This window comes from Dermacentor silvarum, chromosome 5 (assembly GCF_013339745.2).
Source record: "Dermacentor silvarum isolate Dsil-2018 chromosome 5, BIME_Dsil_1.4, whole genome shotgun sequence".
In the NCBI taxonomy this organism is placed as follows: Eukaryota; Metazoa; Arthropoda; class Arachnida; order Ixodida; family Ixodidae; genus Dermacentor; species Dermacentor silvarum.
In genome coordinates this window covers 37,734,494-37,806,582 of record NC_051158.1, presented here as the reverse complement: position 1 = coordinate 37,806,582, position 72,089 = coordinate 37,734,494, and the positions used below count along the sequence as shown (strand labels likewise).

At 45.4% G+C, this 72,089-nt stretch overlaps 2 protein-coding genes and 1 long non-coding RNA gene across 3 annotated transcripts; all 3 read left to right on the top strand.

Annotated features, from left to right (window-relative positions):
- The first annotated feature begins 1,981 nt into the window (after positions 1–1,981).
- LOC125945613 (uncharacterized) lies at positions 1,982–16,891 on the top strand. Its single transcript, XM_049667717.1, has 5 exons — positions 1,982–2,043; positions 3,497–3,577; positions 3,699–3,746; positions 7,392–7,439; positions 15,650–16,891. Exons 1-5 carry the CDS (start codon positions 1,987–1,989, stop codon positions 15,803–15,805), a joined length of 390 nt encoding a protein of 129 aa, XP_049523674.1. The 5' UTR covers positions 1,982–1,986; the 3' UTR covers positions 15,806–16,891.
- An 8,774-nt stretch (positions 16,892–25,665) lies between these two features.
- On the top strand, positions 25,666–45,948 carry LOC119453286 (uncharacterized). The gene is made up of 7 exons (XM_049667713.1): positions 25,666–25,765; positions 32,730–32,849; positions 34,586–34,653; positions 39,355–39,450; positions 40,548–40,595; positions 43,180–43,227; positions 45,620–45,948. Exons 2-7 carry the CDS (start codon positions 32,732–32,734, stop codon positions 45,743–45,745), a joined length of 504 nt encoding a protein of 167 aa, XP_049523670.1. The 5' UTR covers positions 25,666–25,765; positions 32,730–32,731; the 3' UTR covers positions 45,746–45,948.
- Positions 45,949–52,708: 6,760 nt separating this feature from the next.
- Positions 52,709–59,481, top strand: LOC125945614 (uncharacterized). Its single transcript, XR_007467076.1, has 3 exons — positions 52,709–52,816; positions 55,262–55,368; positions 59,412–59,481. It is a non-coding gene; the product is annotated as an uncharacterized LOC125945614 (long non-coding RNA).
- The last annotated feature ends 12,608 nt before the right edge of the window (positions 59,482–72,089 follow it).

Sequence of the window (72,089 nt, the reverse complement as noted above, 5' to 3'; positions counted from 1 at the left end):
CTATTTTACTTTTAGAGAATCGCTCGCGGGGAAAAAAAAGTCGTAGCGCCGGATTCTGACCGTGATGAAGGGCGAGCGCGGGATCCTTCATATTGGGTACAGATTTATTTTTATGTTATTTGTTTTTGACATACTGCAGACCAGAATTAGGTCTTTGCACGACGGGTGCTATGCAGCAAACAGCAACAGTACACAAGCAAGGCAACAAAAAAGAAAATTGCAAGAGCACACCGACACAATTATAAAGTACAAATATAATACAATTCACTTTCACTTTGCATGCAACCAATACGGCTCGGCTAGAAAATTCCACTCTTAAATCGTACGATGGAAGACCGAAAACTTGTAGGTGTCGATCCCAACAAAATGGTGGGTTAATGAATTCGGGTGATTTTTACATGTGCATCTCGTGGACAAAGAGACAACGTGTACCATGAGGTCTGGTAGTAATTCACATGAGTGAATGTAAAAAGTTAAGGCGATACATTTGTACCGTGTTTTAAGAAGTTGAATATCCTAATGATGTTCACCTAAGGAAAATAACATAATATATGGAATTAGCATAGGGATGAAAATAGGTGCGCTTAAACTCAAATAAAGTACACACAGCCTATCAACTAATTTCCTCAATATTTAAAATGTTGGGCTTACTCTACAAATTCCAATGTAATGCAGACATATTGTAGGTTCGGTTTGATGAAAGTGATATTACTGAATAACGCTCTCAGGTCAATTTCCAAGTTTGTGTTCTAAGAACCAGCTCTCGGAAAAGGAAAATGGTTGATATGCGAGTTCCAACGTTATCAGTGAATGTAACTTCTGTGGGTATTTTCAGTTGTTAACTCGCTCAAGTTGTGATGACGCCAGTTTGTACTCGTATTGTTGTGATCGTGTCTGTTATACAGATCCAAACGGTTTTATCCTTGTTCAAGACCATGTCCGAGTAATCAATTAATTTTAGCACGTTATGTAAGCTCAAATGTAGTTAGTTATGCACTAAAGTTGTTTGACGAAACAACACGTATTTGTCTGCGAACCGTCAACTTTGTGTAAAAGGTGAAACAGCTGTGACAATGTCATTGATGTACAAAGGGAACAAAGTCTCGGGTCGCTGCTCTGGGGTGCACAAGTTGGAACGTCGAGACAACTGGAGTGGTTCCCATCAAGCAGAAATGAGCTGTACGCGATCAGAATATTAACCTGCTATATAAGAAACTAAAATATTACGGAGATTAATAACTTTTCGTTTTCGAATTAGTTTACAGCAATTATTGTTGAAGAAGTTTCGCTCAATTTTAATATATATATGCAATCACTGCTGAGAATACAACTTTTATTTGGCGGCTAATTCCTTTCATTAAAAGACGTATGAATTGATGTCGATGCTTACGCGGGAGATCGTTTGTAGTACGACTAGTAGAAGCATTAGTAGTATTAGCCGTTAGTAGTAGTAAGAGTAATATATTATCATTCTTAAATTCAAGATGGTAATATCGTCGTTGTTGTTGTTGTTAGTAGTAGCAGTAGTAGTAGATAGTAGTAATAGTAGTAGCTATAGTAGTAGTAGTAGCTAGTAGTAGTAGTACCTAGTAGTAGTAGTAGTAGTAGTAGTAGTAGTAGTAGTAGTAGTAGTAGTAGTAGTAGTAGTAGTAGTAGTAGTAGTAGTAGTAGTAGTACTTATACTATTATTCCTTGACTGGACCCTCTCCGCTGAGCAAGGTCAAGCTCCAGACCGTTGGGCCAGTGGATTCCCTTTGTAGTAGTAGGCTTATATGCATAGTTTCGGAATTGGTTTGTTTGCCGAAACTCCTCACTTAAGGAGGTTGAAAAAGTTGCTTTTCTGGGCTTGAGAAAAAAGTTCGGCGAGACGCACGAGACGCGTGAATTTTAGCCTGAGCGCCTGTCTTTTGGTGGAAACACATATTGTCGAAGCCATCGCTTATATAATCTCGCCAGCCCTGTCCTCTTCCTGCAGAGGAGAAAGCGATGTTGACATGCTTGGAAAACGTACGTGGAGCCGACGCGGAGTACTACGTGAATCAGGTTCGTGAAATCTTCCTTCTATCCTGAGAATTCGTCATGAACCGACATATGTAATTCAAGAGTAAAACGCAACTCCAACGACACAAAAATTCTAGTAAAATATGCACTAGACAGAAGAGGCCACAATAAGTTCGGCTGTTGCTGTTGAAAGAAGGGTTAACAGGCGTTTTTTTTTTTTTCTTTCGTACATACTACAGAGCGTACGCCAGCCTCTAAGGTTTAATACCAACAAGCCGACCTCACAACCCTTGCTGGCTCCATTTAAATACAGGGTGTTTCAGGTAACTTGAGCCAAACGTTGAAAAAAAATGCAAATGCCACGCAGCTAGAAAGAACCAAAGTTGTGTGCCGTCGCTTGCAGATTCTCAGGTTATTTTTTCTATGAAGTCCAATTATATAATTGCCCTTAATTAATCAACTTCTCAAATATTATAATTAGATGAAAAGTGTGAATGCCAAAATTGTACAGCAACATGAAAAACTCCCGATACAGCTTTCTGTTGCTCAATACGTGCTACATAAAAGTGTTTTTCCAAGCATGAAAGAAGCCCACGAATACATGCAAAAAGCCCGCGCGGATGGCCGCTCGAGTCACATTGCGTGTACTGAACTCTTACACTGCCACCGAGTTGCATGAGTCAGCTTACGTCATCATTGTCGCCGAGTATAGACTGCTAAACGTTCGTCTCCAGCTACGATATGACTAAGTTGCAGGGAGAATCACGACCCGCGATGGCTGGTACGTTCCTTCCACTCTACGAACCATGGGGAAAGAACGGGACAACTGACGTAAAAAAATCCAATCGTACGAGCTCCGGCCATCTGTGAGGATATGCTCAGCTGCGCGCCACCAGCTCCTTTGAGACAGACGAGTGCACAAATAGGGCACCACGATTCCGCAAACAGAGCTGACATAGTAGACTGAGGATGTAAATGCAGCATCAGTGAATTCCTTCGCGAGAAATTTGCACACAATTGACCTAGCTGAATTACATTATCACTTCAACTGCAACGTAATTATATTTTATTACCATTGAGTGATTGTTTGATTGATTGATTGATTGATTCATTCATTCATTCATTGATAGATACGAAACTCATCGCAGCTTAGGGTTGTAAATTATTGTGCTCTATTTGGATTCATGTAGCCAGTGTTTGATACATCACTGCTTTTCCATCCTACTTCCATCGGAATTGACAGGCTATCATCGATCACTCGTAAAAGCCAAGTTATGCGTTAAGATAGCTCATGCTGAATTTTAATATGGACAGCGCCAATGCTCTCCTTCATTCGTAATTTTCCAAGAAATGTCCATTTCAGGAAAAAGTGGCACCCCTCCCACCTTGACGTACATACACGAGTATCAATCCATTGTGTAGCGTGACTTCATAATTTGCATTTAGCGTCCTTTTAACGTCGTTCTTTTCCGCTCTTATGCTATTCCGACATCAGCTGCACCACTACAGGAAGGAGCTGCGGAGCTGCGTGAAGGTGCAGCTCGACAGGGCGAGCGCCGCGAACCAGCCTTGTTCGGTAAGCGTTTAACGGACCTTCTCGAAACGGAATACCTATATATATAGTTTCGTCCTCGTCGCGTAGCGCGAATCACTTCCTCATTCCTAATGGTCGCGCACGTCCTTGTTGTCCTGCGTAGGCTCAATCCTTCGTCTACTGCTTAACTCAAGCACTGCACGACAAAGTGGTGAGTTCTCCGTTTTACAGCTAATGTATAGCTCAATGAGTGACACCGTTGTTGCGCTGCTTTACCAGGTCTCGAGGATATCCTCGTTAAGACCCGTTGTAAATTTCAAACATGCCTTGAATCCTTCTAAAACGAATATTTCTTTCCTTCTTCCAAGGGTTTTGGAGTTTGTCACCGTTTTCTCGTCGTGCATGTTTGTATGTGTATGTTGTATGTTGTGTCGTGTATGGTCGTGTATGTATATGAACAACTTGGACAGCTGGGTACGTGCCACTTGGTATGCGCCCGTTCTTGGCAAGTCCCCGCGGAATGCATGCGCCACTGCCACACAAAGGTGCATGAAGCCTTAAAGACATTCGTATATATGTGTCATAATTCCATGTGCCTACACCTGGCATCAACGTTCTCCCCCTGTAGACCAGAGGACCTGGGGAGGTATTCTGTAAGTGTCCACCCAGTGGACACGTCCAATTCGTCTGCTGTTGAACTTCTGGTTGGCTGGGCTGGGGTGAGCTTCAGAAGGAGCCAGGCGCCACAGCCAACCAGCACTTCAGCAGCAGACGAAATAGACATGTCCACTAGGTGGACACTTACAGAATGCCTCCATTGTAGAACAATTGGCTCAGCAGCGCAACACCTATTAGAGTTGAGCTGCTGAGATCAAGCTCGCGCGTTTAATCCCGGCCGCGGCAGCCGCATTCGGATGGGGGCAGAACGCGAAAACACTAGTGTACCGTGCGTAGGGTGCAAGATAAAGATCCACAGATTGTCAAAATAATCCGGAACCCTGCGGTTCCGCATGCCTCATAATCGCATCATGGTTTTAGCACGCAGAACACACTAATATTATTTCATTGTTTAGTTTCCGGCCTCGGATTCAGAAAGACCTTGACCTGAACGCCACTGAATGATCCGTAGACTGGCTCACTCGCCATTAAAACCTCAAGATCGAACTTTAATGTTTCGACTGGTTTACGGATGTACACCCGTGAGCAAAAGTATACGGACCAGGGGTTGCGCGAAAAAGCAGATTTTTTCCTCTGCTTATGAACACAACTTAAAATTGAGGACTACACTTCAAACTTGGCATTGCGAACTTTTCAGTGTGCTCATCAATTCCGGTTTTTGCTTCGTAAATACGAAGAAATTCACTTTTTTTCGGCAACCCTGTGGTCCGTATACTTTTGCTCACGGCTGTACGTACTTATCGTACACGAAAGGGCCGAGTAAAAATTGCCGGATCGCACGCATCTGCGCGAATCGGTGGTAAGCGAAATTTTCTTGGGCGCTTCATGAAATAGCTTCACTTCTGCTCCTTCACTTATATGTATGGTCCAACGCTCTTTGCTCAATGCTTGCTTTGGTTCCATTTTGTTCTCTTTCTCCATACATGGCTGCTTCTGGTGCCGACTTCTTAATTTCTTGCCTCTCGTTCTGCTTGTATGTTCTGGCACCTACCCGGCAGCACAAAATTGGCCCTAGAGTGTTCATACCCGATGGCACATAAACTGTAAAATAATCTTGTATCATTAAAAGTAAATAAGGGTGTCAGATCAATTGATACTCTCATTTACGTTTAAAGGTGTAAACTGGTGTAAAAGGGTAATAACTTGTAAATTGGTCTATAACTCACATTCTTACACGCTTTTTGGGTGGGACGGTGTGAGTTATAGACCGATTTACACCATTCCTTACCTTCAATTGAGGTGTCGACTGGTACGAAAAGTAATAATGTTGTAAATTGGTCTGTAACTTGCTTCCTTACTCCCTTTTAAGATGTAAGGGTGTGAGATATAAACCCGATTTACGCCATTATTCCCTTTTATTGGTATTAGGGGTTTCCTTAGATTCCTGCACTTATACAATGTATTTCCTTTCCTAATATTTGCTGGTGATGGCCGATGAAATGTACGTGTACCGGTTTTCTTGGTGAGCGAGATTGCTTATGCTGTTGCACATAACTTCGTTCTTGTACTATCGCTTGCTTGCTTCATTATTCCATTCCCACGTTTTTACCACATTGCAATCCTGTGCCTGGTTGTGCAACGCTTTTTTTTATTTTTCAGTATTATTTCGTGGTGTTTGCACATTGCGCATGATCGATGAGGCGTTGATTCCCTTTGCTTGGCAAACTGTTTGTAATCATTCCTCGTGGTTGTGCTTCATTTCGCGTACGGAGCATGCATGTTTTTGAAATGTTAATATGAATTTGTGGGTGATCTTTGCTTTATATGCTCTGTATAAAAGCTTGCTTTTTTTTCTTTTTTCTCGAATAATATTTTTTTTTCTCTTGTAAGCACAATGTGCTTGATTGTACACTGTTGAACTTTATTACAATATTGATTTTTTTTGCTCGAAAAACTGCTTACACCACATTTATTGCTTTAATGCTACCCTGTGGGATGTGCTTCGATATTTCTTTTCTTTTTTTTTGTGTGTGTGTGTGTGTGTGTGTGTTTCTGGAGAGCGCATGTTTGCAAAATGTCGATTCTTTTTTCTGTTTTTTTAAAACATGATTGTGTTTTTGTAATGCCCACCTGCTATGCTCTCAACTTAGAGTGGCAGTACTGAAACTAAACTAAATAAATAAATAAACTATTTCACCATGTATGCAGTTGCACACACCCAGTGTTCCAAGTTGGCTATTAAGGCAGATACCAGCGGCACATTTCGAGTGGCCCTAGTTGTTGTATAACCAGACAGACCGCAGCCAGTAACCAACAGCGAGAAGTCATTACCCGCGAAGTTGGGAGAAGAGGCAAAGAAGGTTTCGCTTTAAAAATACTTGTTTTGTACATATTTTGCGGGGGCAGTATATAAAAGCATTCTGGGATAGGCCATTGGCCGATTGTAGTTCTCTTATGGCAACTGATAAGATTATTCTTGGTTGCGGCCTCATTATAAACCCACCTATTGAACTTTAGAGATGCGATCGTTAGGAGAAAGTTGGCCCAGGATCTCTTGTTCGGATATAAGACAACGGAGAAATCTTTTTGTTCATCATACACTTCACCAAATTTGATGACGTGTCTCAGATTTATAAGAAAAAAAATTCAAGTACTAAGCGTAGTAAAGTGGATTTTGATAAAGGCCACACGTTTTTTTTTATCGATTACTGAACGTCGCCAGGAAAATCAGTAAGAAACTAAAGCGTCTACATTGCAACTCTGTATTTCGGCAGTTACAGAAGACATCCCAGTTCTATAGGCTACACTTATTGAAACGTCTAAAGCGGACCTGGCGTGTTTTGGGGCGGTGAATAAATACATTGATTCGAAGGTATACATGCACCTGTTCGAAATAGGACACTTATTTGTGAGAATTTTCGCAGAACCCTCTCAAAGGTTATTCAAAGTCACGTCCGCCGAAGATGGTCTAACCAATGCAGTTCACAAAACCGCGATATCTGTATTTGATGCTGAGGTACGCAACTGAGTGCTTGCGTTCTTGTTTAGAAACCAATTTTCAGCAATTTTCGTAAACTTTATGGAGCCGTGATTGGAAATTACGCTTGCCGCACTGTAAGTATAGATGTGCTGTCGTGTGATGAGAGCATTTTTGTATTTCACATCGAAGTTCGCGTCAGCCATAACGGCCTCTTAACAAGTTTATGTGTGCTGTTATCGATAACGACTCGTATTGCAGAGCAAGAAAAAGAAAGCTGGTGTGAAGCCCTTCGCTCGAAAAATAAAGGTGAGTCTTCCTCATCGAATATTCGAAGGCGACACATTGGTCTTCGGAACTCTGCATACTTGTTACAGGTTGTGCCCAGTGATTTATTTGTTGTATTCGCGGCCGTTGTATTCGTGGCTGGTACACCGCGGTATTAAAGGACTACTGACATGATATTTTGAGCTCTTTGTTGTTGGCGGTAAATAGAGGGCCGAACCATCTAGGGCCCTAGAAAACAATAATAACTGGCAATCCTCGGTGTGCCACAAGTATTTATACATAAAGGGTGTCTTCTTGTAGCTGCACCATGTTTTTAGAAATTGACTGTGGGAGATAGCGTAATTCTAAACCTTCAGCTAAATTACTAGATGCTGCAGCCATTGCTTCTACGAGAAATCAACATGCCGTATCGAATAAGTAACAGAATTACAGTAATTAACTTTTTATTTAAATATTTTACGGCGCATATTTAAATTTACGAATTGCAGCTAGCGAGGTTGGAAGCCATATCGATTTGGAATGAATTCTGAGGGTAACACCGGTTTCGAGATATGTAATTGTAAAATGTAATATGAAATTTTGACAACTTAAGGTAAAAATACACAGTTGTTCCAGCTACTTTTTTTATGAGAACGCTATTGTATGCATTGACGCCCTAAAGTAATTTGGACGCCATTCAATTCGTCGGAAACATTGAAAACTTAATATTTCAAAGCTTGCATAGTCCTGAGAAGAGAGAGAGAAAAAGAAAAATAGTCCTGAGAATTTTTTCTAAGTAGATACGATCTTGCGAATTCACTGGCTACAATTCACAGATTGAAATATGTGCCGTAAAGTAACAAAATTAAAAGTTCAATAATGTAATACAATAGTTACTCAATAAAGCATTTTGATTTCTTGTAGAAGCAATTTGACAGCCTCATGGGGTAATTTAGATCACGGGTTAGAACTGCGCTAGCTGGCACAGGCAATTTTTAAAATCTTGGTACAGCTAAAAATACACTTGCTATAACAACTGTTCTACACCCACTATTGTTCAGGTTTACCTTGATCTGTATGTGCACTGACATCGTGACACAAATGGTTGGCACGTGAGAGGGCGGGACATCGGGACCTTTTGACACCCGCTCCGTTCGCTCAGTCGTATGCTAGGTGCTGGTTGTGAGGCCCCATGAAGTAGCATAAGGGATTTACCGAGTGAGCCAGAGCGACTCTCAAAAAGTCCCGACGTCCTGCTCTCACGTGCTAACCATTTGCGTCACGATGTCAACGCACATACACTTCTAAGGTAAACCAGAACAATAGTGGCTGAAGAACAGTTGTTATATGTAAATACTCAGGGCGCTCTGAGGATTCTCTGTGCTTTTACTAGGATTTCAAAGCCCGATAAAACGCAAACGCAAACGCAAAAAAATGTCACACTTTCACCCGAAAGGCGAAGCATCAATTGCGATAGCAAATTAGTAGAGTACGGAGTAAGGATAGTAGTTTTATCAGCTGTATAAACTTGGAAACATTCGCTTACTAACTGAATTAACAAGCACGATGTCAGCGCGCACAAGCAAACACGAATAGATCACACTCGATGACCGCACGAGACCGCTGTCAGAACGCTGGCGTGAGCGAGCGCGCCAGCAGCAGCGAGCGAAGGTTCGTGCGGTCTATCGCTTCAACGGAAACTGAGCGTCGAAAGCACAGCGCATACAAAGGTAGGAGCTGTGTTGCAGATCGCTTTCAAGATACGATGCCCACGACCACCCGCCGCCGCGCAAAGTACAAGTTGCTCGCAGAGCAGAAGCCGAACACCCTCTCTCCCCCGGCTGCCTTCCCGCATTCCTCCTTTCGCCTGTGAGATTCCAGTTCCTCTTGCACCCGGTCGCAAGATAGGCATTTGGTGCCGCAGCAAACGTCGCCTCCCCTCCCTCCCTCCCATCCCCCCACGGCCTTTCGCGCCACGGAAGACGCCGCGTTTGCTCTCCGCCGTGCGTTTTCTCCCAGTGAAAGTGCGCGTCCCTCGCGTGCCTTCACGCGCACATACAGCTGACAGCGCGCGGCGACGATTTTATCGCCTTTGGTCTTAATACGGAACCTCACGGCGACAGCGACGGCAGAAGTCCGCTTGGAGTGTCCATATAATTGCTATCGCAATAATAAAAGGAAGAGTCGAAAGTATTACGGCAGTACTAATTTAAAGGGACAATAAAAACAGAAGCAGTAATTCAGTTTATGCTGATAAAGTATTCGTTCAAAACTCTGTGTTGGCTGATTTCGCGCTGGAAGGGCTTGATTATTAAAAGATAAAATACAGGGCAAGTTGCTATATTTTTTTATTTCGCTCCGAAACCACTTAATTAGTCGCTGCGTAAGCGACGTAATGAATTTCACCTATCCTTTCATGTTTGGGGTGCTTTCGCTCAGTAAAAGTTCTTGGAAACTTGCAAACTTTAGTCCTGGTTCCTTGACGTACCATACAGCTAGCCCATATTATTCAAGCATATTATTGGAAAATAATATGCTTGAACGATTCCTACATGGTATGGATGTCACCACGCGAATAAAAATCCTCCGGTGCGAATGAAAACTAGTCAATGATGCTTGTGTCGTCTTCTTTAGTCATTCTTCTAAGCCATCGTTATTTTACAAGTTCCGATAGCAATTTCTTGGACGAATATTTATTCTGGTGTTCCCAGGAACACGGAAACCTTAGCAGTGGCAAACAATTTCTCAAACTGCGTTATTCTTTTTGCCTGCTCGGGTAAAGTTAAGTTTTTTATCGGTAAATATGGACTGGTATGGTACGTCAAGGAGCTAAAGTTGATGACGTCGCGGCGAGCTCGTGAGGGAATATCAAGGTGGCATCGCCAACCCTAGGTTTTTTTTTTCTGCGTTTTCTTCCGTGTAACCAAGCTTACTCTCACGGTAAGAGTGTCTTTTTCCTGGTACTGTAGAAGGTAACGCACTTCGACAGCTGGACCTATATTTGAATGCAAAGTATTCTTCGAATGCAGCCACGTTTTTGGCGGACAAGCTAACAGGCATGCGGGTGCGGGTATGTCGCCATTTAAGTGTGCCGATCCCGGGTCAGTGCACTCTAAAACTATGTGTTGCTAAAAGTGCGTTCACAGTGAGCGTGTGTTCACAATGCTCGTGCCAACGGCGGAAGGCAGAACGCTGCCCTTTCTCCGCCACAGGGCTGCTTCATGGGGACGTATTCTGCGACGACAACTTCGGCGATACTACCACCTTCGCGTGACGTACTGCTCAACCAGCTAATCAGCTCGTCCAATGTTGCTCAACCAGCCAATCAACGCGCGCCTCACGGCGACACTATCGCCGAAAGTGAGCGTCGCAGAATACGACCCCACGTGTACCGTTCACGGCGCACCCATTTTGCTTCGTCGTTTTTGCAGCCAGACGCACTCCGCGTCTCAGGAGCCCCTTTAACCATCCGCGTTCGAACCGCGCATGCGCCGCTGACAGCGGGACAGCACGACAACGGCGACGGCGGCCGCACCGACGGCAGTGAATGCACCTCAAGCGTCTGTTTAATTGTTATCGCAATATTAACGCACAGACGCCAGAGCTCTCGGAGTCTGCGTGGCGCACAAGACCCTCCGCAAATTGTTGAAAAGTATCGCGGTTGTTAGCGCGTCCGCTTCTCAGCTTCCTATTACCGCTGGGGTTCGAGTTCGATCACCACTGGCTCTGATGAGCAGAGTGTTGTCAATGTGTTAGCAGTAGCAGTAGGAGTGTCAAAGTGAAAATAGGGTGTGTGTGTGTGTGTGTGAAAGTGTAGGAAGCTGGTCACGTGGTAGAAGCATATATATATATATATATATATATATATATATATATATATATATATATATATGCGCCCCGGGCCACCGTCAGTCACACTTCGTTCGCCCCTCGAAGAGGCAGAACACTCGCAATGTGGTGAATGCGGTATACATCATGGATCCAGGACCTTAAAAAGGCGCGGTGTAGTGCTAGCGCATTCCTCTTGCATTTGCCACTCAATCCCCACAGTTTTTTTTAAGGCGAAAGGCTTAGATCTCGATGTTTCAAGATAGCGTTGTGAGGTACAGAAAAACGGAGCGCGCCGGGTCAGCGGTGGCGCGGGAGGGCGTTGGCCAGAAGTGATCACAGGCAGAAGGCCAGAAGCGAGCCTAAGCATGTCCAGCCGTGTATAAACAATGAATAATGATTACTAAAGTTCATTAATCATTGATTAGTGATTGGATTAAGGTGGATTATGGTAGATTAAGGTGGATCAAGGCCGATTAAGGTAGGTTGTCGTGGATTAAGGGGGATTAAGGTGGATTAGGGTGGATCAAGAAGGATAAAGGTGGATTAGGATGGATTAAGATGGATAAATGTGGAATAAAGTCGATTAGGGTAGATTAAGGAGGATTAAGGCGGATTGAGGTAAATTACCGTAGGCTTTACAAGGCTTTCGCCTTCGCCTCTCTTCGGCGATAGCAAAGGACACCTGAGACTTTTCTTTTTGCCTTGCAAATATGATGAGAGTAAGGAGGAGGGTTAGGACGTGGCCTGGACGACGACGAAGGAACAGAAAGTGCGGACGCACGAGGCAAGCGGGCAAACAGGCAAACACACCAAGCATAGTTCCGAGCTTCTATCTGTTATCGCAGTGAAAAGATCCTGCACACTACGAAAAAGTTTGATGTCGTATTGTGATAACGCTTTTATTTACTTTCGTCATGACCACCAGCCTAGAATATATATCCTTCTGTCATTCACTTGACACTCTGTGCGTAAACAGTAAACTTGCTTATCATGGAGTGGACGGAGTCGGGAAGGAACCGCACTGCTGGTGTCGAGTCGTTTGTGGTGCAAAGGGATAGGGTGAATGGGAGTAGAATGACAGGAAGCGCTAGCAGAACAAGGTTTTAAAAAATATAGTCAAAATGAGGGAGTCTTTCTTTCGTAGAAGGTTGAACAGGCAGACTAATATTCATATTTTGAATGATTGTACCTCTTGTTATGATGGTGCAGCTTAAAAGAATCACGCAGTTTGAGAAATTGTTTACCACTGCTAAGGTTTCCGTGTTTCTGAGAACACCAGAACAAACATTCGTCCTAAAAATTCCTAGAAGAACTTGTAAAATAACGAAGGCTAAGAAGAATAACACTTAGACGAGTAAGCATAAACGTACGCGGCTCTGTAGTCAGTGAAGGTAGATTGATGTTGGCGATATGCCCTGATTTCATGTCACAGCTGCGGTAATTCGTCGACACCTATGACAGGTCAGTCCTGATGCAAAGGTATATGTTAGGAAGCCTACATGCAACACCGTTTTAAAACGGCGTTGCATGTAGGCTCCCTAGTATATGTAGACGGATTCGATGGTAGCACTGCTGCTCCAACCAGGGCCGCCAGCGTGCCGTGCACGTTCCATTCGTGTACCGTGACTATGTGCCACAGGTATGGGCTGCTCCTCAATAAATAGCTTTGACGCCGAATAGTGCCGCCGTCGTCGCGCTGCTCCGGTATCGACAGCGCATGCGCCGCTCACGCACGTAGTGTTAGATAGCATTCATAAACGCGGGGTGCGTGTGGCAGCAATATCGTCAACGCGAAGTGGATGACCTACTATGAACACTCCCCCGTAGATTCGTCTATATGTCTCCACTCCATCGACACGGTGGCGGAGCCAGGCAGCGTTCTGCCTTCCGCACTGGCATGTGCGCTGGGCGCTTGCATACCATAAGCACACTAGATTTCCTGCTATACTTGGGTGCAGTGGTCTGATCAGAATGGCCAATGAAAAGAGGTCAAGTTAACGCTATATAATATTTCACAAGGTGCTGACTAACGCAGACGATTTCCAGTCGGTCTGATTTCGTGCAACGTCGATGTCCGACGCCTATTTTGAGACGCCTGGAAATTGCCAGGGGCTGTTTCATCTGCTCAGCAGGACTTGCCTTGCGTACTGCGTCACACACCAACGTGGCGTCCCCGCGTATTTGTGCGAAACGTTCAGAAAAGCTTAAGCGAGACGCTAAAACCTCCCTCTCACATTCAATGCTTCGTCCGTCGTGCGAAACTGACATTTTTATCATCATTAATGATAGCACCCCCCGCGCAACTTCAGCGGTTTTACAAAATTGTGGCCCAACGGTACCGCGCAGAAACCCTTCCTGATGGTTGTTGGCTTTGTACTTCAGTGTCCCTGCTGTGCGAAGAACACGATGCCAGGCAGTTGATTAACAGGGGACATCTTGAAAGAATTCGGATGTGTAAATGGGGGTGTTCGCTCTGCACGGTTGCAGGTCGACCTGAAGGTCTCTGTATACTGTGTATCACCAAGAACTTCCTGTAGTGCAGTGAATGTTAGGCAGGGGTCCTGTCAGCCAATCAATACCGAGAACCGGCTGCGCGTTCCAATTAAGGGAAGATGCGGAAGGCTCGCCCATGGTGTTCTGCTAAGCCTTCCGTTAAGCATTCATTCGGTTCGCGTCGCGCGGAGGTCGATTATAGGAGGACAGTCGAGGAGCCCCTTCTTCGGGTTTTGATTTCCGGTTGGGTGACGCTACATATATGTTTCGCTGCACCATACAAAGTGTCTGAGATGTGGAGTCGGTGACAAGTCAAGAACGCGTGAAAGCCGCGTGCCGGAAATGTGTGATACGGCTACCTTTAGAGCTTTAGCATGCCTGGCATTCCGGTGAACGCAAGCGGACTGGTCGTTTTGCCGGACATTGCAGTAACGAAGCGTATTTTACTTTGCCGCTGGCGAAAATTTTCAGCAGCAAAACTATTGCGCCGCTGCCGAAAATTTACACCAGCAGCGAAGTAGAATACACTTGGTTACTGCAATATCCGCCCGCTGTGTGTCTGGTTGAGCTTTGCGCCACCAGTTGGCCGCACCGTGCAGGACGTTCACGCTTGGGGCTCCACTCATCCGGCAAAACGCACAGTCCACTCGCGTTTACCTAAATGCCGGACACGCTAAAGCTTTCTATCCTGCAACATTCAAAGAAGTAACGCAGACGTTTCTGGCAAGGAAGCGTCCGAGAAAAATGAAGGCGGGGCGTAGATAAAGAAAGGATAAGAAAGGAGACAGGGAATACGGACGAGGTGATTCGCTGACGCATGCCTGCATTGAGGGACGCCTTGCCGCTGCGTTCTTTGCATTTCACTGACTACGGTACAGGCACGGCAGTTGCAAAAGACGTAAAGTTTCAAACACCTGGGTCGGTATTTTGTAGCGATGCCTTTAAAGTAATAATGCCTTTTCGAGCTTATCGCGCTTTGTCAATGGTCTTCCTTGTTGCGCCGTTCTGAAGCTTAAATTACGGCGCCATGGCGGCGTGTTCTTTGATCTGCATTGTCTGTGAATCAATGACAGTTTGTTTTTTTAGACGCATAATGTAACCTTGACCGCGGCTCGGCATGAGCGATCGTCACTTTGTGACCTATGACGACCCTACCTCGTCATGGACCGTTCGCCACTTTCTCAATTCATTCCTGGGCGCAGAAGACGTAAAACGTTGTTTTCTTTTTTTCCCGACAAAGATGGCAGTAGATATTCTATCAACATCGCTTTTCACTAAACTACTTTTTTTTTTTTTTTTAGGGAAGTGGCTGTCATGTATCTGCGTTTTACCCATGTTATTGACGCGTATCACATAAAAAAAGCTCGTTATAGTAGTTTTTGTAGCAACACTGACGTTTCGGAAAATCACTGACGTTTCAGAAAAGAAAAATCCCTCATTAGAGAGTTGTTGCTTCTCCGAAAACTTCTTACCCTTTGCCGGGTTATTATTACTGGGTTACCAGTAATAATAAGATGGCAGTAGCAAAGATTGTTGCGAAATGTTGCGACACCTTGTCTAACTACAATGCGTTTGAAAATTTGTGTGGTGTGAGTGCTCTCGTGGACGAAAAATGATAAAAAGGAATGCATGTTAACGATTATGTCGCTACCTACGCTTAACAACAGCACTTTAATAGAATATGGTAGGTCGGTGCAGTATCAGCTTTGTGCATCCTCTGGTTAGATTCCACGTCACAGGTTGTCGCTATAGGCATTGTAGCTGCCGTACACTTCTCGTGTAATACGATATTCTGCAAACGCTAATACATTTACAGACAAGCTAGAACTCTCTATTGCTCGGCAAGTAAGACCATTTGGAGATCCTTTTTTGTGATCAGATAAAGGTGGGTTTGTTAACCTGAGAATTTCTTTTTTATGTTTGTACAGCACTGCATGCGGCAGAAGTTGAAGCCAGTTCACGCGCGAGCCTTCTTCGTACCGATGACTACGGTGCTGGCGGGACAAGCTGGCACCGAAGACCACACAGAGATGCCCTTCGAGGTGCCCCTCATGATGACCACGTCGGGCCGGACGTCGTTATAGTCATTATGGACTTTCGTGGCACGCGCTATATATCGCGCGCTTTTCCTTCCTCGCAAAAACCACGAGTGACAGTGAAATGCTTCTCAACAAAGAACTTGAAGGACAACAAAATGGCGACCGAAACGCGGCCGTATATCGACAGCGACTTTCGTATATGTAAGCGCTCTTCCGCTGGCCTTTCACCAAACCTGCCCTCTAGCATCGCAATCGCTGCGCATAACCCCGCCTCTTACTACGCTCTCTTTTCCGTCTGCTACCTTGATCACTCGCTTTTATAAAGCAACCCCAGAACAAAGACTAAATCAGTTTAGAGACATAACATATTCTTTCAGAACTCTTTTTTTAACTGGAAGAGCTTGGTTAACAGAAGATGAAATGTAGACCAAACTTTCAATTTCTTACATTTTTCGCCGGAGCTGCCGCACCGGTATATGTGACTTCACATATTTGAATGTTCTTGTGAGTTTTTTTTTTTGTATTTCAGGCATGTGATGGGAGTAAAATTCTCGTAGTTTGTTCAGTTCAGCGTTCGAAGTCTATACATCCTCCAGTATCTACCAGCTAGCCGCTGTCAACACTCAAGCGTAGCCTTTTTTTTAGAATACAATGCAGTCTACTTTTGTCTACAAGAGATTAACCTAGGCCCGCAAAGACGCCATCAAAATTCCTGACGTCACCGACAAGCTTGTGCGCGAACCTCAAGGTGGGATCGCCACCCGTCCGTGGTTTTTGCTTCTTTTCGTGGTAATTAGAATATCTTTCTAAGTATTCTTGAAGGACAATTTACTAAATACAGCACAACTTCCTTTTCTCTTTAGCGTCCCTCTAACGCCAAAGCTTCAGGAAGCTGATCTTCATAGGATGAGAGCGCGGATACGTAACGAACTGAATCAATGTAAGCCCACATGAATGTTTCGTTAAATAGTCCATAGATATTTATAGACATGCCATAGAATGTCTACGGAAATCATAAGCTGAACATTGAATAACTGTGCAATTTGTCAACAAACAACCAGCAGACTTATGGTCTCACAGCTTCTTGCCAACAAATGTGTTTGTGACTTCAGCAAGCAGCGCCTTCGGATGTGTGTGGGCCCCCAAATTCTAGATTAAACCAATTTAAACGGAATTGGGAGCGTCTCTCTCTTATTCATAGGTCTTATATAGCCAAAGGATAAGAATATAATAAAGGTGCTCCACAAGAATACTGTAGGCAGTCTACAGAATGTCTAAAATCGGTTCTATAAGGACGTACACTATATAGGCTTTCTACTACGTTGTAAAAGCAACGTTTTCACTGCTTCTGCTTTCGGACAGCGTGGTTGAAAGTATGCGAGATATATGTGCTGAATAGGTTAATTGCGTCAGATAATTAGGAATGCCTGAAAACAAAACGAGTGCGCAGGTCAGTTCCAAGAAACAGTTGATTGAGAGTTTTAGCGAGTCGTATAAGCGTGTTGCCGTTTACGGAATACCGCGTTACTGCAGCCGTGGCCATCAGTAGCAATGCTTATAACGGCATCTTGTGGCACTTAGTCCTACTACTACAACGCGTTTGAAACGTTCTTTGCTACGCGGGTGTTCCCGTTGAATATAATTTAAAGAAAAGGCGCTGCATGATACTGATTATATCGTTAATGACGCTTTACTGTGACGCTTAAGCAGAATACCGCTGCAGGACTTGCTTTCTGCGCTCTCTAATTATTGGCTGGACTCTGCGTTGACTTAATTCGGCTGAACTCAGAGCTACAGTATAGCACCACACAACGGGCAGCTCACGTAATTATCTCTGGTAACCTGGTATTTTGCAATTGTGCGTTTGCGTACAAGTAGCAAAATCCTCAACTGTATAAAGAGAGGCTGTGACAGCGACATATACTGATGTGTAAGAGGGCACAGAAATGGGTCAGGGTAAAGAGACAAGACTTTGAACACAGTGTAAGGATGCAGGGAAAGATAAAATGTCCACACTAAAACATTTTGCACCCTTAAGGGTGTTCGTGTGTCCCATGTCCCTGACCTTTTGCGATAATAAAAATTTTTTATTATCGGTTGGGGGAATAACAGAGATACATCGTATCTCTGTTATTCCCCCAACCCCCTTCCCCAGCGTGGAGTAGCAGGCTAGAGGCACTTCACTCAGGCCGACCTCTCCACCTTTCTGCCATTAAAACGTCTCTCTCTCTCTCTAAAAAATTTTTTTACGACACGGAGCTCTAACTACAGGTGCGGTGTAGTTAGACTCGTAGCTGAAAACTGTCTATTGATTCTGACCAACGGGTGCATTCAGAAATATCTTACACGAGAATTTGACAACAATAGCTATGAAACATTGAGAGCAATTTCACGAGTCTCCTGTCGCAGATATCATCTTTACTTGCCACAAAATGTCAGCAAACAAGAAAGCTTAATTTGTCCCAACCAGCCATTCTATCTTACCTCTTAAACGTTAGGATGTTAGCGATGGAACAACCAAGCACCATTTATACAAACATATATGTGTTCAAATGTTTAGTGTGCACGCTGCACTAACGATAACTTCATTATCTGTCTCAAAGGGGGCTTCGGCGACAGTATAGACGGCGCCGGCTACTGCCCTTCTCTGAATTACCAGCGGATGAGGAAACGATGCAAATGTTTCAGACAAACACAAGACAAAACAAGAACACAGCGATACCAATTCTAAGGTCCACAGACACACACACAATAGAAACTCAAAAAATACTCAAAAGCTCGTCGACAGTTCGCAAAATTGCGGTGCTTTGACTGTGTATAAACTTCAGAGTAAATGTTGCTGTCATTTCCACTAAATAAACCATTTTATTTCTTTGTTTCGAAAGGTTATCCGGGGCATAAATTGTTATTAAGGCAAATGCCGGCCGGTTACGGCAACATACTACACACCGGCAGTGTTGGATGGCGGGTTCGTTTGTGGGGGAGGCTTCGCTGCACCCTTTATCAGCAGCGCGGTCAGCCGTAAATCGGCGTGCGCTATTTTCATTCATAACGATGAACACTAAACAGTTTTTATACAGCCCTTATGGGTGTATAAAAAGGTGCTTGGCTTGCCGCGTGGCTAACACCATGGCCCTTAAGGGGTAAAATCAAATCGCTGATGGTGACAAATGATGTTTTCCTTTTCGACAATTTTTCTGCGGCTAGCAAACACGATGACAGCTGCTACAGAGGACAGAAATAAACTGATTTGCATGAAATAAACTTCATTACCTACCACTGCCAAGCTCTCGTGTCGGGTATTTGGGTGCGCACAATAAGCAGTAAGAATTGTTACCTAGTTTACACCTACAGATTCTCTCATGTGCAAAGTCATAGGTCGCTTTCCTTTACAATAATACTTTATGGGCTTATAGGTGTCCTCGTTAAACATGAAGCAGACCACCCACCATGAAGGTTATGAGAATAATATAGTTTTCTAAGCATCCCTTATTTAGCAAGTGTAAACCACTGAACGAACTTTAAAACCATTTTTTCGACCCTCTTTTTCTTTAAATTACATTTCCTTACTATGCTCTAAACCTGATAACTGTTTGGGAATGAACTGCCTTGACCGGACACCAGCATTCGGAAGCCGGTCTCCGGTCATTCGTTTGACGCCATCGCGGTCACTGGACCTTGCCGGACAAGAAAGCCTTCTCGAAAACAGCAGCAGTGGGCTGTCGTGAACTGAGCCAAGCAGCTGGACACTCAACTATCAGTGTGGACCAGAGTTCAATGATAATCCTTTCGCAGTCGCCTGTAACGTTCGCGGTGGCAGTGTGCCCCTTACTGGTGGATTTCTGAGGCTATTCCTAACCAGCGTTACGCGTGTGAAATGAGTTTTTGAGGGAGCGAATGCGTTACGACAGTCACCAACTGTGACGGGTGAATAGAAGGTCTGTCTGTGAATGTAATGGGGGACCATATCCCGTAAACAACGACAACGTCGAGCAGCCGCAGTTTCCAGTCATCGGGCAGGCATTTCGACACTTCATCTGAACGGCTGGTGAGTCTTCGCTTGCTCCTGTAAAGCGCAGAACAGTTGACTGTAGGGTCAGTCGGTGGCACTGTACGGTGTATTGTGGCCCACAATAAATATCACGTGGTGCGTGGGATCTGGGAACGAGTAATGGTGCACCAGCGATAACGTTCGCAAATGCCATTCTGTGCTTAAAATCAGATATCTTGTCGGGGTTGGAAGTTAACCAAATTTAGGTAGGCTGGTTGGTTTTGGGAGCTCATGGTAGAACCCCAAATGAGGCAGTGCAGGGTGATGTGGGCGGGGCTTCTCTTGAAGTCAGATAAGCGCATAGCAGAATTAGTTTGGTGAAAGACTCAGGAACATAGATCAAAATAAATCGGTGGCTAAAGTGCACAAGTATCTGTATCTGAAAAGCGCGGGCACAGAATGGAGGAAGAGGTCAGGAAAGTTGGCAACCAATTATAGGGTAATTAAACGCGTAAATGGACAACAAAGAATAATCAAAAATAAAGTGAAAGAAACAGAGACAGTGAATTGGCTGCAAAGAATGTAAACAAAAGAGATTTACAAAAGATTTACAAAAATGAGAAGAAATAAATAATACGGGAAGATCTGTAGGATAAAAGAAAGGTCAGTGCCTTGTCATTTGAGACTCGAGGTGGTTTTCTAACGGCGAAAACATACCGGAGCAAATATTCCCAACAAGGTGAGGCATGGGTCTGCTGCAGTAAGAATCCGGAGACCACTCAGCAAATCCAGATGGAATGCGAAGGTATTCACCCAGTGAGATCCGTAGTTAACATACACCTCCCAGAAGCGCTTGGATTTAAAGCGGACGGAAGCATCAACCAGTCAGCAGTAGAGATAAGCAAGAGAAATTAACAGTATTGGTGAAAAAAAAAGCAGGGAAGAGATTGATACGACCGGATCTGTTACAGGTATCAGTAGCGGTACGAGGTAGAGAGAGAAATTTTGAGGAACAGAAAGAAGATCAATGAGATGTATACAATGAAAAGCATGTATGGCATACTTGATAAACTCAAGCAGATTAGGTGACTATTTGTAACCGCCAGGTTTCAAAAGGGATGACAATAAGTAATCATCATCATCATCCTTGGCCAGAAGAAAGGACGAGAACAAACTAAGTGGACAGAATAAGCCCTCCTTGCTGGTGATAAAAAATTAGGACTGATACAATAATGGTACAGAAATTATTTACGGTTATTGCCAATGTGAACGAATAGCCCAAAGAAAGAAAGAAAGAAAGAAAGAAAGAGCGAGCGAGCGAATGAACGAACGTTCTCCTTGTCCACTCCGACCATCATTCGCCGACCACCAACGAAGCACGAAAACGGACGAACGCGGCAGACTATTCGATGTGAAGGTAAGTGGCGTGTAAAGGCGAAATCTGATTTTAAAGTATGAAGGACCGCTACATTAAAAATCACTTATCAGTAAATAAAAAGTACAGGCAGAAGAGAGAAAAGAGGCGCAAATTTACTAGGACAATCGGTTACAGCGACATCCCTGTGGCTGAATCACAGAATAGAAGTCATTATCGTCAGAGAAACTCATTACACACAGCGGCCTTCCCTTCAACGGCGGGAACAAAACTGCATGATGCGGCTCCACGTGGTTTGTAACCATGGTAACCAAGCCATTCACGAAGCCACCATCACACCAGAGTACGTGGACATAGAACGGGCAACCCTAGAGTCCAAACTTCTGCTGCGTAAACGCTTCAAGCTTTTACCATTGGCAGCGAGGGTTTACGTTATTGGGTGATAGAAATGAGGACAAGAGGCACCGGGAAATTCGAGTTGAGGGCGTAATGTTTTCTTCTTGGATATTAAAAATTTCTCTACCGAATAACTTTGAACTGCGCACCCAGGTCGCTGCCGTCTTTTCAAGATTGCTCTCTCCAACCTGGTGCAGATAGAGGGTGGCTTGAAAAATGTTTGACGGCCACTTCACATTTGAAACTTATTTCATTATAAACTCCAGCGTTAGACCAGACTTAGCCATCGCGTAAGAAAAAAAAATCAATTTCGCAAGCCAATAACGATCACGGCTACTTCATTGCGGTCGAATAAAAAAAAAATAAGTGGCGATTACGTCGCACGTCTCTGAGGTCCCGAGTCCATGATTGAAACCGCGTTCACCACACTGCAAATTGTTGGTCAGGAGCTGTCTCGACACACGTCGTGCCTTTTCGAGGAGCAAAGCGCTACTGACGGTGGTCCGGAGCCACAGGGAAGATTACTTGTACTTATTAATTGAATTAAAGAAATGATAAATTAATATAAATGAAAGTGGATGAAAGAAAACAACTGACCGCAGGTAGGATATGACCCCATGTATTCGCATTACGTGTGCGATGCACGCGTACCAATTGAGCTACTGTGGTGCCGTTTTCCCATCCACTTTCTGGGGTATTTATGTTTATCTACTAGAGCTTAGCGTTAACCATTCTTTAGCGTTACCCATTCGTTAACCAGCGTTAGCTGGTTAACGAATGGTTAACCTTAGCGTTAACCTTAGCGTTAACCATTCTTTTATTGCGATAGCAATTATATGGACATTTCAACCGGATTTCTGCCGTCATCGTCGCCGTCGCCGTGAGGTTCCCTATAGATAAACTCTTCGCCGCGTGCCGTATGCCCGAGCGGAAGCGTGCGGGGACGCGCGCTATCACGGAGAGCGAACGCACTCAATCTCCCACGCGCAAGCAAGGAAGCGGGAAGCCAGCGCCGGAGGGAGCGGGAGGGGGGGGGGGGGGCGCACTTCTACTCTGCCAACAACCGCGCTCGTCACTCGCTCGCACCGTCTCTTATCTCCACACGGCTCTGACCTTTATGCGCCGTGCATTCGCCGCTCAGTTTCCGCTGAAGCGACAGACCGCACGTACCTTCGCCGCTGCGGCGTATCCGCTTGCTGCCAGAGTTTTGACGGTCGTTGTCTGCGGTCATTCAGTGTGATCTATTCGTGTTTGTTTGTGCGCGCTCACACCACGCTTGTTCATTCAGTTAGTAATAGTCGGGCCATATTTTCCAACGCACGCTACACATGAAATGCTGCCCGGATCGGCAGTGCAGCGCTACAGGTGTGTCCCTTCGCACGCGCTGCCCACGGGAAGCGCTTCTCATCAACACCACCGTTTCACACGCGCCTTCTCGTGGTCATCGAGTCTCTCTTCATGTCGGTCTACTTACGCCGCAGCACACCTGCTTACTTAATCAGCTCATGTTTACTACAATTCATATTGCTACCAAAGCCGCTCACCTTACTTCGTATGACATTGCTGTGTTGCTATCGCATTCATTGCTTCGCCCTTAGGGCGAAACTGTGACATTTTTTGTTGTCGGCGATTCATGATTCTATCTCTGACTTTAAGCAAACAACCGCATTTCTAAATGTAAGTCCTCGAACCATTAAACCTTTCCACATACCCTGGAGCACCTCCTATCTGTTGTATCGCCATAGCGCTCTGTGTTTCATTGTGGGCGCATCGCCCTTCCCCTTTGCTATTATTGTTTTTTTCGTGTGTTTCCGTATATCCATTGAGCGTTTATCCATACACCAAGGTATTTGGATTCTCTTACCCGAGGCACTTCCTGGTCTTGTTTTCCCACTGTCTATTTTATCTGTTATCATTGAACACCATAAGACCGGATTTTTAGAGCTAATTTTCAACCCTAAATTCTCGTCTTCCTGTCCACAGATATAAGCCAGACGTTGGATATCACTTTGCTTGTTGCCAAGCGCAGCATAACTTGTCAGCTGCTGCTCTATTACCGTACCCACGTGGTTGTTTGTATGAGAGATTAAACCCCATGTTGATTCCTTCTAACGCCCTTCTCATCCTTATCACGTACATCATAAACATCAGCGGGGATAAAGGGCGCCCTTAGTCCTTTGGATAAATCAACTTTCAGCTTGCTCCTCATTCCTTCCCATACAATGCAAACGCTATTTTCTAGGTAAATATCCCCCAAAAGCTGCACACAGTCGTTGCCTACGCCTTCTACTTCCAGAATATCGCACAACACAATATGTCGCCGTTTACGTTGTCATGCGCTTAGGTAATGTCTAAAAAAAGCCAAGTGTAGCGGTCTCTTGAGTCGCGTGCACTGCATGGTGGGGGCCTCCGAGTCTTGCTGGCCGTAGTCGCTACGCTTCCAAACGCGGTGCATAGTGCGAATAGTTTCGTAACAGTTAATTACCCGCTTCCCGAAAGTTTCACTGCACGTAGATTCCAACGTGCGCATCGGATCTGCACAATTTCTTTTGTCCCATTCTTAAATATTCGTATCGTATATCGTATTCGCTCTCAGTTTCTTTTTCTCGAAATTCGAGACGAGGCTGACCGCGTGAAGTGCCATAGTTATATAGCTCGTTACGGCTTTACATTTGTTAGCAGATGTTGCGCTTGAGTCCATGGCCGGGAAAAGCGAATGCGTTGTGAGGCATCACTGCCTAGACGCACACGCACACAAATCACCAAAGCGCGCCCCAGCACAGCTGTCTGATCCATCGTAACGCTTCTCCCTTTTTCGTTTATTTCGTGCTTAGGAAAAAAAATTACTCTTGCTCACGCAAGAATGCCTCGCACAGAAATTGAGCTTCGAAATATACGTGGAGCTAATCTGTCATGTCTCCGATGAAAATTGTGAAGGGGAAACCTGAAACGGATTGACTGAAATGAACGGCATCGTCGAACAAGTCGATTTCCTCAAAGCGCGCGGCCTGCCCTTCGTCAAACGAGCGCAGTTTAGCTAAACGCCATTTCAAGTCGCCGCGTGACACAAGGCATTTGCGAAGGAAATTCCTTAACGCCTTCAAAAGAGAGGAATGTATTTGTCCATAGATTAACGTGTAGTGCGTAAGCATTGTGGACTGGTTATCATGGTCTCATAAACACGATCTAAGACTCCTCGCAGATAGTCTACATAAAGGATGGCCGATGACCAGAGAAGATGGATTGTGCGAAGTAGGTCTTTAATACATTAATAAACATTACGCTTTACCCATAGCAACGAATTATCGCAAGAGGGAATATGGCAATGGGACGGGGAAAATTACCATACAAATATATAACCATCGAATCCCACAATGTAGAGCTCCGGAGGTGTGTCATCTTGAAAGCCACAAACACACACAACACAAAACACACACAACACACACACAAACACACACACACACACACAACACACACACACACACACACACACACACACACACACACACACACACACACACACACACACACGCACACGCACACTTTGTTTTGCAGAATGCCTTTCATATTGTTACCTGAGAACCAAGGCACGCATAGAATTTCGCAGTCAGTTCAACGCCTGAGTTCTCAAAGCAGGCAGAAGGTTGTTCGTTTATCACAAAATCTCCTTACGCTAGGTTTGGCCGTAAAAGAAAATTGCAGACAACCTTGATTCCCGAGATAATATTGGCAAAAGAGGCCGGCCAATGAGAAAGCGCGCTTACGGACGAATAGCGTTGTGAATTAAGTCCCAGGACCAGCAAATAAATAGTACACGGCTTTAGGGCGCGCCTTCAGCGAAATATCCAGCAAATGAAGTGAAAGTCGCAGCACATTTCTTTCTTTTTTTATCTTCTAAAGTGTGGCAACAACTTTTTCTCGCGGTGATGTAGGCTGCACTAAGCCACCCCCACACCCGAAAGAAATGCTCAACAGAAGGGGTGCAAACATCTTATTTAAGCCCGTCGCAGTCTGTCATAGCCAGTACGCGCGAATGACCGGCATTTTGAAGTCAATGCGAGGCTCGTAAATGCGTTCGTTACGTTGCAGCTGCGCGCGTATTTCATTCATCGGTGAGCGGTAAGCAAAACCGCAAGGGCATATAGCCACAGTTTCCATTTGGAACGGGCCGTCCTGCCCCTGCTTGCTCTCTTGCAGGCAGAGCACTCGCTTCAAGTCGAGCTGCGTATCGCAACGTACTCAAGTAAGCCACCTTCGCATGTTCCTCAGTATGAGTGTCTGCACGTATGTGACACGTACAAGTTAGTTCGGTAGAAAAGTGCGAAGTTAAAAGCAAGTTTGTTGAGGAAAATTCCCCTCGAAGAAACAGAGCCGTAGCTGTGTTTATCGTATGCGCCCTGTTCCGTAATTACTGTTTGCTCGTACTCATAAATTATATAGGAACAAAACAGGGTCATCGAACAGGGCATGTAGGATTTTCCGATAGGGAGAGATACATGACCGCACAAAAAACAAAGACGAAATAACGCAGTTGCTTTTGTACCACTTTCCTGTGGTCCATTTAGTCAGCGTTCGCTTTTTGCTTTTCGGGACCTTCCTTCCTTCCTTTTTGGGACTTTAAAACATGGGCCAGACTGCCAGTTGCCGCAAAACAAATAATTTGAAAATCTTTGCTCATACTGGTTCTTAAAAAAAGTGCGCGGATTAATGTGTAAGCTTACTTTCGTTTCCGGTGCCTTAGACAGAGCTGAGACTAATCCAGGCACAAAAGTGGAGCATCGGCCTGGAAACAAGTTCGAACAGGCGACTTAGCTTGTCTGAAGGCAACCCGTGCAAAAAAGCACGGCATTTCGTCCAGAGAGTATATTTAAAACCACGACTCGATTGAACTAAGGGCTAATAAATATGCATCACGGTTCTCATACAACTATAGCTGCTCCAATCCCTTCCACAGGAATCCAAAGTCAAAAAGAGGTCCGTCAGATTGGGTCGCACACTATTGGATAGAAGTTGCATAAACAGGAATATAGTGCCTCAGAAAGCCTCGCCAACGTTTTAGTAGGTGGGATTATATTCATCAAAAGCGGCCTCGTCATCCACGGAGGGTTGGTTTTAACGAATTAGTAGGCTGACGTCACGCGCTGTCGTTGGCTACGTTTACATGAAACCGGCGCGAGTGGGTCGAGTCAGAAATCGGGCTGACCGAGCCCGACGTGACCGCGTTTACACAACCTCACTTCTGACGAGCTTCTGACGAACACACAGCGTCGAGCCGAGACATCAACGCGTTCGAGCGGGGCTTTCGGTTGGCGTTGCCGTATGCAACAGCTCCAGTTCATGCGTCTTATCGCTGTTATGAGGTTTCACCGCACAGCATGCCTTGTCTTTGTCTTGTCCTGATACTATTCGCCGGTGCTATTATTCCCCGGTCCTTATACTTTTCTCCCGGCGCCAACATATGGGGCAGAAACTTGGAGGTTAACAAAGAAGCTCGAGAACAAGTTAAGGACCGCACAAAGAGCAATGGAACGAAAAATGTTAGGCCTAACGTTAAGAGACAGGAAGAGAGCGGTGTGGATCAGACAGCAAACGAGGATAACTGATATTCTAGTTGACATTGAGAGAAAAAAGTGGAGCTGGGCCGGCCATGTAATGCGCAGGGTAGATAAGCGTTGGATCATTAGAGCGACAGAATGGGCGCCAAAAGAAGGGAAGCGCCATCGAGGACGGCGGAAAACTAGGTGGGCTAATGAAGTTAGCAAGTTGGAATCAGCTAGCGCAAGGCAGGGGTAATTCGAGATCACAGAGAGAGGCCTTAGTTCTGTAGTTGACATTAATATAGGCTGATGATGATGATACTATTCCTGGTGCATAAACCACGACGTCACAGTGGCCCCACGCAAGTCTCAGTGCTGGCGGGTCCGACGCGCCCGCGTTTGCATCCACGCTGCAAACGGGTCGGGCTGGGTCAGCGAACGGTGACGGGCTGGGCCAGCCTAGCCTATGTAGTCGTGTTGACTCAGCTAGAATCCACGCTCGCTCAGCCCGAACAGCTAGCGTTTGCATTCGACTGGCATATTCCTGACCGACAAGCCGACTCGAACAGCATCTGTCAGGTTTATGTTCACGCCTTGGTTGTCGGCATCGACTGGCTCTGAATGAAGAGACTGAAAAGAAAAGAAGCGCTGTCATTTCGTGTTTCTAGGTATCGTGGAATGTAAGGTTCCCGCAGTTTCTTTCCCAACCTTTTTAACACGAAAGTGTTTTATGCCGGGGTCCACCAAGACTTCACTGACGTATTTCCGTCACGGAAATACGTCAGCTTACAATGTACACGAACATAATACAAAGAAAGAAACCAGAAGAAAAAGTTCCACAAACATGCAAAATCTGGAAATCGAACCCACGACCTCTCGGTCCGCGACGATAGATCGCCGAGCGTTTAACCCATTGCGCCACAAACGCATTTGCAGAGAGCTACACAGACGCGCCTTATATATCTAACACTCCTCCATGTACCCGCGCTCTTGCTCGGGCGGTGCCGCCGCCTACGAGCAGAAAAGAGAAGTACTGCATTATGACACTAACGCGCACCGACAGTGAACGCTTCGGTGGTCTCAGCACTACGACGCCTCGATGCCAGCATTCGAAGGGACGCTGGCATCAAGAAGCACTACCAACGCCAGGTGGCGTTCACCGTACTCAGCACAGCGGAGCGTGGCCTCCGCAATTAGCTCTGAAAATGTTTCTGAAGTTGATCGCGGAGGCTGCAATTACGACGCGCTGTACGCGCTGATTTGACTCGGTGACGATTCAGTTACGTGCTTTGTCTTGCGCGTTGTATTGGTGTGTCAGTTACGTGCTTCGTCTTTCGCGTTGTGCTAGCGTGTGCAGCGTAGTGCAGCTTCCATATGCACGACGGTTGCTCATGGTCATCGACGTTGGTAGTCGTGATGGAGGAGACGTGCCACCAGGCGTCAGCGTGGGTGCATCAACGCCTAAGGGCGCTTTAGCCACAAAACACCAATAGACATTATATATCAATGTGCAATAAACATTACACTACTTCTGTGAAGACACGTTTCACTTTCGTGTTCTATACCGATTCCTATATAAGAGGGATCAACCACATTTTTTGTTTTGAACCCCGTAGCAGCGTTTGAAGCTAACTTTGAAAAGGAATATGCACCTATATTCTCGCTGCTCCTGCACGGCTTGCATTGGTGCATCTGGGGAATTTTATGGAACTATATATACGATGCCATTAGGCGCGTGAGAATATTCGAAAAAAGAAACTAGAATAACGAATTTGAAACGAATTAACTAAACTCGAAGGCTTTGTTGATTAGCTCCCAGACGCAAATCTATTAGCCCTACGCGACCTCGTTCTGAAGAATGCAAGCAGCAGACCGCCGGAAGGCGCATATGTCGCATTTTTCTACGTTAGATGCTCTAACAAATACGATTTGCAAAACCGTGATTATTGCTTTTGGTACAGATCGAGCTGGGAAAGTAAACGTTATTTTGTTTTGTGACTTACCAGTTCTCGGAAACAATTGCAAAAAAAATAACACCCTAAAAGAAACTTTTGCTGCTTCCAATCGTGTAGAATTCAGCTCTCTCTCTTAAGTGGATCACGCTTTATTCCGATCCAGTCGGCGGTTAACTAAAGAGAGTATTTCAGCATTTCGAGTGTACTTAAATTGGGAAAATAGGGTTGGCGCCGAATCAATGCTTCTCCTTAAACTCCAATCATTTGTTTTGTTTTATCCCCCATCTCTCTATCACTTGCCACAACGGGACGATGTAGACACGTGATCACGAAAGCACAAATTGTGATGTAACGTCACCTAAATCACCACTGCTGTAGACGAGTTTCCAATCGAGCGCGGGTGTGTAAACGAGCCCAGCTCTAGTCTACAGAGGGGAAGGCAGACGGGTTCGATTCCCGTTGCCAGTACGCGTCGTGGTCCAGGTTGGCCCGGGTACAGGGTACGGGTAGGGTGTGAGGTGCACGCGGTCCGGATGAGGTGATGCCAGCGATATACTACAGACGCCACAGGATGGCATACTGGATCAGTCAGGACTAGTGTCCGCGTGGAGATAATAAAATATGCATTCGCCAGTTTCAATGTGGACGCAAGCGGCGCTACTATAAATACATGTTAGATCTCCATAAAATTGCCATAGAAAACAAGAGAAGAGATCTTTTTCGAGAAATTCGAAGGCACAGCTAAAATTTTTTTAGGCTGCTGCTGGATGCATGAAGACTGAATGCGCAGGCAAAAGTTTCACAGTGCACATGATGCCTCTAGCTGGATTATAAGCAAACCAGTGAAATATTGATACCTATCATGTGCTACCGTAATGGCGAACTCCAATGGGTGGCGAACGTTTGTTATCAGAAGGCCTGTTAAATAAAATTGTGCCTTTTATACTTATTCATTTTTGTTTTTGTGAATCTTGTGAAGACATCTTGTGAATGCGGTTGGAAGCCAGCAGTTATAAATACATAGTATTTATAACGTTGATTCGGAGTTTCAAGACTGTCGTCAGTAGTCCCAATCCTACAATATTCGTGGGAAGTCTTACGTAATGGCATATATTCCGTTAGTTCTTTTTTTTTTCTAGTGAGCATAGTTAAGATTTTTTGCACACAGGATCTGTTCCTCTCAGAGATTGTGAAATTATAATAAAGATATCGGGTGCAATAACGAAGCTTCACGCATTGCATCGGGACCCTCGCACATCCACATGGGGGAGAGAGAAGGGTGGATTCTGCCTCGTGTGTGTGTCAGACTCCTATCACCCTGCATTACGAAGATACAAAATACAAAAGTGGCATAATTTTCTGATGCGCCCTGCATATGTGGCATGGACCGCGTTCCCCCCTTTGTTTGTGTGTATTCTTGTCAGTGCTGACGTCACCTCGCGGTCTCACCCGTCGAACCCGTCTACCTTCCCCTCTGTAAACTAGAGCTGGGCTCGCGTTTAGACGCCCGTGATAACACCACTGATAACAGTGTCAACGTCTGTGACTATTAGTGCACTAACACACGCGTCGGCGAACTAACCGCTCATTTCTCTTCTTTCCTTCCCTCCTCTCTCTCCCTGTCATCTTTGTGTTCCCTCTTCCCATTCCCCCGGTGTAGGGTAGCCAACCGGACGTTATCCTGGTTAACCTCCCTGCCTTCTGCCTTTCTCTTGCTTCCTTCCTTCCTTTGTCAATGCAAAAAAATACTTAGTTGCGAGCCAGCGCTCGTGATGTCATAATCTTTGTTCGTTTTGCACTCTTTCGCCTTCAAGGTGTTAACCTACCAATACGCCCAGCTTCCTGTTTTTATCCAGCCCTATTTTTCCCTCCGACGCGGAAAGCAAAGGATTTTTGTAAAAGTGACGGAAAGCCATGCACAGTCGGGGAAGTGCGGGTCGGGACAGTCCAGATGGAGGACGAAGTCGAAGGCAGTGGTCCAGTCGGTGCAGACGCGTCTGCTGAAAACTTGGTGTGTTCCATAAGTATCGAGTGGCATCGTTCGCACGCACTCGAAGTTTCTCTACAGCATCTCTACTTGATAGCGGAATCGGCTAATGCACGCCCTCTTCATGAGCCGATCGAGCAGCATCATCGACATGTTCATGGTTTAGTACCTCACAGTTACTTGGGCCTCCTTGTGAGCTCCGGTGTGATTACATGGGAATCGAAAAATCGTTTCGCTTGGCATCCATTACGCTGAATGCGATGAGGTTTGTGACATTTGGAAAGAAAAAATAAACGCTGAGATGTGCTGACCGTAATAACCAAAATTTTATATAGACCATCAATTTTTTTACCGTTCACAAAAGTCAAAACTTGCCAAATTAAAAAGAAGAATGAAGCCTCGAGATTACAACTCTATTACCAAGCCATAAATAGCCATGCTCGAATTGATAAACTGCACCTATTCAGACATCATAAAAAAACGGCAAAATTCATTAATTATACATTTTTTTCTGAAATATATTGCTAAATATTTAGTAAAACTTTTTTGATACCCTCGTAATGTGCTGTTATTTAACATATCACATTTGTCTGCCTGAGATACTCCAACATATGCAGTTTTCAGAAAGTTGACAAGCGACTTTGTTGAACGGTAACGGATTTGTAAATTTCGTACTTCTCCTTAGAAACACCAATTTTCCGCGATATTTATTTTTAAAAACATGGGCCCTAAATAAACATTCGCGTGCCACAAGCCACTGGCTTTCCTACAAATTACATAAATTTTTACACGTTGCAGCACACGGCGACTATAGGCCGCTGTCGCACGCCTCTAACGACTACCATCCATGACTGGACACATCCATTCGGGGGCACGAAAACAGCGTACAAATAAATTTGTCACCGCTATTCGCACACACATAAGAATGCGAAGTTAGAAATTTGAGGCGTCGGTAATTGGCCTAATAATGTAGTAGCAATATATGCAAAGTTCGTGATGAAACATTTCGATAGGATACGAAAAACTACACTTGGAATATTTTCATTTTTTTTATTTCTGGCTTACTCAGTTGCAGAAAAAACACGTTTGTTATGCGTCAAATAAACTGAAACCAGAGAGGCTTACTGTTACAAATTAAGTAACGAGAACTGATGCTCATAATTAACAAAGCGTCTATCACTAACAATTATCACCATACTCTAAGCGGAAATGAAATCCACCTCAGACATTCCTCTTCTCACCAACTGTAAAAAATCACCCCGTTTATGTCTGTTCCAGAAAATCTGTTTAGATAATCGCATGTTAAGTTCGCGCTGGATCGCAACGGCACCTTGCGTTTTTCATCACAAGCTGACCATCGTCTCGAGGTCGGCACTCTATTTCCCAACACTATTACATGTAGCCATTCATATTTCCCGCAAACTTGACGAGGCTGGAATTACCTGCCAGATAAAACAGTTGTCCTTACTGACGCCAGTCTAATGCGTAAAGCACCTAATAGTAGGTTTAGCAAATCTTTCCACACATCTGCCATGGTTTTCTTGTTTCAGTTTTGAGTTAGCCGTATTCACTGCACGCTTGCGATTTTTATATACAGCTCATGAATATTTGCCATTGATGTGCACTTATCTTTAACAGAATTGTATTTTGTATTAACGAACCCCTTCACCTCTTTCATGCTTCTGAGGGTAAAATGAATGAGCAGCGCCATACCGTCATCTTTTGCAGACATGGAATGCCGACTGAATCTCGGGGCCCTCTTACTAGCCTGCTTCGTGCTGCATGCGCAAGCATCCCTGCTGGACATCCTGAGAAGACATTTCGGAAATCGTGACATCTGCGACAAGCGTACGTATATACACATGTAACACAGCAAGGAAGATATCAAGGAAAATACATTTATTCACAATACTGCGCGTCTTATTTGGAGGCCATATCTGGCGGGTATACAACTGACTCTTCGACTGATTCAAAGAATGAAGAAGGCTCGACGAACACTCGTCGTCAGAAGTATGCGAACCAGGGGTTCTACGGAAATGCCGAAGGAATCAAGTTGACAACCTCGAACTGACGGATGCCTTGCGATGTTCTCAATGCCAAGTCTGAACGGCAGATTTAAGTTTCAGGTTACGTGCCATGGCATTGAGATAATTCAGCTTTTTTTTTTTTTTCGCAGGACCCCAGGGCCGCATGCTTTTGATGAAGGTTTAAATAAATATGCTGCAAAAGAGCCGTTTCCACATACCGAGCATGCCGAATGCTAAACAAAAAGGAAGTACTACAATGGTAATACTATACTTAACTACACTTCGGGCTCTGTTTACATGAATGGGCAGAAAGGATTCGTCAGAAATTACCAACATATCTTGATACACAAGTTAACAAGTGATTGACAATACAACAATAAATTTAAACCTAGGAGAGATCTTCAGTTCTGATCCTCGCTATGCACTCTACTGTGTGCCAGCGACTCTTTTTGCAAGAGCAAGTTCATGTCTTACACTTTTCTCCATTTTTGAGGTACTTAATTGGCTCCCACTTTACTCCGTTATTTGTCTTTGTCTCCCACTGTACTCCGTTCTTGATGTCCTTATCTCCCACTTTACTCCGTTGTTGATGTCTCTGTATCCCACTTTACTCCGTTATTGATTGCTCGTCTTCCACTTTACTCCATTTTTTATGTCTTTGTCTACCACTTCATTCCACTCCTTACTGAGCCTCGTTTCAAAGTAAGAGAGGGCGTTTTGCAATATAAAAAAATACGGAAGTGCTCATGTCACGATGACTATCAAAGGTAATGGGATTAGCATTATAGCAATGTAGTGGTAAACCGTACTCCGGAAGTCACGTTTAGGTTAACAAGTGTAGTGTTAAACTAAAGGTTAGAGTAGTACACGGTGAGCCCACGGTTGTCAGATTCGAACTGTTAGGGTTTACCGAGCTTGGCTTTGTTTTGTCGTTTATTAACAGCGACCATTTGGGAAATATGGCCTACTGCAGAGTCCGCTATCCCAAAATCGCTTGTAAAAAAAGTCAAAAGCACAAACCAAGCGAACACTATTAATATAAAAATAGAAATACTATAAACCATTCACCATCAGAGTGAACGAAACTGCGTACTAAGAACTGCACATTTAGTTACAAATTCATTCATATCATCGCAGAGTTAGTGTATCACGTTTGACAAGCATCAGTATACACTGTATGGTCCCTACTCACGGTAAAATAGTTAAGTTCACAGTAAAGTGCAAAGAAAGTCACGAACGCGGTAAAGCTATCTTGCCATCAAAATTGGATTAAGAAACGTCACACCAAAGCACAATTTTATCGCACGGTAAGATCGTCATGAAATTCTCGCGTCGACGTCATTTAAGGCATACCATGTTCTCTTGGAGTTGACTACATGGGTTCTTTCTTGGCTGGCAATATTTGTAGTAACCTCGAACACTTTCGGCTACAAACGTTGCCGATCAAACACTGAAATTTGGTGCTTCCTTTTGAAGCCCAAGTAATGATTGAATTTGCGTTGGAAATTTTGAATATTCTCTTGAGCTTCGTGACAAGCAATGTTCTTTTTCTTGCAGTTGTTAAACGCCTAAACACATGCGTCGTTGGAATGGAAGGGTTTGAAGCGCGGTATTTCAAGAACAAGGTATGGTAATACAAGTGGCCTTTCTCCAGATTCTGTGAAATATATAGTCAGTTTTTTTTCCTGTCGGTACGAAGTGTGTGTGTACACGTATGTATGTATGCGTGTGTGTTTGCATGTGCATGTGTGTGTTTGTGTATGTGTTTCTGTGGATATATATGTGTGTTTATGTGTATGTGTGACAGACTTACCCACCTGCATTGGTATCCCAATGGCTATGCCGTTGCGTCAGTGAGCTTGAGGTCGGGGGTTCATCCTCGGCAGCGGCGGCCGTACTTCGACGGGCGCACGTTAAGCAACTCTAGGTGGTGAAAATAATTCATAGTCCTGCATTCCGGAGTGCCTCACAATTAGATGACAATATTGGCTCGTTAAACAGTAGAATTTAATTTTAATTTTAATGCCCTTACCATTAAAGCTTCAAAAAACGAAGAAAAAAACATGTTTTACAGTACGTCGAACCCAAATTACTTCTGCAATAGAAGAAGCCACAGTTTAACACTGTTTTAATTCTGACCAGGCAGAATAACTTCAACGAAAGTTTCTCAGTGATAACTATGAAAGTTTAAATCACACAGTTCCCGCATTGTCTGTCGCAGCTGTCATCATGGATTTATTTTATTTTATTTATTTATTTATTTATTGATACTGCAATCCCGGTATCGGGATTATAGCAGGGTGGGAAAGAAGAATTAAGCAGTTTCACAAAAACCGGCAAAATGCAAACAAAAGTAACAAGGGAGCAGGTTGAAGCTCTGCAGCCAGCATCAGGAATACAACATTTGAACAAGATATCAAACAGTAAAAATAAAATACACAATAGCGCAGTAAAGTGATGAAATGCAGTAACACACACTAAGTAATATGTTCTGCGAATAACGTCAGTGAAGGTTGCAACACTTCATTGTTAGTGAGGTTATTCCAATCGGTAATCGTTCGTGGAAGAAATGAGTATTTAAAACAGTTATTACGGGTGCGAAAAGGAGTTAAAGATAGCTGATGTCGTTGTCGGGTCGCATACCCAGACGAATGATGAATTAAATGGGTGAGTTCAGTTCTGTAATGTCCTTTAATTATTTGGTACATAAATTTAAGTCTTGCAGAACGATTTCGCTCATTTATTGTCGGCAGACCAGCTTTGATTAAGAGATGTGTTACCGATGTACGTCGGTAATTATTATATATGTATCGAGCAGCCCTCTTTTGAACCTTCTCTACTTTGTTTATGTTAGTCTTAGTGAATGGGTCCCAAATGACAGCAGCATAATCTAAGGTAGGCAAAACAATACATTTATAAGCAAGGAGGCGGACAGATGGAGTAGATAAGAGCAACGCCCGTCTTAAGAAAAACAATTTACGGAAAGCGTTACACGTAATAAAATCAATGTGTTTGTTCCAGCTGAGATTGTTAGTGACCCAGAGCCCTAGATATTTATATTCTGTTACTTCTGCGAGTGTCACATTATTAATTCTGTAATCAAGCGGTAAGGCATTCTTTTTGTGAGTAATCCTCATCAATACAGTTTTTTCAAAATTAATGGACATTTGCCATGATTCACACCATGCAGAAACTTTTTGCAATGCGCTATTCAGTAGTGCTTGATCTGAGACACTTCTCACTTTTGTATAAATGACACAATCATCGGCGTAAAGCCTAATTTTTACAGGAATGTTAGACACAATATCATTAATATATATTAAGAACAATAGAGGCCCAAGAACAGAGCCCTGAGGGACACCAGAGCGAACTTTAAGCTTGTCAGAACAATGATTGTTAAAAACAACGAATTGTTCTCTGTTTAAAAGGTACGCTGAAATCCACTTTACTAATTGTTTGTTATGAAGTATAGTGTCTAACTTATAAATTAACTTTTCGTGAGTGACCCTGTCAAAAGCTTTCGAGAAATCCACAAATACGCCATAGATAAGAAATCCATAGAAATCCATAGATACTTGCCCCCCAGGCCCCCCCTCCCCCCAAGAAAAGTCGCCAAGAAGAAGAAAGCTAATTTGTCTGCATCCGCGACTCAATCTTTCTCTTTAATAAGAGGTTTAACCATAAGAATTACAAGCGCGTTTGAGATTGCAAAGAATGTTACTGTGTGTGTGCGCGCGCATGTGAGTGAGTGTGTCTGAGATTACGTGCACAAGTTAATAATGAAAAGCAATTAACTCTATTTGGGTTTCTTGTTAGGATAAGTAAACAAATGTGTGAACGTTCTTCCCTTATAAGAAAGTGTAGGGGAGAATGCTGAAAACAAGATCGCCCGCGTAGCACAGTTGTAAAGATGACAGAACTGTATCGTTCTTGAACGACCAGGGTGCGAGTGAGTGTGCTCTAGGCTCGCGTCTGCCAGCGCACAGGCCAGGCGTCTATGAAATAGTGATAGCTTAACGTATCGATAAGGTGTCTGAAAGTCTTATGTTCAGACTCCCGGTGCGTTAAAAAGGACTTAGGGATGAGTACATCCCCATAATGTTGAAGGAAAAGGTGTCCTCGAGGTTGAAGTATGTACCTATAGCAAGCTTGTAAAAAATAGTTTTACCGATTATAGTTTGGGGTTTAATGGAGAAAAAGTGGATGTATATTGAATAAGAGGCACCGTTTACGCAGGAATATTTCGAAAGTCTGCAGGCTAAGCAACAAAGCGGCCATTATCGAAGGCCTCCAAATGGTGGGGATGTGCGCCTTTTCCTGCCACCTGATTGCACTAGCGTGCCATAAAAAAAAAACTTTCAAGGAAAGAATAGCAACAAACTATTTACCTGGCAAATTTAATCTGTTCCGTTCCATCGACGAAAATATTTTGACCCACAACTCTCTCCACCATGCTATCAGCCCCTACACACTGAGGAAGCTGAAGAAGTGGCCATCGCGCTAGCCACACTAGACCCAACATGCCATACCATCGTCTCCGATTCCCGCTCCGCCGTTATCAACTACATCAACGGCCGTATCTCCCACCAAGCCTTGTGCATCTTGCAACAAGCACCCCGCTCAACCTACCATCAGGTTACACTCGTCTGGTTCCCAGCTCATGTAGGCACCGTCCACCCGCACCTCCCCAACCTCAACGAGGTTACCCTAGCGCGAGGGCTCGTTAACAGCGCGGGAGACGGGGAGGCTGCCCCCACCGGTAGGGATCGCCTGACACGCTACAATGATGTAGTGAAATCCTTCTACTTAGAGCGTAGGACTTTCCCCGGCCCGCACAGCAAGCTATCCCGAGCGCAGGCTACAACTTTCCGCCTGCTACAAACCAACACTTACCCCTCGTTACACCTTTACAACAAGATTTACCCAGACATTTACCCCAATACCACGTGCCATATCTGCAAGACACAGCCAGCCACACTTACACACATGCTTTGGGACTGTACACAACAATACCCCGACACTAATCCCACGACCCTCTCGTCGAGATGGCACGCTGCCCTGCGTAGCTCCAACCTCGACGACCAACTCTGGGCGACCCAGCAAGCCTGCGAGGCGGCGAAGAGGCAACACCTGGACGTCCCCACGTGGGAGGCCTAGGCCCAGCCACCACATCTTGCTGGTTTTAATAAAGTTTATTCAGTCAGTCACAACGTAGTAATACTATAAAATTAACTGCATCCAGCAGCCTTAATTTTAGTGGAGTGCTCGAACAAATGCGGCCACAGCACGTTAAAAAAAAAAGAAAGAATCAGCGTGACTGACCTTTAGCGTGCACGCTAAACTGTGCAAGTGAAAGTTTTGCATTCTGCTGTAATCTGTCGCCATGACCGAGGGGATCGAACTCGCGACCTCGCGCTCAGCCGCAGGACTGCGCAGCCACTCTGCCTTTTGCGCTGTGCAAGGCTTACACTCAGACAATAAAATCAAGAGCTCGTTTTCTCCTTGACATTTACACGGAAACGAACATTGCGTTCAGTCAATACATCGTTAGAACAATAATAAATGGGTGCTAACATATTGTTACTTGTCCTTTTTTTTCTGTGGGAGCGGGAGGGGTGGGAGGGCAGATGAAATGAAGGCTGAAACAATCTAAACACCAAAAATAAGGGCTTTCGGCAAGCATCCGATCAACCTGAATACATAGATAGTTTTCACGTGACGTCACGGAGGATTTTGTCACCACGCTGTGACCCAAACATGGCGACTACGATGACGTCAGTGCACCGTATTACCAGGCGCACACTGTATTGCTTTTTGAGGGCGACTGTTGTTCACCGGTTTATCAATGTTATCGCGTTGGCGTTCGACGGGATACGCGCCTGTCATGCTCTCATGTTTCACGCTTACTCCGCTTCTCGACCTGCTAGTACCCAAATCTGGCGTCCGCGATGACGTCTGTACAAACTGGGGACGCACTATGACGTCATGATGCACCGACTCGCTTAGTTCCGGCAATCGCTGCTGATGCTACGCATGCCGCACTCATGCTTACTTCTTTTACGGACAATGCCACCATACGTGCTCTTATTGCTACAAATCTGCGTCATTACGTCACAATGATGTCAATAACGCCATGTCTAGCCATCTCGAGTAGAAAATTAACATATGTTATCAGCGCTTTTCAAACATCCCGCGCTTGCTATGTACACCGGAAGCGAGTGACACAGTTTGTACAATTTCCAAAGTGTGCGTCGGTATTCCTCGAGATGCTTAGCATACGCGTGCGCGTCCTTCTAATTCCCGTTCTCTTTACTGCACCACTGCAGTTCAGCGACCAAGGAACTCAAGACCAAATTATGGGTTGTGTCAAGCGCAGGCTTGTGGAGAAGCACACCTTAAGGATATGTGAGGGCAGTAGCTCGGTAAGTATACAACTCTACTTCAGCGTTACGCGCGTACCCGTACGATAAGAGAAAGAGAGAGCAGCCGCGATGTTCGCTCCGGGGTGGTTGTCGGTTGTGGCTCGTCATTCATAAGCTCACTAGAAAAAGTGTTAAGGTAGCGCCATTCTGTCATTTAGCCACAGGTCCTTCTCAGAATTGCACTCTCCCCTCCATCGCCCGCGCATGATTCGCTTAGTGTGGTCACGTGGCATTTCCACGGGACCGCACTGGCTGCTAGCGCCCCCAAAGTTTTTTTTTTTTTCTTGCCACGTAGTGGGGTCTCCGTCAACATCGGCATGCGGCATGAATAAATGTTTAATGCACGGAATGCAGTTTAAACCGAGTTTTGATAACAAATGTAGTAGGACACGCGCTAGAAGTTAGTACTATCTGTTTCTGCCCGTGGTGTTGAAAGACGTGCAAACTTTTCGGCGCGCAAGCAGTGCTGGTTGTAGGAGGAGGATTAGACGAGGAGGGTTGTGGCAAAGGGATATTGGCGCTACCTCGTAAGTTATCTAAGCACCTTAATCTTGCATACGCATGCAGTAACTCACACTGCACTAAGGGAGCACCGGCATTCCACTTGACACTGGAGCAACTGGTTGTCTGATATAGTTACGAACTACAACCAGGGAAGTTATCATACACTTCGGTAACATACGTTTGTACCTAAGCATATTGTGAAATAAAGGATTATTGAGGTGTAAGAAGATCCCTGGCAGTGGAGGTAAGCGTGTGCGAAGCAGTGAATTCCACAAAGGAAATATCCATGACACCCTCTTTGGGTTTTGAGTGCTCAGTCCGTTGGGTAAGACATCTTGAAAAAGAACACACACGACGGTTTGGAATCTGGGAGTACCTTAACATAAGTATGAGTATCATGCTCACGTTACTTTCTCATTTTTGGGAGGAAGGGGGAGAGCAGGCTTTCATGTTGGTTTAGTGTTATAGTTCTAGTTTTGGCGCCTGTAGATTAATTATGCACAACTAAATCAAACCTACACCTTGCTTAGTGGTCATTTTTGGACCAATTTTGACCTCGTATACCATTCCGTTTTTCTTTTGTTCACTGGCAGGTGGAGATTCTAGCTGGCTGCATCGACACATCTCTCAGGGACCATGTGGTAAGGACGCAAGAACACGATAGTCGAGCGCGGTCCTTTGTTCACCGACTATATCGCTTGTCAATACTGTTGCAGAGTAGATAATATAGTACTCAATCGTAACCTGAAATAGTGGACTGTGTTATAATTCTGGCCAGCACGGAGACTGTTTACGTTGACATACTAGGAACACAGCTTTGAGCCTAAGTAATAGAACACATCCAGGAACCGTCCTGGAAGACGACTCTGTGACATGTGGCCACCTGGCGTCGTCAAGCAAAAGCTAAGGAAAGCACATATCTTACTTGTACTTCGGCGCCTTGCGTGTGTGAACCTATGAAAAACACAACGTTGCTCACATTAAATGGGTAAGAAAACGTGACAACGCTTTTCTGCGAACACACTATACCAACCCATCGGGTTTCCAAGCCTTTTGCCAAGCCGCCATCTTGTTTGAACAGCAAAGAAGCCTGCATCGTGTTTGATTTCGATGCCGCCTTCGAGAAGCGGTCTTTTTTGCCCGCTTCGTCAGAATTGAAACGAGATTTAGGATGGCCGTTGTCAGTTTAGCTGTCTATTTAGCCATCTACGAGGAATATTGGAGCACAACCAGTGTGTCGTCTTCGTCAGACCGACAAGAAGATGTGTAAAAGATAGCTTTGATTCGAGCTCTCCTTATTGCCATATACGTGTCAAACGCAGAAGTTATCTCGTTATGAAGCAATTTAACCAGTACGAATAATTTTTTTAATTAAGGGAACTGTAAAATTCTACTACGAAGGGGCTTTCAAAATTAAGGTATCAATTTTTTCTTTTTTTGCAAAGATTCGGTAATCTGCATAATCTGCATAATATGGTGTCTAAAGCGGATAAAGTTGGTACGTCACTAGTGGCTGTAAATATATATCGGGTGTTCATTTTTATGTTTTATGGAATTTTTAGAAATCACCTGTGTCAGGAAGCGTAATTCTTATCATTGAGCTGGGTTATTTGATGAGGCGCACATTAGCAGGGCGAGAACTCGAAACAAAAAAATCACTAATTAACTTATTAGTTAATTACTTGATGCCACATATTGCAATTTACGAATTGTAGCCGGTGAGCTTGTCAGCCGTATCCACTTGGGATGAATTTCCAGAATGACACCCGTTTAGAGATCTGCGCCATCAAACTCGCCGTAAAAATGCACGGTTGTTCCACTTGCTTTTTTACCAAAATGCTCTCTTAGACATTGAAGCACAAAAGTAACTGGAACGCCCATGTATTTCGTCCCACAATTTCGGATATAATATCTAGAAACTGGTGTCATCCTGGAAATTCATTTCAAGTGGATGCGTCTTGCAAACTCACCGGCTACAATTCATAAATTGCAATAAGTGTCTTAATGTAATTACCTAAGAAATTCATTAGTCAGTTTTTGTTAATTAGTTGAATATGTGCTTCAATTTCTCGCGCCACTAATGTCCGCCTTTTCGAATAACCCCGCTCAACGATAAGGGTTATGCTACCTGCCACAGGCGATTTTAAAAAATTCCGTAAAACTTGAAAATGAACACCCTGTATATAAAACGTGTGTAAATGTACGACTATCTCAAAACTATCGGACAGGAACTAATAATTTCCAGTCAAATGTAAACACTGTACTTCTAGCAGTCGACGACAATGCTAACGAAAGCGCCTGTACTGTTTAAAGCGCATTTTTTGGACGGATATCTCTAAAGTGGTGCTAGTCTCGGGAGACACTAATCGTGAAGAGGTGACGGAAGTGGTTGTCATCATTGGAGTTAGTACTGAGCTAATGCTTCAGCTTAAAACTAGGCTTTTATCCCAAAGAGTTGGCTGTAATCCATGAAGGAAAGCATTTCTTGCTCACGCTATCCTTATGTTCAAGCACTGCTTTTAAATACGAAGTATTTCTTAGCAAGTTACTATCACTTACCACCGATCCCGGATATAATGCAATCTAAAACTGAGCGCCGATCCCTTAAATCTCGTACAGGTGACACCGGAACTGCGGGTGGTATTGGTGCCGGTGGCACAACGGTGGTTTACCGGTGGTACCAGTGATTCCGGTGCTCCGGGGGACATTGGTGTCGGTGGTACAACCATGGTGTATCGGTATTAGCGGTAGAACCGGTACTCCGGGTGGTATTACTGCCAGTGGTACAACCATGCTGCACCTGTGGTAAGTGGCACCGGTGGTAGCAGTGGTATCGCCGTGTCGGTACCGGTTGTACCACCGTGGTTGTACCGGTATTCTCGGTAGTATGAGTGGTAGAGCGCGGGTAGTACAACCGTGCGGTACCGTGGTACCAGTGGTGTCGGTACCAGCGGTACCAGTGGGCACCACCACCACAGGGTGCTAATTGGTAAGGGAAGCGTTCGCGCATTTCTTCCTTCAGCTAGCGATTTGAGACGCTGTTGTGGACAAGCTTCGCCTGTGGTCAAAGACGCAGACGCTGTCGTTTGAGACGCTGTGGGCCTCTTAGAATGATTCATATCGTTCGTACACCTTATTCTCAATACCCCAATTTCCCCAAAACCAGTTTGTATTTCATCAATTTCAACTGAAAGTTGAATCGCGTTTCAAATTTTTCTCTTACAGAGCCTCATATTACGCTGGAGGGTGGGGAAATTCTCGAACAAAATCAAGGTAAGTACTCGAACTAAAAACTCTCGGTGTGAACGAAACTTCATACGATCACTGCGTCTCATATCGCGCTAAAGTTCACTATAAAAATTATTCGGATCCGACGGGCTGTGGGAATTCGTGGACACAAAGCTTCTTCGAGGTAGCTGCTTGTGTTGATGCTAAATGTGTTGACGCTATTTGATGCGTCATTAATGTGCATACTATGTTACGTTATGTATAGGTGCGTCCTACTTCCCTTATGCAAATGTTATATTGATGTGATGCGTGCGTTGACATAGTGTTGAAGGAATACATGAGAATAAGTTTACTTCTTCCAATCGTAAAGGGGCCCTCAACCACCCCCCGGGCTAGGTGAAAAACGCAGGCCGCGGATAGCATACGCTGCTGTGAACAACTCAGCCAAATCTTACAGTCATGCGTGGCGTGGAGCTTACAGGATGAGCGCAAAGTCACCTTTTTCTCAGACGCTCTTTTCAATAAAGGCCTTCTCCTCACCCATTTCGAGGAGGCCCGCGGCTGCCCCTTGACGTCAGTGGACATACTCCCAAACAGCGCTATCCATTGACCGATAGCTGACACCAATTAAGAAGCGTGTTTTGATCAGCACGCTTCTTCTCTCTGTTACTGTGTGTATTTATTGACGCAGTTTACCAAACAGGCTGAAGTAAGCGAAAATCTGCGTTTGGAATTCTGATACGAGTTACGTACTTCCGGGAAAAAAAAAAAAGTCCACTGACGTCTGCTCACGCTCGGCCGCGCCCGCCAACGTAGAAATAAAACTTTAGCCACAGTGCTTATCAGTGTAGTAGCGATCGCTTCTCGCTAACTTCTATTAGCTTCTAGCACTCAACTAGCCTCTAACCACGAGAAACGTGAGGTCAGACCACAAGTACGCTTGCCAGCATGCGCACACTCCTGGCCGCTCCTGGCAAACATCGCTTCGTAGTAAGCCATTGATAGAGCTTCAAAATGCAGGCTGGTGCAGAAAAAAACCGGTCCGCACCACATAGGACGGCCACAGTGGAGCACATGAGCGTGAACGCGCGCTTCAGCCCTGTCGTGCACATAGCAAACGTACCACAGTTGCATGTAGCTGCGTCTGCTATGCATGGCTCCGAGATTTGCATGCGCTGCCAGCACGCGCAATCTCGAAAGCCATGTTCTACGTAACGTAGATACCGCGGCCGCAGTGGGGTGCCGCGACGAGCCCGCCTCGCTGTGCTCGCTACTTCACGATAAGGCCAACCGCGTGTCCTGTGGGTGAACAGGCGCGCGGTGAACCGGCCCGATCGGCAGCAAAATCAAGGTTACCATTACGACACTCCCTAATGCGAAATTTCAGCGCGGTTCTACAGACGTGTTTTTTCGTTTCGCGATATATTGGCTGGCGCGGACAATCTGTCTCGTGCGGCATGTTGCAAATGGAACCATGGGTGGCGCGACTGCCTTGCTAATCTGGCGATCGCGAGAAGCAGAGCGTGGGAAAACAGCGCTTGCATGTAGGCTCCCTATGCCACGCGCGCTACTCTGGCGCCATCTCGTAGCCATCGTCGCCGCAGTGCGCGTTTCTTCTCACGCTTTCGCCATATGCTCCTCCACTTTTCCTCCTCGCGCTGTCTTCGCTCTCACCGCTTTCTTCCTCCCCCGCTGCGCTCGTTCGATCGGTTAGACCGGGAACGCCGACGCTCGACGCAGGCACGGGCGCCTGACTGCGCTCTAAAATCGAGGATATAGTCCGGCGTTTTCAGAGTGCCTGCAGGCAGCGGCCGATGAAGTCGGATACGTCACGCCGGCGACGCCAGGATCAACTAAAATTTGCCCCCTGTATAGTTCGCCGCGTTGAACGTGGCCCGCAGCAGCGCGGTGATCCGCTATTGCCGCAACGCATGCGCACTTGTGCGCGGCGAGCGACAACTTTTTACATCTCGCGAAGCTGCAAACTCAGCAGACTCAGTTCAGTGCGCTGCCAGTCACGCTGACTGCGCCGGGCGCTAGACTGTGTGGAGTCAAAATTTAGCCGGCGTAGCGAAACTCCGCTGGACGCTAGACTGTAGACTCAAGATTTAGCCGGCGTAGCCTAACTGCGCTGGACGCTAGACTGTGTAGAGTCAAAATTTAGCGGGCGTAGCGTAACTGCGCCGGATGCTAGACTGTGTAGAGTCAAAATTTAGCCGGCGTAGAGTAAATGCGCCGCGCGTAGCGCGCCTCCGCGTTGGGCGCTGCCGATGCACTCGCTCGAGCGAGCATATAGACGACGTTTCGTTCGACCGTCGGAAATGATAAGAGATAAGAGTAAATGAAAGAGATAAGTGCATATGAAAACGTGCTAGTCATGCCACGCGGTGCGAGAAAAAACAGCCGCGCGTAGCTGACCTTTGACCTCTTCTTACAGGTGTGCCTTGCAAAATACAAGGGCGACGACGAGTCTAGAATGGAAGCAATTTTAAGGCCGCTAGACGAAGGCCTGCAAAAGAGGATGCACGTCCCGATCCCGCAAGACGACTCCTCCTTTGATTAAAACGAACCCTGCATGGCCGATGAGGAAGCAGGGCCAGTGTTGGACCGACGTTGGGCCATCGTTAGACGACACTGTCGCTCAACACGGGACCAGGTTGGCCACGTGTAAGGTCTTCGTACGTGGGCCGTGCTTTCAGTGTCACGTGGAAAACGGGTGGCGTCGAGAAACATCGAATCACGGCGGTGACTGGGAATAAAAGTTGTCTTCAGTGCACTACTTTCGTTGACTGAGTAACTAACTGACTGACTGATTGAATGACATAGCAATATTGCACTATCGAGGGCAAGATATAGCTCAGGGCCAACTAAAACTGCGCTATTATGCTATCTGAGCACCAGCAACGCTATGAAGAGGCAACCACTGAATTCATGCACTAGCAATTAACTTGGCCACAGGTAAAATGAAAAAAAAAAGCGTATTTCCATGCCAGAAGCAGACTTTCTATTTGTGTCCTTGAATACTTTGGAAACATTCCCAAAAATCAGCAGGCAATATTACAAAATCGAACCTCGAAAAGAAGAAATTGCATGACCTGATTCCATATGTTGGTTCCATCTATTGAAGCATATCAGTTGAATAGATTGGTCTCCAAAAAGACGTGCAATTTTTCTTTGTATAAATGCGTCTTGCAATAGTTAGCCGCAAATTGTTGATGTGATAGGAAAAAATGTATGACGCACCGGCACTTCGCCGGTTCAGAAGAGTAAATGCGTTCCGATCTCTTGCGAGGTTGTCAATGAAAAGAAATTGCACGAGACTCAGTGACGCTTTGTCTCTGGCGCAGCGATTTGTGCAACGCAAGTACAAAATTCCAGTTTAACGTAGTGTTGGAGGACGTCGCTACGAGCCTTACTGTTTCCGGTACGTGTCGGTTCAAACGACATCACTGATGTCACCAGAAGCGGCTTTCGGATTTGCTGCATTCACTTTCGCTTTGAACGCATTCTGGACGAAAGACACTTGCACGTTGATGAACAAACTGATCTATCAAACATGCAACAGCTCGGACGCCTAATAGAGAGAGAGAAAGGAAAGATGGCTGCCCCGCTGAGGTAACCCAGCTATCCTCGACAGTGGTTTTTTAGTTATCTTTGTATCGAGGTGCAAAACTGGACTACCATATCGTATCGCTGAGGGAGTCCTCTACGCTCTTGGCCAAAATTTACTAGTGCCTAAAAAATATACTTCTTCGCGAATATTAAGCGTGCAACCTCTGGATATTTGTTGTATCCTTTCATTGGCATCAGCCTGTTTCTTTGTACTCACGATAGCAGGTTACACTGAAAGTCTGCATCTCGTCAGCTTTAGTAGGGCTCGTCAAGCCTATTGTCTAAAGCCTCTCATGTACCATATACAGTAAAATCTTTATCTCACGAAACCCGATTTCACGAAGTTCCCAATCTAACGAAGAAATTAACATTCCCCGGCAGGTACCGGGGAATGTTGTCATCAACCCGAATTAACGAAACCAATGGCTGCTACACCCGATTTAACGAAGCCTTCCCTATATAAATTAGTTTAGAAAGCGGCGATTTCTTTCTAATTTTCACAGATACTGGTTTTTCTTCGAGCGTGCGCTCCAACGCTATCGTGTTAAACCATCTAGGCGTCCTATAGTCACGGCCTTTGCGCCCGCGTCTAGGCATATCGGCAGCCTGTCATAGCGTCACGCGTCCCTATACCTGGCCTGCATCGCACATCGCACAAGCAATTCGGGCCATCCTCGAGGACTTTTCACACGCGCAGGCGTGGGTTAACCGCAAATACAATGCCGCGGTAGCTTTTTTGGTGTCGCTAAGTTACAATTTTAGATTTCGAAAGGCCGAAAAAATCCCTTTCTCGATTTCACGAACTTCCCGATTTAAATAAGTAATTCGAGCGTGGTCGTCACTTCGTTAAATCGAGTTTCAAGTGTATATGCCTCCGACACATTTAATCAAGCAATATTTTACTTTATACATAGCTAGTTATACTTGCACTTTCTACTGGTTTCGTATCCAGTCTTTTTGTCTGAAGCGTCTTGTGTGTCATATGTCTAACAAAGAAAAAAAAAGAAAATGCTACAATGTGGTAGAAGATGCTCGAAATAAACGCACATTGTGGAAACGACAGATGTCATGTTAAACGGCGCCACCGTAAAATGTCACAGCAACCCAAGGATCGAGCTTAGTATTTGTGCCACGCTAGCGCAAGTTCTGCACCTGGGGCCGAATTTCAAAGCTTCTAGTTTGAAAGCGTTCCTTCCCATTGACTGGTCACCTTTGCTAATAGTATGTCCAGAGTTGGGATTGGTTGGAATTTCTTCTTACGAAGAATTCTATAGCTTACCTGTTTTCTTTTTTGCGAATACGGGCCCCGAAGTGGCGACTGACGAGCAAAAGCACGCAAATCAGCAGAAAGTGTGCAAGAGTCCTGCGCCCGTACCAGAAATACCAACCTACTAAGCTAGAATTTAGCTTAAGAAGAAATTTCAGTAAATATTAGTGCTGGAAAAATTATTAGCGAAAAAACGTAAGCTTGGGCATGTTGGTAATCCATTTGAGCTTTCAGCGCACGAAAGACACAGGGACAGCTTAGACAGATGTAGACGAAGCGCTTCCACTTCTAACAATCGTTTATCTTCACAAATATCGCATATATTATTGCGATAGCAATTATATGGACACTTCAACCGGATTTCTGCCGTCGGCGTCGCCGTCGCCGTCGCCGTGAGGTTCCGTATAGATAAAATCTTCACCGCGCGCCGTATGCCCGAGCGCAAGCGTGCTGGGACGCACGCTATCACGGAGAGCGAACGCACTCAATCCCCCACGCGCAAGCAACGAAGCGGGAAGCCAGCGCCGGAGGGAGCGGGGGGGGGGGGGGGGGGCACTTCTACTGTGCCAACAACCGCGCTCGTCGCTCGGCCGCACGGTCTCTTATCTCTCCCGCGCGCAAGCAAGGAAGCGGGAAGCCAGCGCCGGAGGAAGCGGGGAGGCGCACTTTTCTTCTGCCAACAACCGCGCTCGTCGCTCGCCGCACCGTCTCTTATCTCCACACGGCTCTGACCTTTATGAGCCGTGCATTCGCGGCTCAGTTCCTGTTGAAGCGATAGACCGCACGTACCTTCGCCCGCAGCGGCGTATGCTTGCTGCCAGCGTTTTGACAGTCGTTGTCTGCAGTCATTCAGTGTGATCTCTTCATGTTTGTTTGTGCGCGCTCACACCACGCTTGTTCATTCAGTTAGTAATAGTCGGGTCACATTTTCCAACGCACGCTACACATGTAATGCTGCCCGGATCGGCAGTGCAGCGCTACAGGTGTGTCCCTTCGCACGCGCTGCCCACGGGAAGCGCTTCTCATCAACACCACCGTTTCACACGCGCCTTCTCGTGGTCATCGAGTCTCTCTTCATGTCGGTCTACTTACGCCGCAGCACACCTGCTTACTTAATCAGCTCATGTTTACTACAATTCATACTGTTACCAAAGCCGCTCACCTTACTTCGTATGACATTGCTGTGTTGCTATCGCATTCATTGCTTCGCCCTTAGGGCGAAACTGTGACATTTTTTTTTTATGTAAGAGGCACACAACAGCTTGCGCAGGCACACTTTTACAAGCTCATAAATCATGACATCAAGTATGCACTACATGAAAGCCACAAATAATGATAAAACAAAGTTAGGAAAGTGCGATGTTGCAAGATGATGAGATTAGTCCGTACTGCCCTCCCCATGGAGCCGCTCTTGGCGTGTCGTTAAAAAATATGAATTTCTTTTATAAATGTCTATAAATGGTGCACTAACGCACGCGTCCCCCCATCTATAGCCTTAAATTTATTTATATATGTGCAGCCTGCCAATAGGCAGCAACACTTACGAAAAAAAATCTTTGCAAATTCGGCTCCCGACGTTCTGACTGCAAGACATTTAACCGAGCATTTATGCAATGAGACATTACTCAAACATCGAAGCTTTCTGCGCTTCCACGAGACCATCTTCTGGGTCATGACGTCACAGCACAGCAGAAACAAAACCTACAAGCTATAATATAAAGTTATTGAGGGTACTCTGAGGCTTGCGAGTATATTTTCTCGGGTTTAGCGGTTCCGGACTTTCATTCAATAAACAAAAGAAGGAAAATGAACAGTCGGAAGCACCATCTCCTTATGCCTTCGCATGAACATTATGCTTAGAAGCATTAGTTATAAAACGAAGCTTTCTGCCCATGCTCCCCGGTGGAGGTTTGGTGCAAGTTTCTCACAGAAGAAGTTACTTACATGCGACTGAATTTCAGCTAGTGCTTCATATAGCAATACCAGTAGCCGCACCTCCATTCTGCATAATCAGACGTCACATCCCAATATAAAACCTGTACATAGAATATCGGCTCATATGTATATCAACACAGAGACCAAATGGCATTGCTAGTATATAGAATGGTTTCTCAAATTTTCTTCAAGGAGTACTGAGATGATATTTTCAATTATTCTTTTTGTTGCGCTAAACGAAGCTCCTATACCTCTAAACACAAGAAAAAGAAAGAGAAAAACACTGTTAAGCCTCATAGCCCCAAATAATTAATGTAATAGCTACTCTACAGTCAGTTTCGGTTTCGTTTCTCCTCTGTCATTACGTCACGAGTCGTGACGCAGAAAGGGGTCACGTGGGAGCGGGACATTGCGAGGTTTTCCCGTCGCTGTGACTCGATCGATCACCTCTTAAGCTTGCGAAGGCCAATGTACCACCACAGCAGATGACCGAGCAAGGCGGAGCGAAAGTCGAAACGTCGCAATGTCCTGATCCCACGTGACCACCTTCTGCGAAACCAAAACTCCCTGTAGAAAAGCTATTAAAGCGAAGCTTCGCGAACTCCCCCTCCGTCTCTGCTGCTAACCGCTGCTGCTGCTGCTGCTCGTAATTCACGCCTTCACGCTCGTACTTCACGCTGTTGCTGCTCGTACTTCACGCCGAAAAGCTCACACTCAGCTCCGAGACGGCGGCGCCACCTAGGAGCGATGGCTCACAGTACTTCAGCCGCAGCAGTGGAAGGTATAGGAGAGAAGGCAATGGCCTCACGTTGCGCATGCGTTGTGCCGTCTAGCAAATGCGTGGGCGGTCGCATCTGCGCCTCCGAGGGGAGGTCGGGTACCCCTAACAAATGGCGCAGAAGGCGCTGGGCTTCATCAGCGCCAAATCACCAAAGTGACCACCACGAACACATCTGAATAACCGTTATGTTACACCTATGCTTTTAGTTTACAAGCCATTGCATTTCCTCAATAAAATACATGAATGACGCGTTTGTTTTCACTTTGCACTCTCATTGAATAAAGAAACATTTGCCAACACTCCTCATGCATTTACGGAATGGTTCGCTGTATATAGATTCCGGCAAGGCATGTTGTATCTGCTGCATTTTTATATAAAGTTAATTAAGCGCTCCGAGGCTAGCGAGTATTTATTTCTCAGGTTTAGAGGTTCGGGACTTCCACTGAACGTGAATAAATTAGGAGTTGAAAATAGTATGTCGGTACGCCTTTCAAGTCATATTCGCACTACCCCGTTCTTGGGACACTAAGTATGTGTGTCCCGTTCTTGCCCAATCCTCCAGGATAGCTCAGTGCCACTACAGAGTAATTTTTAGATGTAGAAGCATGGGAAGGCAGGCTACGACAGTGCAGGCTTTCCCAAAATCCCAGATTCGCTACTCGAGAGAAGAAAAAACAACTCCGCATATCCACAAAGTGAATGATGATGATTGGGCGAAGCACGTGCCGGGGGATCATTCGGGCAAAACGCCGGAAGCGGAACCGGAAACGGAACCGGAAGCCGGTTTCCGGAAGACGGAGCGTGGCGTACATATACTCTCTCTCTCTCTCTCTCTCTATATATATATATATATATATATATATATATTGTGAGACGTCGGCCGATGCGATGCCTTTATTTCCGAGCAGCCGCCCGAGTCAGAGACGAAGCACCGCACGAGACAAAAGATGATGAGTCGTATGTACAAATGACGACGACGATATGCACAAATAGCGCTCACACAAGATGGTGAGTCGTATGTACGGATGACGACGACGATATGCACAAAATGCGCTCACAATATATATACGGTACATGTGTACAGTATCTGCAGCACTTATATAGCCCTTGTGCACCGCAGCGCCCCTAGCTACGGACGAGAGAGAGAGAGAGAGAGCGCGTCGGGAACGAGAGAGAAAGAGAAAGAGAGCACATGCGCCTCTAGCGGGAGCGGCGAGTACTAGCGTGGCTACGACGGCGCGACAAGGGACAAGGCTCGACCCTAAAGAGCTTCACCCCTAAAGGAAAGAAGCAAATCTCAAGAACCGCAATACACACGCGAACACAAGCTCACAAAGATTGTCGTAGTAGTCCCAAATTTATTTATATATTCGTTGTATGTTTTGTACACACGCCCTTGACAGCCATCGCAAAACTCCTTCTAACGTCACTGCGTAAACCTCACACAGTGTGCGCGCGAGGCTCATTGGTCGTACTTCGGCCTACAGCCAGTGAGCGGTGTAGTGCACAAACATAGACACTACACGGAATTAAAGTAGTGACCGGCGTGGGGGCATAAAAACTTTTCATGCTATGACACGTTGCATACGATACAAAAACGCGCGTGTACGCACCGCGTTTTACTGTATGGCATCTAATTGCCCGTTCGACTAAAGCTACATTTCACGTAGATTTCAACTTCTCCTTTGGATCTGCATTCTTCTTTTTATTTCCTTTCACTGCGGAAATGTAATTGGCATTTTTTTTTTTTTTACTGAATAATGGATTGGCCAGCTGCGGGAGTTTTTACCAATATTGTAGGAAATAAACCTGGCTTGAGCTTTCGGGCTGCTTCGTTTTAATTCCCCTCAACATAGCCTTCAGAAAAATAACATATAAACAAAATACTTCTTTAGAAACACTGAAATTAAAGAAAGAAAGGCGGGTGCACACAAAGAAATCACCACGACATGAGCGTCGAATCTTCAAGCCAGAACGAAACGACGTAGGAATTTTTCTTTTCAACCACGGTTACCTTTTTACTTCTGTGTCTTCAAAAGGTACGTCATTATATATATATATATATATATATATATATATATATATATATATATATTATTTTAGGATTAATTTGAATAGTGATGGCAAGTGAGAACATTCATAACAAGAATGCAGCCGATTCAACGTGCCCTGTTGGAATCTATATAAGGTGAAGCTTTCCGTAAATGCATAAGTAGAGCTGAAATACGTGTATGAGTTAATTCAATGTGGGTGCAAAAGGGAAAGCGCACGCATTATTCTTGTTGGCGAAAAATGCAGTGCGCCATTGAGTGCAACCAGCGTTATAGGGTTTGAAAGAGGCAAGCTTGCTTTCTTCGCCGTTTGTTTGGGGCACCCGACCTCCCCTTGCAGGCTCAGATGCGACCGTCCACGTGGTTGCCAGGGGGCGCAACGCATGCACAACGTGTAAAGTCCCTATATAAGAAAAGTACCGCCATCTACTCTTTCCTCCGCCGCCTCCTCTCCTAAAGCGCTTGCTTTTTTCTTTACGTTTTGCTTGCGAAAGCCAAGTCGACGGTGGCGCACCTAGAAAGTCCGCGTTGAAGCTTTCAGGCCGGGCGCGCGCCGCCGCCGCCGCCGCCGGCGACTGTGGCTGCGCAGAGGACTTTCAACATGGCTCTGAGGCGGAAAAAAAGAAAATATAAAGAAGTGAAAAGCGCGCGCTATCATCGTCCAATCGGAGATACGGGAGAGAGAGAAGCGGCGTTTATCAAAAGATGGCGGTACTTTTCTTAACTAGGGACTTTAACAACGTGAGGCCATGTCCTCCGGCACACTCTCTCCCGTCTCACCCCGTGTCTCCGCGTCAGGTGGCGTTGGTCACGGCCGCCTCTCCTTCTCCACCAGTGGCCAACAACCCGCATGCGCAGGCCGGCTTCAGCCATCTATCTTCCACTGCTGAGGGCGAAGTAGTGTGAGCCTGCGCTCCTAAACGGCGCTGCCATCCCGCAGCTGAAGCCACAACAACAGAGAAGCTTGAGAGATCAAAATTTTGCATAGAAACTTTTACTGGAACAAAGCAGCAGAAAATGTCCCTAAAAATTTGGAGGACGCTCAAGCTTCGCCTTTAAGAGTGGAACGTGATAGCACCCAAAGATCACTGGCTGCTTATCAGGCTTTTTTTCTCGTATATTCAAACTACAATCCAACGCTATCACTTCTGTAGGTGTGGCTAAGTCGTAAATTACGATTTTTCTGACGGATTTGCTTTGAGAAATTTAATGTTCTTCACTAACGCCTTCACCAAGTGCAGGGCCGGCCCAGTCGGGGTGGTTCGGGATGATTATTTTTGCCGACACCGACGCCAACGCCGGATTTTCCGTGACACGGGGTCCTGAACACTATCGCGTTAAAACATAGCTAATAACATGAAGAACCCGAAGAAATCCCAATGAAATCCAAATGCAGCTAATCACAAACCTCCGTCAAAAGAGCAAGGCATTGCTGACTAATGCCATAGAGAAAGTGATTAGAACGAAGAACATTCTGGTTGGAAGGCGTGAAAGCACGATGAACCTCATATACAAAGGCAAAGGTGATAAGCGATAAAGATAAAACGAGTTCGTACAGGATAGTTACAGTAAAGTCGGTGACATACGGGGTGCTTCAGCGGACACTTTCAAATTTTTTTAAGATGGCCTGTGGCAGATAGAACAATTCTTGTTCATGAGCGGTTAACAAATTTGGAATGACGAAGATAGTGCGATCACGGCGGAATCACGACAACAGTGTGAAACTGCATCATCGATTTATTAACAAAAATTCGCTGATTAAGTTTTTAGCTAATTAATTACCTTATGGCCCACTTTGCAATTTACAATATCTACCCGTGGAGGTAGGAAGGCGGATCCGCTTGGAAAGAATTCTCAGGATGACACCTAGTTTTAGATAATAATTCCCGAACTTTGCGGGAAAATGCATTGGCACTTCCAGTTACTTTAATGCTTCAGTGCATAAATCGACGTTTTTTCTAAACTCCATTACGACGCAAAGTCTAAAGCTCTACTACAGTCTGTTCAAGTGTATGGATATAGCAAAACGTTTCAATACAGTTCGGGGATTGCGGACGAGTTGCACCGAATATAGCGGAGAATGTAAGAAATCTATTCAAGACATCTGACAATGCCTCGCAATATCCGGCGCAACTCCTTCGCTATACCCGACTATATTCAAACGCTTGACTATATCCAGACTTAGTTGTATACTCCACGTTATACCCGACGCATGTCTCTGGATATGGCGGGCCGGCTGTTTTCTGAGCGGGCTCCACTCTGTACACAATGCGCCTGCGCCTGCTCGAACTGACCATTTTTGAACTCTCCTGCACAGCTTTGTTGTAAAACAATTTCATCCTGTCTCTAAAGGCCTTCCATTTATTACTCTAAGACTAAATAAATGACATAAAAACTAAAGTAGGCCACAATTTTTTTCTCTCTCTCTTTCAGCGTTTCTTCAGGCATGATTAAGAGACTGATTTGCGTGGCACTTGTATTTGCGTGCACAACGTACGCCAATGCCACATCCGACAAAGAACCATCAGAGTGCGAACGAGGTTGGTATATGAAAGTGAAGCCTTCAGTTCATTGGTATAGTACTATAATACGTGGCATCCCATTACAAATATAGGTGACCGTGTAAATGGCGTTGTTCCTTAGATTGGGAAAATACAGCGCAGTGGTTAACGATCCTGAGCTTGCCCGTCCAGCATCCTCTTTTCATCACTGCAGCGCCCCTCCTGCCATGATGTTGCGAACAGACCGAGGACGCTGGGCGTTCCTCGTTCTGTTGTATGACGGTTGTATGACGACAGCGTGATTACAACAGAACGATGAAGACGGAATTGCGATGATGGGACGACGAAGGCCGTTGGACGACAACGGCTTGACCTAATCAGGATGACGTTTCTGAAATAATGACGATTGTAAAAGGACAGCGCAACAACGACGACGTGATGAGGACGGGATGGCGACGTTGTGTGACGACGAAGACGTGACGGCAGTCGGTTAACAAATTTGGAATGACGATCATGGAACGGCCACGGCGGGATCACGGCAACAGTATGACAACGAATGCCCGACGAACACTGTATGACGGCGACGTAATGACAACGTTGGCATGGCAACGTTGTGAGGACATTTGAGTGACGACGATGGCATCGCCGCCATAGGAACGACCACGACGGTGTGAAAGCGAATGCACGACCACCACTGTATGACGACGACGTAATGACGAGGACGGCACGACAACGATTATGAGGAAATGTGATGGGCAACGAGTGTATGACGATGATCGCGTGACCACGACGCGGCCTGAAGAGAGTTCGGATGACGAAGCTGCTAGTGACGGCGATACGACGACCTGACGGCATCGCGACAGTAACAACGAATTCCAAACGACTGTTGTTTGAAGACAATGGTGTGACGACGACGTAGTGACGAGACCCGGATGACGAAGGTGGAAGGAGGACGATGCAACGACCACAACGGCATCACGACCTCGAGCACACATGTCTAGTGGCCCATGCTCTTGGCAACTTGGGCCACTGGGTCGGCACAAAGGCTCGATAGATAGATAGATAGATAGATAGATAGATAGATAGATAGATAGATAGATAGGATATAGATATAGATAGACAGATATAGATAGATAGATAGATAGATAGATAGATAGATAGATAGATAGATAGATAGATAGATAGATAGATAGATAGATAGATAGATAGATAGATAGATAGATAGATAGATAGATAGATAGGCAGGCTCAAAACGCCGGAAGTAACCAGAAATGGTAATCGCAATTAAAAGGAGAAAATACCCTGAGGTATTTGTTGCGATTGCTACTATATGGACACTCCTGGCCATTGTCGCCGTCAGCAGGTTCCGTATAGAGTCCGATTGCGATAAAATCGCGCCCGGCGTGGCGTACACTGTGGGTGCGAGCAGAAGCGTGCGAAGGTGAACCAAGAACCACGGTGGCTTGATGAGCGCCGTTTTACCGCGCGGCTAGTGCTGGAGGTCGGGTAATCTCAAGTGTCAGAGACGCGTTGAAGCAAGAGGAAGCACGAAACGTTCGCTCCTCTAAGCAGGCGCTCTTCCTCACGCCAGCGCTGTAACAGCGAGTGCTCGCGGTCATCGAGCGAGATCTGCTCATGTTTTCTGTACGCGCGTGACACCATTCTTGGCAATTTTATTAGTAAGCGATTGTTTACTGTCAATATTTATTTACACTGCGAATAAAACTACAAACTTTGCACCGTGTGTTCATCTCAAGCTTTGCTATCGCTATCAATACTTCGTTTTCGTTTGAACATGCGAATTTTTTGCCCAGTCTTGACTTCCTGCTTACTTGCAGCGTCCCCCTGTCCAATTCTTCTTTCTCCTTCCTTAGAACATAAAATACCACGACAGTAAAGACACTCAGCTTTTTAAATGCGAAGCATTTATTTACCTAGTCATGCCACGGTCAGAGTGAGGTCGTGCTCAAGGACGCGGATATCGTGTTGATGACATTCTGCCTCTGAACAATGTGGGCCGATGCCGGATATAGTGCAGTCTAAAAATGTGAATATTTTGCGAATTATGGCAGCCCGATTGGCCAGTACTGGACTTATTGCAAACATACACCCGATACAGTGCGAAATAAGGCGGTCCGCGGTGGCAGATAATGCACGTGAGCGACGACGTGAGTTCCATCACCAACATGCCATCGTTCTGTCGTCATTTCATGAACTTCATGATATTATGATCATTGTTTTGTCGCCATGTCGTCGTTTTCCGGCTGTTTTTATTCGGTTGCTTTTACTGCGCTGTCGTATCGTTATCATAGTATCGTCATCGATCCCACGTTCGTCATGTAGTCGTCATCACAACATCGTCGTCATATACCATCGTTGCCACTCCGGCCACTGTCGTCATCTCATGGTTGTCCCGCCTCTTCATCACGAGAAGACAGCCTCGTTCTTAAGTGTTCTATGCGGCACTCGCTCGAGCTCTTTCGAACGAAGCGGCAAGATATATAACCTGGCTAACCAGTTCCCCCTGTTAGATGCAGGAAGTGTTTGGGGTCACCCCTAAACACCACGAACCGAATGCCCACTAGCCGACGTGGTGGTTTCAACGACCACGTGTTCACCAGAGAAGTCAGTGTAGCGACCTGCAAATACGGCTCGTACTTCAGTACGCATACGACGCTACCATCAAACTGTGCCTAAGGACTTTAATGCGGCTACTATACTGCGTCTGAAAAAGCGTCTAAGAAAGCACTCAAGAATAGCACTTAAGAATTAGAAAGTTCTCGCACACGTTTGCGTCGTGTTTAGCTTTAAAAAATGATTTGCATAACATAGATAATCGTCAAGGATGGTCTCTGCCTTATTTCCTGGCCCAGCTTATACTTCCTGTGTCCTTGCAGCTCCCTCTTTCTATTCCCCCTTTCCCTTACCCCTAGTGTAGGGTAGCAAACCGGACGCTCGTCTGGCTGACCTGCCTGCCTTTTCTCTCCTGTTCTCTCTCTTTCTCTTCCTACCTTTTTTTCTTTCCTTTTTCTTCAGAATAAGAATATTTCGAAATCCCACGCGCTGTACGAATCGGTATAAGCAATACTTCTATTGGAGTTTGCGAAAAAACTTTGTTCCTGTTTAACGACCATTTCCAAGTACAGAGAAGGCGGACACATTTTCACCGGATATGCCTAGCTCAACACATGCGGATTCCGCGCACATGTCGAAGGAATGATGACGATTTCATGACGGCGTCGGTACGACGACGACTGTGTCCCTGACGAATGAAGACAAAATGGGATGAGTACACTGGAATGACGACGATCAAACGACCACGACTGCATGACGACCATTGCACGACGATAATACCGTAAAGACGACGGCAAGACGATCCCTGAAGGACTACCGACAGGACGAGCACACTTGAACGAGTATATGTCCGCTTGACGACGTCACAATGACGACGATGAAATGACGATGATGGATTTACCACGATGGTGTGACAATAATGGGATGACATTAATGATAATACAGAATACTGGTTATTTTGAAACTTCCAAGTCAGTTTATCAGTTCACACACCTCACAGAACCAAGAGATTGAGTTTTACATAAATTTCATAAATTACCTACGCCAAATACAAAAAAAAAAGCAGTCGGACTCGCTCCAAGCGACGGCCATCAACATTATTTTGGTTCTGCCCAGGTGCGTGGCACTCGCTCATTTTTTAAATTTTGGCACAAGTTACGGGGGACATCCGGTATAATGTGCCGCATGAAAAACAAGGTATCATGACAGGAGAGACCCTAGGCTTTCTTATTCAGCTAAGAGTTATTGCATCCTGACAATTGTCCCTCCTGTCCTGCTCAGTTTTTTTTATTTCTAAGAAGAAAAAAAAAAACTGACGGGATGGATGCTGGGATTTTTTTTCTCCAGAATCCTCCTTGCACCCTTCTTGTCCTATTCGAAATTTTTATGCTTCTCTTTTCGTCCCCTACGCAATGAAAATGTCACAGATGTCTAATTTGAAATCCAACTAGCCCAGCTTTGTCGTTTGTGTACTGCTTTCTATTCACGTTTACGCGTTTTCTATGCAGTGATGAAGGCAGCCCATACCTGCTCAGACGAGTCCCCTTACCACCTACCAGAAGGGTTTTTCGATAGGGTGAGCAAACATAATGCATCGTTATTCTACCTCGAATGTTCGCTGATGACACAGCACGAGTTTATTCGCTTCTTGCCGGACGCACTCCGCACCTGGATCTCGTTGAAGAATATTCGAGTTTTAATTTTGCGTCGTTCGTTATACGTGATAAGTCAGGCCTTCTGGGGAAGCGTGACATGTTGTGCCACTGCCCAACCAACGCCTCTAAACGACGTGGTCTGCGCCCTAGTCTCAGCCGCACACCTCTAGTATGCATAATGTCATACCAGTAAATGCAGTGTGGTGTTGTGCACAACTCGGTGTGGTGCAACGGATTTCAAGGTATTATATATATATATATATATATATATATATATATATATATATATATATATATATATATATATATATAATATATATAGTGTATTGGAAATTAAGCTTTATGGTTTTCTTAAAATTAGGCTCTGGGAGGCACGCGAAGAGCACCCGTGCAAATAAGTCATGTGGCCAGGGGGGGGGGGGGGCACAAACAGAGATGATAAGTATCGCTGTCATCAGCCCAATTAACTAAAATTGAATAATTAAGTTTTGTTGACTGCAGTATAAGTAAGCATGTTTGTATTGGAAACTTAGAGGCACTCGTGTTACTACACAGCATCACTTGGAAGAATTCTTCTAGCGTGTCTGTGCTCCGAGATATCCGACTCCAAATTTTAATTGTCGTTCGCATCATTGCGCATGCAAGAAAGTTAGGATCGGCGCAAAGCTCGTCCCTGATGTGGCGTGGCTGTTGCGTGCGGCGGGATCTGACAGCGGGGTCTGACAACGGGGCGGAAGCATTGACAAAGGTTTTAACTGTCCCCCTTGCCCTCTCGGCTGGCAAAATAAAAAAATCGAGAAACCCGGAACCGCTGTCGTAACACGCGACCGCGCAGCCTGTAACGATGGCGGCAGCTGCCATGCCGAGATAATGAGGCGAGCGGCGGAGCCGGAGGGCAGTGCGCATGCGTAATGGTGACCAGACGAGCGGGCATGGTCCTTGCCTGGGCTACGCAAATAAAGGGACGGCAGATTTCCAAGTATTGTAAGTTTTATTGAAATCAAGAGCAACAACTGCACCATCAACAGTATAAACTGTTTTAGCTATGCTAACGAATATTTCATACTGGCGCTTTAAGTTTGGTGTGGTCATGCAGAAATCTCATGAAAACACTTGACCCATCAAGATGTCATTGCCCCAAAAAATCTTCAAAATGCCTCCCTTCCACAGCAACACAAAGCACGAACCGCTCTCGCGTCGACTCGATAACTCTGCGCAGTACTTCTGGACGGATGCTCGCGCAGGCAGATATCCTGTGCTTCATATCATTGACATTACTGGGCTCTGTTGCATAAACTCGACCTTTAACGTAGCCCCAAAGAAAAAAGTCTAGCGGAGAAAGGTCAGGGGATCTCGGTGGCCAAAACATCGCTGCTGCACGCCCGATCCACAGTCGTGGAAAACATGTCTCCAACCAGCTCTTTGCCGTGGTGGAGAAATGTGGTGGTGCTCCGTCGCACTGGAACCACACTTGGCGCAGGTCATTCAGGGAAAGATTGGAGACAAAGCCGTCGACGACAACACCTAATCTTTATTCCGTACATCTTTCCGTTCAAGTTGTCCTCAAAAAAAGTAAGGTCCAATGATCCTGTGCCCGAGTATATGCCGCACCACACATTCGCACTCCAGCGAACTTGATGCTTGTGCTGCCGCAGCCAGTGTGGATTTACTTCTGACCAATAATGCGCGTTGTGAATATTCACTGTGCCATTGCGGCAAAACCGAGCTCTATCTGTCCAAATTATTCTGTGTAACAAGTCTTTTTCTTCGTCAATTTTGATCATGCCCCAATTGCTGAAGTCAACCAGCCTTTCGACGTATGCCTCACTTAGGTCCTGGTGAAGGTAAACATGGTAGGGATGGAACTTATGCTTTCTTAGCACATTTGAGACTGTTCCAACGTTGCGACCGCACTGATCGGCAATCTATCGGATGCAGAGTTCTGGCATCGAGGTTACGCATGCGACAACGTCGATTTCAAGGTCTTCATCGACGATTGTCTTCCTGGTCTGTCTCGGATAATGTACTCACCCTGTTGTGCGAAAGTGCCGAAACACGTTTATGAACGTAGGTCTAGTTGGAAGGGGACAATATGGGTGGCGAGTCGAGTATAGCCGCATTGCCAATGAAGCGTTGCATTCATCTCAGCCATTGCAAATACCACGTCTATTTTTTATTCGGTAGAATACCACGTTCCCCCAGAAGAAGCCATATTAGCACGAAGGGACTCCACGTGGATATTCTTAGTTATCCTTCCCTACAGAGGCACCGCTATTCCAGAAGCACTCTAGTAGATGACAGTGAAGCTAACGCGTTCACAAGATGATGTCCCCCGGTGCGATCTCGGGTAATATAAAGATGTGGAGAAAAATTACCTATTGTTATCGCGTATAACACGCCCATGCGTTCTGCGTACGGCACACCGCGCTGTCATATCTTGATTTCGCCCGCCGAGAGGGAAAGGGAAAAAGTTATCATCTTTGCCGATGCCTCCGCCCTGCTGTCAGACTAAACGCCGCACGCAACAGCCGCCTCACATCAGGGAGGAGCTTTGCGCCGATCCTCACTCTCTTGCAAGCGTAATCAGGCGAACGACAATTAAAATTTGGAGTCGGATATCTCGGAGCGCAGACACGCTAGAAGAATTATTCCAAATGGAACTGTGCAGAAATACGACTGTCTCTAACTTTTTAATGAAGATGTGCACCTACTGCCCTCAATAAAAAGTGAACTATTTAATTTTAGTTAATTGAGCTGGTGACAGCGGTAATTATCCTCTCACTTTGTGTCCCCCTGGCCACTTATTTGCACAGGTGGTCTTCGCGTGCCTCCCAGCGCCTAATTTTAAGAAAACCATAAAGCTTAATTTTGAACACCTGGTATATTGACCTCAGAAAGGTGCGACGTAATGCTGTCGCATTTCCCTCGCATTTACCGCTAAATCGTAGATAGATAGATAGATAGATAGATAAATAGATAGATAGATAATAGATAAATAGATAGATAGATAGATAGATAGATAGATAGATAGATAGATAGATAGATAGATAGATAGATAGATCCAAAACGGCTGAAGTATGCAAAGAATGCTAATCGCATTAAAAGCACAAGAAACTGTGCCTAGTAACACGGCAGCAGGACCCGACGAAATCCGCGTATACACTTAATCAAACAGTCGATTTTATGCGTGGTTGACCCCATTTGTGCTCTTCCATCCATCCCCTTCCTCCTGCGCAGGGTAGCCAACCAAAACTGCCTTTATCAGTTAACCTCTTTAGCCTCTCTTGGCGTCTTTTCTCCCTAAACTGCTCTTTCTGTCCCGCGCAAAATGCAGGTCGAAAGCCCATGGTTCGTCGATAAGGCTTCGAGATGCATCGATGAAAACACCCCCTTCAGCGATGCACTTATTGGGTGTAACAGCGAGGTTGCGGTAAGTTTTACTTCCTGCTTGTAAGTCGGGATCTCGCCTCCTCAGGGGCCTGTAGGATTTTGATTTCATTGATTCTTTTGTTTTCAGTATGCCAGTACATGAGCTTGGTAAACCGAGGGAAAGCAGGCTAAACGCGTCCCAAACATCTGACGTAGGCCCACCCTCCCATAAAAAAATAACAGAAAAAAAAGAAAGACCGCTTTGGCAATAGTTATGCACTTTACAATAAAACATAAAAGACACAGCAGCAGTATATGATAAGACAAATACATCAACAGACAAGAATGTACAAAGTGCAAGCAATGAAAAAAAAGAAATACAATACACAGCATTCACCATTTACTGAACAATTTATGTACGCTTCTTTTAATAGCAAGCATCTGACGTATTATACATTGATCATTTTAATATTTCTGGGTATGAATTCAACGTGTGTGGCATTTGGCATGTTATGGACAGCGGTATTAAGTATGGATTACGGAGAGAGAGAGAGAGAGAAAACATTTATTGTTCATGAGGTGGGGCGACTTCCTCGTAGGGCGGATGAATTACGGAAGCATACTGCATGCGCAGAGCGTGTTTAGATCGACTTGTAACGGAAATTCCGGAGCCATGCTCGAGCATTAAAAAAAGAAGAAAAAAAACGTTATAGCTGACCGATCACTATACGTAAGGAGACACAATCCATTCAATCATATTCACGCTCCCTTGCGTAAAATTATACAAGTTATTAGACTGTGAAGGACTAAGGGTGAAGGTCAACGGTGAATATCTTATAACCTACGCTTCGCCGATGACAGTTTCCTGTTCAGCAACGCTGATGATGAATTGCAACAAATGATCGAAGACCTTCGCCGAGAAAGTGTAAAAGCTGTACTAGAATCCCTAGCCTCAGGCTCGGAATCCCAAAATCAAGAAGGGTAAAGTAGGTAAAGAAAGGTGCCTCAGATGGGCTGGCCTACGTCTCGATGGGTGGGCCTATCTTCGTCAAAGGCGGCCTTGTTATTCTCGGCAAGTTAGTTTTAGCAGATTAGTAGGGGAACGTCACGTACAATGGTTGTCAGCGGAGGCTGGCTGTAAAGCAAGAAACTGAAAAGAAAATGAGCGTTGTCGATCTACGCTTCAAGGCGTGGTTTCTAATACGAGGGGAAAAGCACGGGACAGTGGGAATGCGGCAGGAAAAAGAAAAGAATAAAAGGGACAGTCAAAGCCAGCATTAGATAACAGCTGTTCGATTCGTGGACCGAACCAATATTAATGAGATAATCAACTATACTTATTTTTAATACGGCTGGTCTGGCTCGCTGTCATAACGTCGGATTAAAATTAGTTATAAGCACGAATTCCGGGTTTGCTCAGATACCGCTTAAGCAACTTATAAAACGTGCTTGTTCTGCAATATTTCCGAACGTCTCCTCATGCGGCTACTTTGTTGACGACAGAGGCCTAGAAGACATTGTCAGACATTTTTCTCATTGTTTGCCCTGTTGCTCTTTGATTTGCTAGATGACGATCGCGGCGCATTGTATTAGGGCGGAAATGTTCGACATGGTGGTAAGTATTGTTTCTAAAACTCGTTTTAATTACGGCCTGCACGCTTTGTGCCTCTGTCTGTGTGTGTGTGTGCGTGCACGTTCTATTCTTTTCTTTTTTTTCACGGTGACAGTGGTAATGCACCCAAGCCTAAATTGAAGTCTCTCCATTAAGGCCGCTTCGAGCATGTGGCATAAAACCTATAAAGCGGAAAGCGCTATGACGGCATAGCTTATATATTAAAGCAGGTCATCCAAATCTCTGATCCTATAGGAACCTTCTCAAAAGTTAACCATAGACGCAAAGATGAAGTGTGGAATACCTAGTGGATATGCTAAGCATTTTTTTGGTGGTTGTCTAGCACCAGAATGCAGAGGGAGAGAGGAATATGAGAGGGAAAGACATGAAAGTTAGCCCGTGTAACCACCAGCCGACTAACCAGTGCCCAGGAAAGGATGCAAATGGAATCAAAATAGGGAAATGTTTCATGATGAGAAAGGCAGAGAGGTTCACTGGGGGCACATATTCCAAAAGCGGGTTACTCACCACTTGGGGAAGGGCAATAGGAAACGAAAGAAGGACAAGACGGGTAACAAAGGGTATTAAGGACAGCATAAGGTCTGGTACGATGGACTTGAGCACCACAATACCGAAACCAGAAAGAGATGTCATTTTTCTGGCAGTGGAAAAACGCTAAATGGATCAACGCTAAGTATAGTGGAAATATTCGCACTAAATCTTTGCGAGGAAATTTGGGCTCACAGAAGAGCCCAAACGAAGCTCACAGCTTCGTTCATTCTGGCCTCCTCGCCTTCAATATAAACAGGGAGGTGTTAGGGATGCATGCTAAGGTTATGAATTCATGAGCAAAAGAGCTGTTCAAAGTGTTTTATGGTAACAACGATTCGAAATATCTGTTCGAGGTAGGTAAATCCCAAAGCGTAGTTGTATTAAAGTAGTATCTAGTTACCATTAGTAAAGTGTAACTATACGTATACTATAAATTATTATCGTAGTATTATCATATTTAGTGGTAAGTTGTCACACAAAGAAATCTGGAATGCCATCATCTGGTCTGAAGGAATTTGCGCTCTCACATGTCTCTGTACATTACTATACTTAACAGTGCATGTCTACGCTAATGAAACGACGTCCTCAGTTACCTCCCTGGCGGCTGTCGTCTTCTATTCGTATATTTGTCTATTCATCGAAACTTCAAGAATGACCACAAGACACGGCTGACGGCTGCGAGGACTACTGCCAATGGCTAGCAGTTCGTCACTTCTCTCAAGAAGCTCCTCAGACGTGCACTGTCTTTTGCGCCACAAAAAAAAAAAAAAAAAAGGAGGGGGGGGGGGGGGTGTAACGGAACATCCCTGCACGAGACTTATCCAAGATATGCGTAGATTCGGCCGGCTTCTGCTGTTGTTGCGGCTGTTTCGTACACGTGTTGTTGGAAGAGTAATGTTGGTGTGTGTGTGTGTGTGCAATTAAAGACAACGTATAATATATAGGGCTTCTCACGTAACTTGAGCCAAATATAAAGTTTTGCAAATACCACATAGCAGGACAGAACCAAGGTAGTATTGTTTGCCGTCGCTTGGAGATAGGTGATTTTTGCATCCCCCCTATTTAGATAATTAGCCATAATTATTCAACTTCCGAAATAATGTATTTATATAAAAGTGTTAGCAAGAAAATGGTAGAGCAAAATCAAAAACTCCCACAGCTTTCTGTTGTTCAGTATGTGCTGCAGAAAAGTGTTTTTCCAGGCATGAAATAAGCCTTTGACAACGAAGACCACTCCCTAAATTGACTTAGCCCACCCCCATGTTTGGCCCAATTTGAAAATTGAGCTGATCCACGTTCAAAACCGACCTTGCTCATTCACAAAATTGACTTGCCCACCCCCAACATTTGGATGGCCTATCCCCAAATTTGAGTCTGCCCAATTCGAAAATTAAGTTGACCCACATTCAAAACCAACCTGGCCCACCAAGGAGGTTTCTAAAACCTCCTTGGCCAGCTGCCAAATAGACTTGGCCTCCCCCCAAATGCCTTCGGCCAATTAAAAAATTGCTGACACACGTTCAACACCGACCTGATCCACTCCCAAATCTGACTTGGCCCACCCCCAAAGTTGACTTCACCCAATACGAAATTGGCCCAAGTTTAAAACTGACCTGGTCCACTACCAACATTGACTTGACCCACCACCAAAATTTGGTGGCCCAGACCCAAAACTGAGCTTGCCCTATTCGAAAGCTAAGTTGACCCACGTTCAAAGTCAACCTGGCCCACTCCCAAAATTGACTTGGCCCACTCCCAAAGTTGACTTCGCCCAATTCGACAATTGAGTTGACCCAAGTTCAAAACTGACCTGGCCGACTCCAAAAATTTACTTAGAGCACCCCCAAATTGACTTTGCCCAATTCGAGAAGTGAGTTGACCCACGTTCAAAACCGACCTGGCCCATTGCCAAAATTGACGTGGCTTACCCCCAAAATTTGAGTGACCCACCCTCAAAACTGACTTTGCCCAATTCGAGCCAAGTGAAAAGTATCGCGCATAAGGGTCAGAGTACTTTCCCATTCAATGCATATAAGGAGGCTTAAGCGCCCCTGTAACTTTCCCGACTGAAAATGTTGTAGCTGCGCGAGTTACTCGATACGTACGGTAATATGACGATTATTATTGTGGCTAATATGCAGACCTTGCAAATTAAACTACGTGTCGAGTGCAATACAATTGTTTTCGTTAATATTTTTACAGGGCATCCATAAACCTGTGAATAGCAGTATTTCAATTTCGCTGTGATAGGACCGATGAAATTTACTAGCAGCCAAGCCAAGCGCACCCATATTTCAAACGTGGGTGCATGTCTCGGTGGGTAGCTCACTGCAACGGCTCACTGTGCATGGTTAGGCTTGTGCAGGGCCGAGTTCCCTATCCGCGTAGTATCATCATATATTCTAGAGGTTCGTCTATTTAATCAGTTTTTTTTACTCTTTTGGCGCGGCATAGGATAGAGTTACCAAGTGCAAATAACTTATTACAGCGTGCTTAGCGACGAGCTGCTAATCCACTCTCTGTCGTGCAGAGAAATGGACGACATTTGTCTCCTCCAACCGGGAGCCAGCGCCAGGCCGCAACTTACACGAGCTCGATTTTCTGGAAGTGGACACTATGGACAGCGAACGTGTTTTACCGCTTGTTTCGGTTTTGAAAGATGGACTTCCCTGACCTTATATCGACTCCTCTCATTCCCGAAGGCGTGATTAGCACTCAGCGTGCCCACGTTCCAGGCAACGAGGCGCTCGAATGAAACTTCGCCTCCTGGCCTTTCAGAACCGCTTGTGCGAGCTTCAGCTCTTGTTTAACAGGCACAACTCAGTGCTATCAAGCACGCTGTCAACAGTGCTAGCACACATCGAGCCCTATACTTCGACCATCTGCTGGCTGACCTGAAAACGCAACAGTGGTTAAACTCGATCGCCCTCGAGAACTTCTCTGAGGTGAGTCGGACTGGTATAACTCCTTCGGGCGCAAATGATGGTGGACTGTCGATAAATGGACCTAATTTAGGCCACTTCATTCGAAGGCACTCGACACTCTAAGAGGAAAGACATATAAAGAAGATGTTGGTATGTGCAGTTCCTAATGAGTCACCAGAATTAGAGATTATTGTGCAGTCAGTATAAATTTGCTTTTCTACGTAATGCTGAACGGCTCGAAGTAGATACACAAGTTAAGCGTTAAGAGAAATGAAAAGTTATTCTGTCGGACGCGGCACGTCTGACGCCGCATATAGTACCCGGATCACACGGGCAAACAATCGAAATCGAGCGTAATCTGGATCGAAATTCTTGGTCAAGATTCGCTCCTTTGCGCTAATTGCTGGGTGGAGCCACTCACGATCGAGAAATTGGTAGTGGCCTCCGAAGAATGGTTGCCTGTGGCAATACGAAGCACATTGAGGTGAAAGAAAGACGCATTGAGCATGTAGGGGGCTGAATTTCAGCCGAACGTCAACGCACGTTGCCTTTTATTTGCCGCCACTGGACATAACAGGCAAAAAACAAATGACATACCCAAACGTGCACACCATGCCTGAAAGAGATAAGTTCAGCTTATTTTCCTTAGCCTCCCTCTGAGAAGTCCATTACGTTGTTTTCACCCTGTCTGTTAGTCACTTTAAGGCGTCAGAAAAGACGTGCGTTACAAGGTACAATACTGGGCCAGGGTCGGCCCGGATTTGGAATATCTCCGGGATCGGCCCGCATTTTCTGGCCACGGATGGACGGAGCGACCTTCCGGTCCTATTCGCCATATAATGCTACGCATTAAATGTTTAGGCAGAGTCAGTGACATCTAATGCTTTGCATTACGTATGCCCAGTGGCCCAAGTTCACTTCAAAGCGGTTGTCTGAAGAATGGCACATACACCGAGAGTCCTGGATCACATACTCGGTGGGACATACCCTTGTGACACATATATCCAGTACAGCAGATACCCAGTTGCCCTAGTGGAACGTACCCAAATCTGCGTCAAAGCGATTCATTGAAGAGCAGCACACACCCAGTGGGCACAGTGGCTCATCAGCCAAAATGCTAAACTGTCCTAGCTTCGGCATTGGCCCATAAAAACAGACGCATACCGGTCAAATTCATTGTTACAGTTAACTTGGTTGAATTCGTCAAGTATGCTTCTCATTAAAACCGCACTACAGTTTACTGACTGTGCTTAGACCATGAGTTTCCTTGCTCACGAAGCCGCCGTACTTTACGAGTCCGCCTCGCGAAATTGGCCCCGGAGAACATTTCGATGGGTTCCTGGACCCTGCGGTGTTAAGGGAAATGAGCTCGCCGACCCAGAGACAAAGTTGTTCCGCCATAATTTTAATTCCATTTCAAGGCCATTTGGCAGGACATATGCTAATGCTATGTAGCACAACATCATACGTGTCACTAAGGCAAGTTACTTACCTCCTTTACTCTGATCCGAGTTTCGCCTCAGGACGACTCCGAACGACCAAAGAAATCTCGCAAGCGTTTTGCTTTGATTAAGACTTGACGTGGTTTTTGCCCAGTACTATCTCCAGCTTATTGGTCGTGCAGACTGTTCAGGCCGTGAGACCTGCATGGTGCCGGAGACTACGCCCCACGTGTTTTGATGCGTGCATGCCGGTGTTCTTGCGAGAAAAATAATCAATGCACGGGAATGTTCGGCAAGCACCGACAGCCGGCCATCCTGAAGTTATTCTTTTGGGTGAATGGCCAAGATGCTCTTCGTGTCAGTCTGTGATGGCCATTGTGTGATTTGTTTAAAAAAGTGCACTTGATATGCGACTTTATTAAACATTTCCAATTTTATTTTACTTATGAGCCTTTATTTTTTTCTCTTATACCAATAAACATAACTTTTACCTTCGTTTCTCTTACAACACCATGGAGTAGGCGGCTAAAGCGAAATACTTCAGGCGGAGCCTGCAGGTTTTCTCTTATAATACTACTCTCTGTGTGTCTCTGTCTTTTCTTTTTTAATATTACAGCCTATACGCTACAAGTACACCGTACTGGTGTATCTCGATGACCTTCTGGTGAGTACCCATCCGGTGTCGTTGTTAGGCAAATTGAGATCTTTTATATATATGATCTTGTAGATCTTCGACAAGCGCAAGGTAAAACTGGCGCTTCGAAGATCACGGAGACCATGTTCGATACCATATGTAGGTCGTTCGTTTTGTATCACCGCAATAGCAACATGGACGAAAAGGAAGGAAAACAACACGGCGCTTCTTTCTTTTGTACGTGTTGCTCTTGCGCTTTTACAAAACGCGCGATGAATCCTAACCAACTCGCCCACCTTGAATGAGCCGCCGACTCCAGCAGGCGACTCGATCAAAGCTTTGAAACCAGCGTCAAGACGCGGCCTGGCGAAGCGTTGACATGTCTAGGCGAAGCAAGGCACACGTGGTTGCTAGGCGACGCGAAGTGACGTCATGGCTAGACGGAGCAGGCGAGCGGTCGCAGCAGCTCGGCGGGGCGGTGCGGAGCGGCGGCGAAGCGAGGGGCAGCCAAGTGGTTGCTAGGCAACGCGCAGTGCCGTCATCACCATGGGCAGTTTCTGGTCTACGCTATATGGGCCAACTTCCGGCTTAAACAGCTCCGCTGTTAAAAAATAGAAAAAAAAAATCACCAGCCCTTCGTCTGTAGAGAAAAGGGGGGTAAGCTATGCTTGTCGTGTGTGCATCTGACCTTCGTTAGGGTAACGTGAAGTACACGACATGTCACGGTAATGAAACATTAACGTTTATTAAATGTATACATCGACGGAAGGGAACGTACAACGTAACGGAAGGAGAAGTTGCACGAAAGGGGAACAAAAGTAGAAGGAAAGTGAACGAAAAGTACCCCGAAAGGGAACGAAAAGTAGTAGGAAAGAGAAGGGAACGTAGTAGGTCAAGTACACAAATGACAAGCTTCGCTTACCCCCATTTTCTCGACAGGGCAAGGAATGGTGATTTTCTTTCATTCTCTCTCTCTCTTTCTTTCTCTCTTTCTTTTCTCTCTCTTTCTCTCTTACTTTCTCTCTTCCCTTCTTTCTTTCTCTTTCTCTCTTTCCTTCTCTCTTGGCCTATCCTTGGCTTATCCCTCTTAGTGGGTACGAGCCATGATAGAGGTTTACCATCATCATCATCACTGGGGGAAGGCACTCACTACGGTGAGGGGGCCCGTCATAATAGTCTATACAATCTATACACCATTATGATGGGCCACCTCACTGTATAGTTGCTAAACTCAGGGGGCCTCTTTTTTATTCCATCTCATGTTGCGTGCACCGAGTTTCGCTAGTCAGTGGTTGGTCCGTCTATCCTGGAGCGCACAGTAACAACTACCCACGCGTCATTATTCATTGGTTTTCTGCCGCAAAGCGGCATCTACTTAATGCCCCCTCCCTTCCCCCTGGGCTACCCAATGGGTCGTTTCGCTCCCCTTGGAAGGAGCCCTGCGTATTATGCGTGGTGGTGAAGCACAGGACAAAAGAACAAGTACGGCAGAGTCAAAGAAGGAGAATAATAATGCGGCAACGTTTAAAAACATTGCCACTACGCGATTCGAACCCTACAATCATGAGCCCAACGTTTTTCCGCGGCGCCCTGATGGCACTTCATTTTTCATGGTATTTGTTACAGTAACGTGTCACCCAATAAAGCAATCCCCGTTTGTGGATTGTCATAGAATGGCGGGCACAACGACAGTCACACAGTGAAGAGGCACTGTTCATTTTTTAGGCGGAAATGCTGGTTCCGCTTTATAAGGGTGGCAAGGAAAAGAACCTCCCCAAAATGGGGTACCAGCCCGGTTGAATATCACTTTCATCGTGAACATGTTTTAGGTGCACAGCCATCTGAATGAAAAGCCTCCTTGTAGGTAGTAATGGTTCTGCATTGTGGTCCATTGTACGCGTTTTCCCCAAACGGCATTCGCGTGAGAGAAAAAAACAGGATCAAAAGGTACATTATCATCAGAGGTCGGCAGCAGGTATCGCAGAATATGAGTGTTGA

Excerpts from the sequence above, each read along its gene's own strand:
- LOC125945613 (XM_049667717.1), top strand. The coding sequence starts at position 1,987 with ATGTTGACATGCTTGGAAAACGTACGTGGAGCCGACGCGGAGTACTAC. Across the intron at positions 3,578-3,698 it reads CCGCGAACCAGCCTTGTTCG|GCTCAATCCTTCGTCTACTG; the intron begins GTAAGCGTTTAA and ends TGTCCTGCGTAG. Across the intron at positions 3,747-7,391 it reads AAGCACTGCACGACAAAGTG|AGCAAGAAAAAGAAAGCTGG; the intron begins GTGAGTTCTCCG and ends CTCGTATTGCAG.
- LOC119453286 (XM_049667713.1), top strand. The coding sequence starts at position 32,732 with ATGGAATGCCGACTGAATCTCGGGGCCCTCTTACTAGCCTGCTTCGTG. Across the intron at positions 32,850-34,585 it reads TCGTGACATCTGCGACAAGC|TTGTTAAACGCCTAAACACA; the intron begins GTACGTATATAC and ends TTTTTCTTGCAG. Across the intron at positions 40,596-43,179 it reads CATCTCTCAGGGACCATGTG|AGCCTCATATTACGCTGGAG; the intron begins GTAAGGACGCAA and ends TTTCTCTTACAG.